At 40.9% G+C, this 71,650-nt stretch overlaps 2 protein-coding genes across 8 annotated transcripts; one reads left to right on the forward strand and one right to left on the reverse strand.

Annotated features, from left to right (window-relative positions):
• The first annotated feature begins 4,930 nt into the window (after positions 1-4,930).
• Positions 4,931-21,524, forward strand: ZKSCAN3 (zinc finger with KRAB and SCAN domains 3). 3 transcript variants are annotated; one of them, XM_025383230.1, is made up of 7 exons: positions 4,967-5,098; positions 5,299-5,415; positions 14,484-14,947; positions 16,263-16,410; positions 18,086-18,168; positions 18,472-18,595; positions 20,199-21,524. In XM_025383230.1, the coding sequence occupies exons 3-7, from the start codon at positions 14,546-14,548 to the stop codon at positions 21,056-21,058; spliced, it is 1,617 nt and encodes a 538-aa protein (XP_025239015.1). In that variant the 5' UTR covers positions 4,967-5,098; positions 5,299-5,415; positions 14,484-14,545; the 3' UTR covers positions 21,059-21,524. The 3 variants fall into 3 exon arrangements, with proteins under 3 accessions (XP_025239014.1, XP_025239015.1, XP_025239016.1); XM_025383229.1 differs by lacking the exon at positions 5,299-5,415 and having other exon boundaries at positions 4,931-5,098; XM_025383231.1 differs by lacking the exons at positions 5,299-5,415; positions 14,484-14,947.
• Positions 21,525-33,665: 12,141 nt separating this feature from the next.
• On the reverse strand, positions 33,666-53,156 carry ZSCAN12 (zinc finger and SCAN domain containing 12). 5 transcript variants are annotated; one of them, XM_025383227.1, is made up of 7 exons: positions 53,060-53,156; positions 51,738-52,207; positions 46,651-46,829; positions 43,864-45,188; positions 39,633-39,714; positions 35,771-36,189; positions 33,666-34,447 (listed from the first exon to the last, which is right to left on the reverse strand). In XM_025383227.1, the coding sequence occupies exons 2-4, from the start codon at positions 51,752-51,754 to the stop codon at positions 43,900-43,902; spliced, it is 1,485 nt and encodes a 494-aa protein (XP_025239012.1). In that variant the 5' UTR covers positions 51,755-52,207; positions 53,060-53,156; the 3' UTR covers positions 33,666-34,447; positions 35,771-36,189; positions 39,633-39,714; positions 43,864-43,899. The 5 variants fall into 5 exon arrangements, with proteins under 5 accessions (XP_025239012.1, XP_025239011.1, XP_025239009.1 ...); XM_025383226.1 differs by lacking the exon at positions 39,633-39,714 and having other exon boundaries at positions 44,042-45,188; positions 46,651-46,795; XM_025383224.1 differs by lacking the exon at positions 39,633-39,714 and having other exon boundaries at positions 46,651-46,795.
• Positions 53,157-71,650: the final 18,494 nt, after the last annotated feature.

Raw genomic sequence — 71,650 nt, forward strand, 5'->3', positions numbered from 1 at the left:
CTGAAAATGGATGGTGGCTATCTTAGAATTCCTCTCTGATGTGATCCTGGCATTAGTAGTCAAGGGAATTCCATCCAATGGGCAGAGTTTTGAATGGTACATCTAGTTAGGTGCATTAGTTATCTATATGGCTACAGGTAAAAATATATATAGTACATTTAGGGTAATGATGAATGTCATGTCTGGTTTTTAGGGAACTAGAAGAAAAAAGATTGGGCCAGACATGGTGGCTAACACCTGTAATCCCAGGACTTTGGAAGGCCAAGGCAGGTGGATCACTTGAGGTCAGGAACTCCAGATCAGCCTGGTCAACATGGTGAAACCAGTTCTCTACTAAAACTACAAAAAAAAGAGAGAAAAAATTAGCCAGGCATGGTGGCATGTGCCTGTAGTCCCAGCTACATAGGGGGCTGAGGCAAAAGAACTGCTTGAACCTAGGAGGCGGTGGTTGCGGTGAGCTGAGATTGCACCACTGTACTCCAACCCGGGCAACACAGTGAAACTGTGTCTCAAAAAAACAAAAAAAAAAAAAAAAAAAAGAAAGAAAAAGAAAAAAGAAAGAAAGGAAAGAAAAATGATTGGAAGATTGAAAACAAAGAGGTCTGGGAAAGAGTCATGTGGATGGACCTATAAGAGTGGGAAGAAAGTCCAAAGATCTCTGTTGTACACATTAAAATCCATTATAGAACATTCACCATGGAAAAGGCAATGAACAAATAAGCAGACAGAATGACCTTGCTGGTTTATATTAACCAGCCTCCATCATTAGCTACCCCAGTGCTGGCAGGATGGACTCATGAACAAGGTAAACATAGCAGCAGAGATGGAGGCTATCTATGCCTAACAGCATGGTCTCTCCCCGCTCAGTGGCACCTGGCTATAACTGAATGTCCAACTTACTTGCAACAAAAATTAATATTGAGTATTGATACGGTAACACATCATGAAGGGACCAATCCCATCAGTGGCAAGTGATTCATCTTGAATCACTAGAATTAACAAATATTCTGGTGTGGGTTTGCCTCTTCTGCTCACAGGACTCAGCTAGTACTATTATCCAAGAACATACAGAATCACTGATCCACTGACATAGGATCTGGCATAACTTCACATAGGTTCAAAGAAGGTGTAGCAGTGAGCACATGACCATGGGATCCACTGGTTCTATCACACGCTTAGCCACCAGGAGCATGCTGGCCAGATAGAGCATAGCTTTGAAAGCATAGCTAAAGTGCCAACTTACATATGATACCCTGAAACAATGGGGTGTCATCCTCCAGAGCAAAGTATAAACACCCTAAAACAATAATTATTATATAGTGTTTGTTTCCTAGTATGCAAGTATACATGCCTGGGAACAAAGTATAAGTAGCTCTGAATTCCCTCACTCCTAGTGATCCACATAGGGAAAGATGTGCTTTCTGTGTACCCTCTTGATTCTAGGCTCTGTGAGTCCAAAAGTCTTTGTTCCTAGAAGAACATTTTCACCATGACAAATACGGAGTCCCTGTAAACGGAAAGGTAGGGCTGCCACACAGATTTTTTCGCCTCCTTTTTCTGACATCAGCAGACAAGAAGAGGAGTCACCACCCTGGCAGAAGTTGATGGTTCCGATATCAAGAGAAGGTAAGGCTGCTGTTACACAGTGGGGACAGGGAAAAGTGGTTTGTCACTCATGTTATCCATTAGGTTGTCTCTTGCTTCTTGCTTCTCCTCAGTACAATCTTTTTATTTTTATTTTTATTTATTTTTATTTATTTATTTTTTAGACTGAGTCTCACTCTGTGTCTCCCAGGCTGGAATGCAGTATGCAGTGGCATGATCTCAGCTCACTACAACCTCTGCCTCCCAGGTTCAAGCAATTCTCATGCCTCAGCCTCCTGAGTAGCTGGGATTACAGGCACCCGCCACCACACCTGGCTAATTTTTGTGGTTTTAGTAGAGATGGGGTTTCACTGTGTTGTCCAGGCTAGTCTTGAACTCCTGACCTCAAATGATTCACCTGCCTCAGTCTCCCAAAGTGCTGGGATTATAGGTGTGAGCCATGGCACTCAGCCTCCTCGGTACAATCTTTATTATTAAATGGACAAGTGCAACAGCCACAATCTGAGAGGAACATAGTTACCAGAGTGTTTTGGTCACCTACCAGGTAAACTACCTAAATGATCACAGATGATAGTAAAGGATGAGGGGAATCTAAAATGGATAGTAGAGGAGAGAGACAGTAAATATCCTTTATGACTTTAAGATATGCTACAACACTAGGAACTGTAAATCTTTTTACTAATCTATTCTTATAAATTTCCTCAGGAAGAAAGGAAATTATAAATATTCCTCTGGAATAGTTAATTCCGTTTCTTACTATACCAAACAAGCAGGAGAGTAGGTAGCTGATGTCTCTTAATTGAGCCTGTCTCTGGGAATTTTCCTTGGTCAAAAAGTTGCCTCACAGAAGGTTACATTCCTTCCACCTCATGCCCCTTACATCAAGGCAAAGCAATTCTTAAGGACTGTCCCATCCCTTGAGCTCCTGAGAGGATCAGCTGGAGCCTCTCTTGTAACTGCACCACAGCTCAACTACTCTGCCTAGCCCTATTTCTTTAACTTCTCTTGAGTGTTATTCCTGAAAGCACAACTTACTAAAATTCTTGCTTAAAAATCCCAGAGTAACCTTATGTCTGATACCCTCTATTGTTCACTCCACCTCAGCCAATCTGGCTCTCTTGCTGTTTCCTCTACCAGGAACACTCTTCCTTAGATATGCAGAGGGCTAACTCCTTCATCTCCTTCAGATCTTGGCCAAAATGTCACCAGACTTACACCATCTTATTTATATTGAAGTTAGCCCCCTCTCATGCCAGGACTTCTCATCTCTCTACCCTGATTTTCTTCTTTTTCTTCCTCTCCTTTCCCTTTTTAAAATCACAGTGCTTATCAACTTCCATTCCAGTTTATGTATTTATTTATTCTGCTTAATTCTTTTCTTTGTTTTTGTTTATTTTATTTATTTATTTATTTATTTTTGATTCAGTCTCCCTTGGAACATTAGCTGTATGAGAACAGGGGTCTTTACCTTTTATTGCCCTTGTTATATCCTGAGCATCTGAAACTATGTCTGGCCTAGACTAGTCAACATTTTTGTTTATGTACAAGAGCTCCTACAGGGTAAGTCCTTTGAAGCTGCTGGGCCAATGTGTGTATCATTTTCAGGTTTACCATATATTTCAACTTTACTATATAATTCAAAATTGCTTTTTTAGATGAGTGTACCAATTTATAGTCCCAGCAACTATGTATGAGAATCTCAAAATTTTCACATTCTTGTCAGTGTTGGTATAAAATGATTTACAATTTGCCTTTATTTAATTGCTAATGATTAACTATATATGCTTATGTTTATTGGTCATTCAAGATTCCTCTCTGGGAATTGCCTGTGCATATTTTTTGCCTTTTTTTTTTTTTTTTCTACATGATTGTTGACTTCTTCGCTCTTACTCATTTGGAGATGTTAATTATATATTCAGTGGACTGATCCTTTGTTGATGGTATGTGTTGCAAATATCTTCTCCCAACCTTTTAATTTAACTGTCTTTTCCATTAGTTTCTAGTATCTTTTGATATAGTTTTAATTTTTAATGAGGTCAAATTTATTTATTGTTTTCCTTATAGTTTGTATGTTTGTGCAGTTTAAAAGAAATCTTGCTTTACTTGAGCTCATAAAAAATGATTCTATAGAAGCAAACTTGTGAATAGAAAAAAGAGCAATGATTCTAAATTTTCTTTTAAAAGTCTGAAAGTTTGCTTACTGGACTTGATTTTTTGTGCAACATATAAAGTAGAAACCCAATTTTATTTTTTTTCCATTTAGATATCCAAATATTACAGTACTATTTGTCAAGTAGCTCCTTTCTTCCTCACCGATTTGTAATGCAATTTCCATCATATATCAAGCAGCCACACATACATGTTTGTTGCTCAGTCCTCAGTTCTGTTTCACTGGTCTATTTGTAGTTGTGCAAATACTATATTGTCTTAGCTGCTATGAATTTATAATAAATTATATAGGGCAAGTTTCTGCAGCTCCTTCATTTGTTTTAAAAATGGATTCATCACTCTTTAATTATTCCATATAAATTTAAAATCAACTAGTCAAGTTCCACCGAGCATAATTGGAATCTTGATTTGCTTTGTACTGAATTTGTGTATTATTTTAGGAAGGAATTATATCTTTATGATATTGAGTTCTCATATATATAGACATGGTATATATTTCACATATTTATCCTTAATGAATAAAATTTCTAATGTATCTTTTGTGTATTCAGGTATCTTTTGTGTTTCTTTGCTTCTGTGATAGCTGTCTTTTAAAAATTATATTTTTATAATTTTGATGAAGAATGTGATTGTGAACATGAATTTTTTAAAAAGTCCAGCCACCTTGCTAAACTCTCTTATTAATCATCGTAATTTGAGTGTTAGATTATCTTGGATTTTCTATGTAAACCACGCAGCATACTCCTTAAAATTCATGTATTTAGAATTCATATTTTAATTAGGCAATGCAATCAACTCTAAAATTAAAAGTACATTTAAAACATGTACCCTAACACTTTCCTTCTCATTCTTGTCCCCCTTTTCACTCAGTTTCTGACCGTTCACCTCTCATAGGTAACCACGATTATTAATTTTCCGATTTTTCCAGAGCTTCTTTGTGCCACACAGGCAAGCATAGTTTAGATTCTTTTTACTCTCTTCTATTCGCAAATATAGCAAATTATGGAAAGAGTTCTGCACCTTGCCTTTCTCCCTTAGTTATAGCTGGAAAAATAAAAAAATGAAAAGCCTCTTTAATAGCAAAAGGGGAGGGGAAACGAAGTGTCGAGCTAGCAAACGACAGAGTCTATCAGGGAGGTGGCTAGAGAGGCCCGGAAGTGGCTTCTGTGCCCCGCCTTGCGGGTGGTTTGCTAGTTTCGAGCACTTTGTGAGTATGGGGTGAGTAGCGGACGCCAGTTGGGCGTCCGCCTTCCACTGTGGGGTTAAATCTCATCCCGCGGCTCTCCTCCTGTCGGTCCTGCAGTTTTTTTGTCCCCTGGTAGAGGTGCGTTTGCAGGGGTGTGTGTGTGTGTGTGTGTGTGAATTTGTGGAGAGAGGCCCTTCCCTCCCCAATTCCTGCAGCCTCGGCTCCCAAGGACGGAGACCCCTGCGAGAAGCCGTGGGGGAAGGAGGGGCGCTCTGCGTCTGAACGAAGTGGTGCTCGGCGTTCCCTCGTAGAGCCCAATATGAGTGTCCCTTGTTTAGAGCCGTTACCGAGTGTCTGGGTCGGTTCTTGAGGGTGTCTGGAGACAGGATGCATGGGTCACATAGACAAGCCTCGAAAATGGGAGCCGTTACATTTTTGCACTGCCTGGTAACAAGGTCAGTTTCAAGGTCTTTAAATTATTCTGTGGTACTGGCCAAGAGCCGGAACGTTGGAGTCAGATTACCTGATTCGAATCCTGCCTCTGCCACTTATTGGCTTGTGTGACTTTTCACTAGTTCCTAACCTCTCTCTGCCTCATTTTACTATTTTGCAAAATGGGGATAATATTCCTTAACTCACTGGGTTGTTGTGAGGATTGAATGCATTAATATGTGTAAGGTGCAGAGTAAGCATGATTTAAAGATTTGCTTTTATTAGTAGTACCATTATTATTTATAACTATGATGACACATTATCTTTACTGGTTTTTGTACGGTTGCTTTCAATTTTAGTGTCATTCATCAATTCACTTTGTAATGGATTATTTCTATATTTTAGGAGGGAAAAATAAGATACTCTGAAAAAGAGCCTATCCCAAAGCAAAGACCAAAACTGGTTTGTGTTGTACGTTGTGATACTCAAACTCCCAAAGGCTTTAAGATTCGGGGGTACCTTTTCCTTGGCTGGAGAGTAGGAGGAACAATAGAAGTTTGTAATAGTGAAAAAGGACGAGGACCCCTGGTTTTAGCAAAAATCTGGTGTCCTGCTTAGTGCTGGAGATGCACCAGTTTTTGAGCTTCCAGGAACGCCCTAGCCTGAAACTGGCTTCATACTAACACCCTTCATTTCAACCCAACTTCGACAGGGTTAACTCTCTTTTCTAGACTTGTAACTCTTTTCTGTTAATGAGAAACTTTCCTTTCCTTATCGTCAGTATATTTACTGATTTGATAAATAATTTGGGTTTGCAACCAATTTCCCAATCTTGTGCCTTCCCACTGTGATCAATTTGGCTCAGATCCAAGTAGCGTCCAGGTAGTGAAACCTAAATGGAGTTTGTGGAATAAATGATATAAATGTATCAGTGTTGTTTACCTGCCATAGACTTCCTCCCTTTCCCACCGTGGACACCCTCCTCATTCCACTTGGGCTCCAGATTCACTCTGGGTTGGGCTATGGCTCTCTCTTGCCTTCTTTGACCCTACCTTAATGCTTTTTGACTGTATTATTCAGGAAGAAAGGAAGTTAGGACTTTGTTCAATTTTCTAAAATTTTGGAGAGAAATTTAAACACATTTAATTGTAGAGAGAATGTTACAGTGAACACCAATATAACCATGACTCGGCTTCAGCCATCATCTTCTGGTCATTTTCATTCTTCTTTTCCCTCCTTTCCCCTGTCTTTCCTTCCCTTCTCCTCCTCCTTCCCTTCTGTCTTCCTCCTTCCCTTTTACTTGTTCCCTCTTTCCCTCTCTCCTTTTTTTCCCTCTCCCTCCTTTGTCTTCCTTTCCCTCCCTCCCTCTCCCCCTCTTTCTTTATTTCTTTTTTTTCCTCATTACATCCCTCCTCTCTTTCATTTTATAACAAATTGCAGATGGAAACATTTTAATTCACTCACAAGTACAAGTACTTCAGTGTCAATTTCTTATATATAAGGACTTTTATCTTGATATAATCATAGTATCATCACACGCAACAAAATTGACTAATTCCTTGATATCATTATCTTGATTTTCAAATAATTGTCTCAAATATTTTTACAGTTTTTTTTTTTTTTTTTACAGTCTTTTTACAGTTGTTTTCAGTGGGGTCCAAATATGGTTCACCATTTGCATTTATTTGATAAGTCTGTTCAGTCTCCTAATCTATTGACTGTTCCCATTCCCTCCCACTCCTTTTGGTAAAAATACCATTTATTTGTTGAGGAACTTGAACCTTCTGTTTTATAAAATGCCTCACATTCTGGATTTGGTCGATTGCTTCTTTTTAGTATCTTTAACTTATTAGATCTCAAACTCAGCTGCACATTAGAATCACCTAGAAAGTTTTAAAAGTTATTGATGCTGAGTCCCATCCCCAGAGAGTGATTTAATTGATTTTTTTTTTTCATTGCTATCTCCACCTCCCAGGCTCAAGTGATTCTCATGCCACAGCCTCCCAAGTAGCTGGGATTACAGGTGTGTACCACCACGCCCAGCTAATTTTTGTATTTTCAGTAGAGACAGGGTTTCGTCATATTGGCCAGACTGTTCTTGAACTCCTGACTCCAGGCAATCTGCCTCAGCCTCCCAAAGTGCTGGGATTACAGGTGTGAGCCACTGCACCCAGCCTGATTGATCTTGATTGTACCCAAGGCATTAGGAGTTTTAAAAGTTCCCTAGTGATTCTAATATGTAACAAAGTTTGAAAGCCTTTAATATAATTTTTTCCTATATTTTGCCTGTACACTGGTATTTGGATCTAAAGACTAGATTAGATTTAGGGTCACTTATTTTGGTATTATTAGCTCATGTAGCAGTGCCCCAGATCTCTTGTGGCAGCTTATTAGGAGGAAGTGTTTTCTGGTACTTTTCATTTGTAACAATCAATGGGTTCTCTCAGTTTCCTAATTTCCTTCTATTCCCTACCATCCTTTGAACTATAGAGAGTTGGCCTGAGGAATAGAGGTTCAGGATACAGATTTGGAATTGTTTTTCCCTTTGTAACCTCTACCAGCCTTACTTTTTTTTTTGAGACGGTCTTGCTCTGTTGCCAGGCTGGAGTGCAATGGCACGATCTTGGCTCACTGCAACCTCTGTCTCCCAGGTTCAAGCAATTCTGCTGCCTCAGCCTCCCAAGTAGCTGGGACTACAGGCGCCTGCCACCACGCATGCCCAGCTAATTTTTGTATTTTTAGTGGAGACGGGGTTTCACCATGTTGGCCAGGATGGTCTCGATCTCTTGACTTTGTGATGCGCCCACCTTGGCCTCGCAAAGTGTTGGGATTACAGGCGTGAGCCACCGCGCCCGGCGCAGCCTTACATTTTCTAGCCTCTCCATTCCACTGAGTAAAGACAGACTTACTGACATCTGAGTCCAGTCAAATAATTTTGCAGTCACTCACTTCTAGTTTAAAATCTAGTCCCAGCTGGTTCACAGGAATCTCAGGTTTCCCTTCCCTCTTAGATCAGGCCCAGGTCTCATGGCTTCTGGGATAGGCTGTCTTTCAGAATATCTTACTTTTCCCTCCTAAAATATAGAAATCATCCATTACAAAGTAATGACTCTGAGGAAACCTGGTGGCTGGTGCTATTGTTTCTAGAGAATACCATACTGAGGAAGGAGTAGATTAGGAAGCAAGAAAATCAGTTTGATTTGGGGCATATTGAATTGGATTTGTTTGCAAGATTTCCATATAGGACTATCTGGGAGGCAGCTCAGGATAGGCATCAGGAGTCTACAGCCTAGAAATAGAAGTTAAAACCTTGCAAGTGATTAAACATAGCTCTGGGGAAGACTGTGGATAGAGAAAAGAAAAGGTCAAGAACAGAACCACCAGGCCTACTCTTATTTAAAAAAAGAAAGACCAGTGAATTATACTATTAGCCAATATGTATATGGTACTTACCACTGTCATGCCAAGTGTCAGGTTCCAGCCCATACTGAGGTCCGAGGGGAGTTGTTGGATAGGTGGCAGATAGTTGAAAGAACACTTGGGGCTGTAGACAGGTAAAATATGATTTTAGTCAGCAGCAGCTACTGCAGCTCTCACACTGTCTGCCTCTGTCTCGGGTGCCTCCTCCGACCACAGCCCTTCTCAGCAACCGGCTCTGTGGCTTTTGCCACTCCCACACTTACAGCTGTACTCCTTGGCACACTTGTTAATTCCTGGCTCCCCTCTGTCGGTCTGCAAGACAGCCAGTTCTCTCTTCCAAGGTCAGCAGTTTTTCCCTCTCTCTCTGGGCATGAGTCCTATGTACAGTGTCAGCAGGGCAGTTATACCATTTACACACAATAGTGGCTGTGAGCCAAGTATGAGCTTACACAAACAGGTTATATAACAAGTGGAGTGGTGCGCCTGCGTTCGAGACTCGCTGAGTCACACTGGCCTGCATATCTGCCTCAGCCTGTTCTTGACCAAAGCACATCCATTTTTACCTTACACTCCACCCCCTTGGCCAAGGGAGACATAAGTTTTTAGGTACACAGGCCCAATATATAGGTTTGGCACGCAGGCCTGACATATACACTTTAGGCACCCAGGGCTGATACATACACACAGGCTTGACACGTAAGTCTGACACATAGGCTCTGGGCACACAGGCCCAGTGTATACATAGAGGCTTGACACATAAGCTGTAGGCACTTGGGCCACAGTAGTAATACAGGGAGCAATAATTTCAGGTTATAGTAGGCAACCACCCCATGGTGATGTTACCCCGATGTTGCTTTATATATTAAGCCAGGTTTTTTGCTTCCCTACCTTTAGCGGCATTGGGGCAGGCAACAACAGGTTACCGTTTGTCCCCATACCTGGTTAGAGGAAGTCATCCTTTCTCCCATAGGTCTGGCCACATGGCCTGGCCCTACATGGGTCAGTGACTAACCACTTCTGTAACTTCTAGGTAGTTAGCCACAAGGTTAAGCCTTGATAAACTGCCCAGCTATTGGTGCAGATTACCATAGGTGTCACCTTCTTGGTGATCATCATTTACATTGCCCTGAGTTCAGCTTATTAGCTACTTTGTCCACACCTGGTATCAAACCGTAGGGTGTCAGTACTAGGCTGGGCTTCAACAGCAGTCCAGGCAGCAGTAGCACCCTGGCTAGACCTATCTGTGTACCACGCCCTATTGGGAATGCAGGGATGCCCTTCCTTAAAAGATGAAGGCTCAGGGTCTAGGGGTGCCTCAGGTCCCATAGCCTTATCTTGCATTAGGATAGTAGGTACTAAGACTTCTTGTAATTGTGCTGCTAAGGGACTTGACTTAGCATACTTTGCTGTTCCGTGTAGGCTTAGGCACCCCACTTTGCAAAAGTGGATGTCTGTGCCATCCCAGTGTGCAGGTTGTTACCTATGAGCATACCTACCCTACTGTTGGGTAAGTCATGCACACAACGACTGTAGCCCGTCCTGCCAGGCTGTCATGAGTCTAAAGGGCAGCATATGCAGTTACTAACTCCTCTGTCAAGGAATACCGGAGCTCAGCTCCCTTTCAAAGTTGGGATGAAAAGTCTACTGGCATTCTAAAGAGCTCTGTGCAATGCCATAAGCCCCAGTCAAAAATATCTGTGGTCACATGCACATCAAGTTTAAATGGATGCCCCTGATCAGCTACCCATAGGGCTTGTGCCTGCTGAATAGCCTGTTTGGCTGCCAGGAAGGTGGTTTCAGCCGCATCATCCCAATTCCAGGCAAGAGGCTGCGTTGCTGCTTCTAAATCTGTAAGAGAATCAGAGGTTAATATAATAACATCATTAATAAGATCATGACATATGTTGGGGCTATGCATATATCCCTGCAGCAACACTGTGAAAGTCCATCATCATCCTCCCATGAAGGCAAAGTGTTCCTGGCTCTCTGGAGCAATGTCCATTAAGAGGAATGCATTGGCCAAGTCCACCACACAGTGGCACCATCCCAGTTCTGTTGTCAGGTGGTCTATCAAATCCATGATAGATGGCACAGCTGCCAAGCTGTGCAAAACATCCACCCCAGCCTGTCCTCAGGCATGGGAGAGACATACACAGTGCATAAGCGGGGAGCCAAGCGGCCGATGCCAAGGTCCGAAGGTACAGGTTTCACTTTCACTGACCAGCTTTCATAACTGTCAATAAATGCAGCTCTGCCCGGAAACTGATTCAGGTTTAGGGACCAGTAGATTGCCGAGTCCACATATGGCGTTTGGTTGTCCGTTGTCCCCCTAAGTCCGGCACCTTGGCCAGTTCCCAATCAAACAGGAAAGGCTTTACATTTCTGCCTGACTGCAGCAGGTAATCTTTGAGCTGGAACGCTCCGGCGGGACCGAGTCACCCAGCAATGTCCTTTTCACAAATGACTTGCACAAGTCTGTATACGACTGCCATCTACTGACAGTTTCTGGTATTTCACTGGCATCAGTCCACACTGTAATTAAAGAAGCCAGCTTTTCCATCTCAGAGGCGGAGCAGGAAATGGATCAGCTCCTTTGTCCCAGAGAGAGAGAATTCAGGCAGGGAGGGGCTCCCCCAGATGCTACTGGCACTGCTTACATAACTCCCGCAACTCAGTGGGGGTACAAACACTATATGAAATGTGCTTCACTATGGTAGGGGGTCTCTAGGCCCACCCTTGGGGCCCAGTGGCTGTTCATGCTCTATTTTCTGGCAGACCACTGGGTGAGCCTGTAATGGAGGTTCTTCCTCCTCCCTGCGTTGCGTCCAGCAGAGACTGGGCATGCACTTCTTGCAGCACAGTCACAAATGCCCATCTGACTCTGTTGGCAAAGGCACACTCCTCAGTGCTGTGCACTTCCAGGTGCTTCAGCTCCTTCTCCACACTTGTGGAGGGCCTGTCCAGTGTCGCCCATGTTTCCACCAGAGCCCATCCTCGCACCACGGCTGCCACTGGGTGCCACAGCTCATGCTGTGGCTGCATAGCCGGCCCGGGAGCCTGGGAGCTGGAGACCCACTCACCTCATCCTGCCCACTATGCCAAATGTCAGGTTCAAGCCCCAGCTGAGGTCTGAGGGGAGTAGGTGGATGCGGGGGCAGGGAGCTGGAAGAACACTCGAGAGACAGCAGGTAGATGGGACATGGCTTTACTCAGCAGCTCTTTCACAGTGTCAGTGCTGCATTTATACACCTCACAACAGTGTCTTAGAGCCAGGTGATGAGCCTCCCCAGGTTATGGCTACATAACTGTGATTGTATAATGCACGGAATTGTGTGCCTGCGCTCCAATCCCACTGAGTCATGCAGGATGTTTACCTTGGCCTATGCCTGCCTGGCTGCAGCACAGCCATGTTCCTTATGTCCACATACCAGGCACTGTTATACGGACGTTATACACTCACTTAATGCTTACAATGGCCCTATCTACTATCACTATCCCTATTACAGATAAGGAAAGGGAGGCACAGAGCTAGTAGGTAGTAAAACCAGGATGATGACGACCTCAGGAAACCTGGGTTCAGAACACTTAACCAGATTATGATGGGAGGTGAGAAGAACCAGGAAGGAGGAAAGCAGGAGAAGGAAGGTTCTTGAAACAAAGGACAAGTGAGTTTCTGGAAGTGGGCAGTATCCTCAGCCCAGTTGCCTGATAAGAGGCCATGGAAAATGGGAATTGAGGGAAGTCTCTTTGGTTACTTCTGCAGGCGAAATCTTAGTGGTGTTGGCAATTTGCAGCCTACAGTGTGTGGAAGGCTTAGTAGGAGGTGAGGACTAGAATCAGGGACTGAGGGCTTTTTTTCAAGTTCAGTCTTGAAAGGGAAGAAAGAGAGTGGCAGACTGAGGAGGTGGCGAAGACCAGGGGCAGCCTGTGCTCTCTCCAGGGCAAGGGCTTGGTGATGTTTTCAGCTTCCTTGATGTTTCTGAAACTGAAGGGCCTCCAGCCCATGGATCAGAAGAACCTGCAGAAACCCTACTTTCAGCTGACTTTTAATGTGAATATTTTGCCAGTTTTTTGGGCAAGTGTCACATCAGATATAACTGAAGGTCTCACTAGCAGGCAGCCAAGGTTTGTTAATTCAGTCCTATTTCTTTTGGTCCAGGGCCTTCTATCCTTCTTCTTCCCCTCACTGCAGTACCTTGACCACAGATAAGACCTGGTACAGCCATCCTTCATTATCTATGGGGGATTCATTCCAGGATCTCCACTGATACCAAAAGTTGTGGATGCTCGAGACTTACATAAAATGGCATATGGTATTTGCCTATAACCTACACACATCCTCCTGTATACTTTTTTTTTAAAGAGATGGAGTCTCTACACTGTTACCCAGGCTGGAGTACAGCAGCACAATCATAGCTTACTGCATCCTTGAACTCCTGGGCTCTCAGGTGATCCTCCTGCCTCTTCCTCCTGAGTAGCTGGGACTGCAGTAGTGTGGCACCAGGCTCAGCTTCTCTTGTACACTTTAAATCATCTCTAGATTACTTATAAACCAAATACAATATAAATGCTTTGTAAATCCTTGTTATATTGTATTTTTATTTGTATTTTTTAATTGTTGTTTTTGTTATTTTTTTCCCAGATATTTTCCAGCTGTGGTTAATTGAACCTCTTGATGCAGAACCTGCAGATATAGAATCAATTGTATTAGTTTTCTATTGCTGTATAACATTTACCTCAAATTTATCAGCTTAAAACAAAATCTGGGCTGGGTGCAGTGGCTCATGTCTTTAATCCCAGCACTTTGGGAGGCCGAGGCAGATCTTTTGAGGTCAGGAGTTCAAGATCAGCCTGGTGAACATAGTGAAACCCCATCTCTACTAAAAATACAAAAATTAGCTGGGCATGGTGGTACACGCCTATAATCCCAGCTACTTGGGAGGCTGAAGCAGGAGAATCTTTTGAACATGGGAGGTGGAGGTTGCAGTGAGCTGAGATCATGCCATTGCGCTCCAGCCTGGGCGACAGGGCGAGACTCTGTCTCAAAATAAACAAGCAAAAAAAAGAAAAAATCAGCTTGTTTGTTCCAGTTCTCTAGGTCAGAAGGCCAGGCAGGCTCAGCTGAGTTCAGTATTAGGGTCTTCCCAGGCCAAAGCCAAAGAGTTGGTAGGGCTGGGCTCTTATCTGGAAGCTCTGAGAGGAATCTACTTATGAGGTCATTGAGGTTGTCGGTAGAATTCAGCTCCTTGGGATCAGTCCAGTCAGTCTGGACTTGCTATCTCATATTGAAAATCCTGAGGATTAGGGCAGGAAATCGTTAGAGTCGTCTTAGAATTTAGACAACCACAGACCTGCTTGTTAATGGGATAACTCTGAGCAAGTCACTGAGAGGAGCTTCCTAGAGAGACCAGGAAGTGCCCTGGGTCCTCACCAATTTCAGTTTTTTTCCTGATTAGTCCGGGGCTTGGGAATGTCCAGGATCACCCCAGGACATCCTTTGGAACCTTACTGTGGGATTCAGGCTTGGAGTGGTGTAGAGGATTAAGCTGCAGAACCATTGAACGTGGAGAAATTTCTGCAGCAGTTCCCCAGAGATGTCTCTGGGCCCCTGGGCAGGAGAGAAGGGACTACTTGCAAGTTTACTGGTTAATAATTATTTCCCACCTTTCAGGAATCTTCTGCAGAAATAGCGCTGGAAGCTAGAGTGAGGCCTGAGTACTGCCTTGGCCCAGGATGGCTAGAGAATTAAGTGAAAGCACAGCCCTGGATGCCCAGCCTACAGAAGACAAGATGGAGCTTCTGGTCATAAAGGTGGAGGAAGAAGAGGCCGGTTTTCCCAGTAGCCCAGATCTGGGCTCTGAGGGCTCCCGCGAGCGCTTCCGAGGCTTCCGCTACCCGGAGGCTGCAGGTCCCCGCGAGGCGCTGAGCCGGCTCCGAGAGCTCTGCCGACAGTGGCTGCAGCCTGAGATGCACAGCAAGGAGCAGATCCTGGAGCTGCTGGTGCTGGAGCAGTTCCTGACCATCCTGCCTGGGAAACTGCAGAGCTGGGTGCGGGAGCAGCATCCAGAGAGCGGGGAGGAGGTGGTGGTGCTGTTGGAGTATTTGGAGAGGCAACTGGATGAGCCGGCGCCGCAGGTAGAAAGAACTTAGTATCTGAGCGCTGTGGTCTGTTTCCTCCTGAAATCTCAACATCGGAGTGAGGGGCATTCCTTTAAGATCCGGGAGTTCTCCATCTCTTTTTGTACCGTGAACCTCCTTGGCAGTAAGGTGAAGTCCCCAGACTCCTTCTCAGAATACTTTTTTTAAAATACATAAACCATTAAGGGTTACAAAAGAACACAATCATATCAACATACAGTTAGTAAAGTATTAAATTTGTATTAAAGTCATATATGTGTTTTTTTAAATTAGTACACTAAATAAGACCTAGGGACAGGGCTTATAACTGTGATAAGTATCTATTTGCCTGGTTGTAATGTGATGTAAAAACATATACAGGTTCTATTGGTGACAAAGTCCTGGGTCCTGCTTATGCTACTTTGATTTGTTGCTTCCATTCATAATTGAAGGAAATACTTTCTCTTAAAGACCAGTTAAAAATAAGATTAGTTTTTGTCCTGTTCAAGTTCATGGACTCCGTGGGAAGGAGTTCATGGACCACTGGTTATGAACCTATGGTAGAAAATGGGCCTACTTTTACCTCCGTGTTCTTCCCTGTTTTATGAGACTGTGTCCTCTTTGCATCATCCTGTGTCCCTGTGCACACACCCTCAGAGGACCTGTGTGGCGAGAGCCTTCTAAATGGTGAGCTGGATACCAAGGTTCTTGACTCGGGTCTATTGCACCCAAGCCCTGTAACGGTGGAAAGTCAGTGCAAGTCTCTTACCTTCATTCTTTATAAAGGATGTGGGAAATTCTGAGCTGCACATGAGAAAGTAACTTGAAAACTGTAATTTTATAATACTGTAAATGTCTGGAAGTAAACCTGCATTTAATGAGGACATATCATATGCCAGGCCATGTTAGGTGATTTCACATACTGTGATGTTATTTGGGTCCCCCAAATGCTGTAAACTAGAGATTATAATCCCCTTTTCAGATAATAAAAAGTATCAATATTCTCTGAGAATTTTGCACCAGTTTCCAATGGGTTTTCATAAAACACAAATGTATATATGAAGTAGCATAGAGTAATGGTAAGAACATGTGCTTTGGCATCATTCTACCTGAGCTCCCATCCTAGCATTGCCATTTGTTAGCTGCTTAAACTGGCTATGCCTTCATTTCCCTATCAGTAAAATGAGTATAATAATACCTCCCTTATAAGATTGTTGTTTTCTGTGTTAAATGAGTTAACATTTATAATGATCTTGGAAATAGTGCCAGCCACCTAGGTAATTCTATGGAAGTGTTTGATGAATAAATGAAAATAAGAACAAATGATTTCTAGGTTTCAGGTGTTGACCAGGGGCAAGAACTGCTCTGTTGCAAGATGGCATTGTTGACACCAGCCCCAGAGTCACAAAGTAGCCAATTTCAGCTAATGAAGGCTCTGCTCAAGCATGAATCTCTGGGATGCCAGCCCTTACAAGACAGAGGTAAGGATTATTTTCTAGGCAGTATGAATTCTGCAGACTTCATCCAATTTCATTTAAGGATAGCCAACAAAATTCATGGGTGTATATGCCCATGACAGATCAACTCTCATTTAAGACTGAGACTAAAAGGAGTATTTCCAACATAATGATGGAAAACTTTTTCGACCAAGACTGGACATAGTATATAAGATATTAGTAAAACTTAGGTTTGGAAAGAATTGGTTCTTGTTTGGATTTTGTTTTGTTGTGTTGGTTTTTGTTTTCTTGAGACAGGTCTTGCTGTTTCACCAAGGCTGGAGTGTAGTGGCACGATCTCAGCTCACTGCAGCCTCCACCTCCTGGGCTCAAACGATCCTCTCACCTCAGCCTCCTGAGTAGCTGGGACTATAGGTGTGCACCACCATGCCTGGCTAATTTTTTAAAAAAATTTTTGTGGATATGAGGTCTCACCATGTTGCCCAGGCTGGTCTCAAACTCTTGGGCTCAAGTGATCCTTTTGCCTCGGCCCCCCAAGGTGCTGGGATTATAGGTGTAAGCTACCACATTGTGTATACCAGCTACTTGTCTTTGTTCTTCTTTGTTTAACTTGTAATTATGGAGGCCTCCAGTGTGGTGGCCAGTTAGCTCTGGGGATGGAACGGTCAGTGAGACTGTTCTTGTTCCAGTGGAGCTTACATTTAAGTGGGGAAGATGGCAAATAAACACATTAATAATACAATTCGTATGACAGTGGGAAGTCCTATGCAGAAAGTAAACAGAATTTGTAAAGCCAACCAGCCAATCTCATAAATTATAGGACTATTGCAAATTAAAGGGTATAAATCTTCTAAATCCTGGGTCTGTTATTAAAGTAATACGAAATTCACTGCATAGGAAATGGCTGTATGTTCTGAGATGTCCTTTCATGTGTCTTAAACACATGTACAAGTTCCCAAGACACACATCACTGGGATGTTCTAGCCAACATGAGATCTTTATTTTTCAACAGAGGTTCTAGCCTAAACCACCTGTTTTGTGCCCCTTTAAAAATTTGCTTCCTGAAGTTATATAAGGAATATATGAGGAATATACGTGCTTCCTGAAGTTATATAAGGAATAATAAGGAAACCTGAAGTTCTTTACTTTCCTGTAAAGCCAGACCCTTACTCTGCTTTTCATAGCCCAGCTTCGTCTGACTCCTCTTAGCTTTTCAAATCCAAAGTGAAAAGCACCTTAACAGCTACTAAGGACATACTCGCCCAAAATCCGATTTTTCCTCCTATATCTAGCAAAATTCAAAGGATCTTCAAATGGAAAACTTTTTTATTTTTATGTTCTTTTTATTTCACAACTGCTAACAAGGATCCTGCCTTTTTGCATTGTTTTCATGTATCTGCAGAGCACAACAGGTATGTTTAGCTATAGGATTGCAGCAGGTAGGGACAAAGAATTTTGGAAAGGAGTACACTCTGTATAAACTTGTTTGGCAGGAATTTATTTATTTAGAGAGAGAGGGTCTTAGTTTGTTGCCCAGGCTAGAGTGCAGTGGCCCAATCACAGCTCATTGCAGCTTCAGACTCCTGGGCTCAATCACGTGAGACAGGAATCTATTAATCCAGTTATTTAACTTAGATTCCACAAGGCAGGGAGGCTGAATGCCAAGGTACATCTCATACAGAGCTTCTTTCCTTCTTAGTTCTCCAGGTCCCTGTGCTTGCCCATGGAGGGTGCTGCAGAGAAGATACAGTGGTAGCTTCTAGGCTTACTCCAGAGTCCCAGGTGAGCTGGAGCCCCTATCCCTCCCCCAGTGCCCCTCACTACTGTTGAGCTTCCTGTGAAGACTCCTTACTCCCCATTCACCTGTACTCCCATCCTAGATCCTCCATACAGATCTCAAATGGGATCTGCATTTTCTCATCTATCTTGAGGTTATCATTAACTTTATTTAGGTGCCCACTTAAGAGGCTTTTCCTGTTTATTACTAGCTCTTGACAGGGATGGGGATTGGGGGTGCTTCCCAGATCTTCCCTACTCCACCAGTTTGGTCAGCCCCTTCTTCAATAGGATTACCTACTGTTTTAGGGGTTGTTGAAAGTGGAAGATGTGGCCCTGACCGTCACCCCTGAATGGACACAGCAGGATTCATCTCAGGGGAATCTCTATAGAGATGAAAAGCAGGAGAACCATGGCAGCCTGGTCTCCCTGGGTAAGACTAAAGGACACTAATTTCTGTTAAGGTTTCTTGGCATTCTTTGTGCATTAGAACCTGTTGAGTTGTTGGAAGCTGTTGAGCCCTATTGTGTTTGGATTCACAATCACCATTTCTGAAAACCTGTTACTGACTAGCTCCTTACTCCTTTTTTGTTGTTGTTTTTGAGAGATAGGGTCTTGCTCAGTCACTCGGGATAGAATGCAGTGGAACAATCATGGCTCACTGCAGCCTCAACTTTTTGGGCTAAAGTGATCCTCTTACCACAGCCTCCCAAACCGCTGGGACTAAAGGCATGCATCACCATGCTTGGCTAATTTTTTAATTTTTATTTTTTGTCGAGATGGAATTTTGCCATGTTGCCCAGGCTGGTCTCAAACTCCAGGGCTCAAGCAATCTTCCTGCCTTGGCCCCTCAAAATGCTGGAATTACAGGCATGAGCATGAGCTACTGCACCCAGCCTGCTTATCCCTTCTGACCTTGCTTTCTCCTCTCCCTGCCAGTATTCTAGTTGAGTTAAATGGGTTGAAGACAATACAGTCCCAAGTACAGGTTTGCCTCATAGGAGATGCCCAGTAAATGATGATGTACTCTTTCCTGATCCTATCCCTGACTGAAGAGGAAAGTTGGCGGGCCTCTTTAGAAAATGGGCCTTGGGACCATAGATTGTGAGAGTTAGAGGTGTTCTTAGACATTGACTATAGACCCTGACCTCAGAGATGAGGGTGCAGAGGCTGAGAAGACTGCCTGACTTGTCTGAGGCCACGTAGCTCATTGGTGGCATAAAATTCACAGCACTGAATCCAGTTCTGTTTGGGGACCCTGCCTCTGCCTGGGATATGAGCCGAGACAACTGTCTTTATTGTTTCATTGATCAGTGCCCAATTTCTGAGTCTCCACTTTCACTGTTTCATTTCTTTCTTTCTTTCTTTTTTTTTTTTTTTTTTTGAGATTGAGTCTTACTCTGTCACCCAGGCTGGAGTGCAGTGGTGCAATCTTGGCTCACTGCATCCTGTACCTCTCATATTCAAGCTATTCTCCTGCTTCAGCCTCCTGACTAGCTGGGCTTATAGGCACCCACCACCATGCCTGGCTAATTTTTGTTTTTTTAATAGAGATGGGGTTTCACCATGTTGACCAGGCTGGTTTTGAACTCCTGACCTCAAGTGATCTGCCAGCCTCAGCCTCCCAATCGCTGTTTCTCAAAGGTATTTCAGAAATCCTTCCACTTGCTCCATTTAATGTCACTTTCTGTTCAACTCTTTTAGTATCTAATCCTAGATGCATGGCCCTGCCTTGCTATTCTTAGAACTTAGAACGACCACATATATCCCCAGCATAGTCCTGGATCCTCACCATCTTCCACCCACTCCCTCCACTCCCAGTGTGTACCTTTCCAATGGCCCCATTCCCATTCTTAGGTCTCCCTCCTCCCCAGCACTCCTGTTCTCCCCTTTTATTCCCATTCTTATTCTAGCACTTAAATCCTTATCCCAGGCATTTATAGACCTCTGTAATTCTTGCCTCCCTGGTACTCATCACAGAGCTTTCCTTCCATGGCAGGGCATAACCCACAATTGCCGGTTATTTGTTATTTCAGGTGGTGAAAAACAGACTAAGGGCAGGGACTTGCCTCCAGCTGAGAAGCTTCAAGAAAAGGAGCATGGGAAGATATTGTGCCACCTGAGGGAAGACATTGTCCAGATTCCTACATGTGCAGAAGCTGGTGAACAGGAGGGCAGGTTACAAAGAAAGCAGAAAAATGCCACGGGAGGGAGGCGGCACATCTGCCATGAATGTGGAAAGAGTTTTGCTCAAAGCTCAGGCCTGAGTAAACACAGGAGAATCCACACTGGTGAGAAACCCTACGAATGTGAGGAGTGTGGCAAGGCCTTCATTGGGAGCTCTGCCCTCGTCATTCATCAGAGAGTCCACACTGGTGAGAAGCCATATGAGTGTGAAGAATGTGGTAAGGCCTTCAGTCACAGCTCAGACCTTATCAAGCACCAGAGAACCCACACTGGGGAGAAGCCCTATGAGTGTGATGACTGTGGGAAGACCTTCAGCCAGAGCTGCAGCCTCCTTGAACATCACCGAATCCACACTGGGGAGAAGCCGTATCAGTGCAGTATGTGTGGCAAAGCCTTTAGGCGAAGTTCACATCTCCTGAGACATCAGAGGATCCATACTGGGGATAAAAATGTTCAGGAACCTGAGCAGGGAGAGGCCTGGAAAAGTAGGACGGAAAGCCAGTTGGAAAATGTTGAAACTCCCATGTCTTATAAATGTAATGAGTGTGAAAGAAGTTTCACTCAGAATACAGGCCTCATTGAACATCAAAAAATCCACACTGGTGAGAAACCCTATCAGTGTAATGCATGTGGAAAAGCCTTCACCCGAATTTCATACCTTGTTCAACATCAGAGAAGCCACGTAGGGAGAAACATCCTATCACAGTGACCCATGCTATACATGCCAGAGTTGGTGCTCATTTGTCACTGATCTGAAGCCACTCCCCCTGGAGTCTCGACTATAGGAATTGTGGGCTGGGCTTTATTTACCACTACACATTATCAGGTGTTAGAAAATATAGACTGGGTTAGACAAATTATCTTCCAAGTTCTAGAAGGTGTTTGGAATCAAAACATATTTGATAGGAGGCTATGGGAGAGTTGTCTAGAATAGGTAAGACCTGAAATGGTTTGTTCTCTCATCCATTTATTGAATTAAATGGATGTTTAGACTGGCTACTTGCCCTAAACCAGCACTTTGTGGTGTCTGTTGGGTGGATGGTTGTGATTTGGGGGCTGCTTCTCTGACCATTCCTTTGGACTGTAATGAATCCTCCACAGTTGGTCAGATTCACAAAGTCTTATATCCCCTCTGTGCCTTTTCCACAGGTGCTAATAAATGTTTATTGAATGTACCAGTGAGATTACCTTCATAGATCTGAAAATCTGATGTTGTCCAGGTTTCTGAAGAACTTCTCGCCAAGGCCATTTGTGCTTGTGTCCAATTCTCTGACCTAGATTGTGACTCAATCTAGTGCATTTCTTACCAAGTACATAGGCAGAGCAGAGGTGATGGCAGGGTTACTGTGATTGAAAGAATCCATTTTTTTGTTTGTTTGTTTTTGAGACAGAGTCTTGCACTGTCTCCCAGGCTGGAGTGCAGTGGCACCATCTCAGTTCACTACAACCTCCGCCTCCTGGGTTCAAGCGATTCTCCTGCCTCAGCCTCCTGAGTAGCCAGGACTACAGGCGTGTGCCACCACACCTGGCTAATTTTTTATATTTTTGGTAGAGACAGGGTTTCACCATGTTAGCCAGGATAGTCTCGATCTCCTGACCTCGTGATCCTCCTGCCTCAGCCTCCCAAAGTGTTGGCATTATAGGCGTGAGCCACCATGCCCGGCCAAGAATCCATATTTCTTTACCAGACTAGGAATTCTATTCTAGTGCAAATGCCTTAAACAACTTATCACTAAATCATTATGAATGTGTGCCATCCATGGAATTGCATTTTTTTTTTTTTTAATATGAGGTCTCACTGTGTTGCCCAGGCTGGTCTCGACATCCTGGGCAATCCTCCTGCCTCACCCTCTCAAAGCTCTAGAATTACAGGTGTGAGCCACCATGCCCAGCCCAAATTTCATTCTTTAATGTTTTCCTGTTGCTACTCTTTAAGAAAAAACTTACCTATTCAGACAGTGTGAAAATCAGTCATCAAGTCAGAATAAAATGATAAATATTCTAATGCTCCATATCTTAGTTCTCTCCATTTAGTTCTCTTGGGCCTAACCAATGCCTGCTAAAACAATAGACACTATCCTGCCCCACCCTACTACCCAGCATACACTGTATAGTAAACTGCAGCAAAACTTATTCCTGCTAAGTTCATACTTTCTCCTGATGAATGGATTCACACCAAATATTTAAAACGAGTATCACTTATGGTCAGAACCCCATTATTAGTGTCTGACGTCTTGGTCTTCTTATACATTGATTCCCAAATCGCCTGTGTGGTAACAGCATCTCAGTTTTTCATGACGACTATTTTAACCATAAATTTAACTCCTCAGGCTATCTACTTTTTTGTTAAACACACTGTGTAGATCATCTTTTTTTTTTCTTCTCATCATGATAGTCAAAATTTTAGTCTTGTGAATTCAAGTGAGAAAATGTTTAGTCAGCATTATACAAGTAGTATTTATTATGTATACATTCAGTGGAGTTGTTTCTACAAAAGTATTTTGGAATGACTATTCTGCTGCAAACTTTTGTGTAAGTGCTTCACCTTATTCCTACAATAAGGAGAAGTGCACTAACAAAATGAACAATGCAGCAAGGGCTTCAGTCGCAGCTCAGGTCTTATCAAACACCAGAGAACCCATAATGGGAGAAGCCTTATGAGTGTGACAACTGTGGAAAGACAGTTCCTTTTTTGTTAGTATCACTTCTCCTTATTGTAGAAATATGCTTTCATTGTTGGATCTACTCACATTTCTCACTCGATTTCTGGCACCAGCAATCTCTTCCATATTTACAATATCAGTCAAAAACTCGGGAATTCAAACATAACAAGATTTTTCTGGTCACCTTTAATGGTTAATGACTTGGGCATTGTGATATATTATCTCCTGCTGTATTTTGTTTAGTAGAAATTGAATCATCATCCAAAATCCTTTATAGAAATATCCAAGTCCCTGTTTTTATGCTGGTTTCCAAGGCTTGGTCCTTCAAGGTTTTCAGGGATCTAGGGGACACAAGTCTGACAAATCCTAGTGTAAATTATTTGTATTATAGTAATAAACCATATGGTTACTTCGTTTGAGTGGATTCTTAAATTGAGAAAAATGCATTGCATGATTTCTAAACTTCCTAAACATACATTAGGATTCTCCAGAGAAATAGAACCGATGGGATCTGTGTGTACATATGTATGTATATGTATGTATGTGTATGCATATATATTTGTATTTATAATACTGGTTTATATATATATTATACACACTATATATGTGTTTGTATATATATTTTATTTATTGGCAAGAATTGGTTCATATGATTATGGAGTCTGAGAAGTCCTAGGTTCTCCTATCTGCAAACTAGAGAACTAGCGGAGCCAGTGGCGTGAGCGCCAGTCCAAAGACCAGCAGGTTCAAGACCCAGGAAGAGCCAGTGTTCTAGTTTGAGTCTGAAGGCCAGAAAAGACTGATGTCCCAGTTCAAGATGGGCAGGAGGAATACCCCTTGAGGGAGCATCATCTTTTTTGTTTTCTTCCTGTCTTCAACTAATCAGATGGGGGCCACCCACATTAGTGGGGGCAGTCTGCCTTACCTAGTCCACTGATGCAATGATTCATCACATTCAAATTCAAACACTCAGAATTATGTTTGACCAAATATCTGGGCACTTTGTGGTTTGGTCAAGTTGACATATAAAACTGGCCATCACAATGCTATAGTTTCAACATTAAAACTACAGTATAGTATTACAGTTTCAGTAAAGCATTAAAACATTTAATCTGTGCTTCCCCCTTTTGTCAATTCTTCCAATTGGCAGTAGGAGCCTGGGAAATAATGTTTGTAGCCTCCCTACCCCACTTACGGGTCAGGATAGGAAATGGCTGGTATGAGGCAGGCTGAGGGACAAGATAAACAACTAGATCACCATTGTATCCTCAGCATCTAGCAGAGTTCCTGATAAATGAATGATTCTGAAAATTGGCTGGTTCTACTTGTTCTTTTGTATTATTAACATAACATAAAATCTCCTGACACTGAGTGCTAGAGACCAAAGTATTCACATTCATATTTCCAGATATAAAAGTCTTCCCTTATTTCTAAAGAAATTATGTGTTTATAACCATTCATTCAGTAAACCTGATTGTGTTAGGTCAGGTGCTAAGGAATCAAAGATGAACAAGACATTATCTCTGCCCCCAGAGAACATAAGACCTAAATCATCTTCTGTCTTACAAGCTATTTTGTCCATTTCTGTTCTCACTTTTGTGCCGGCTTAATAGTTCTTCCTTCAGGGGAATGACTGCACCAATGGCTGCCCTGGCAACTTGCATCTCTTCATATGAGCCATATATACCAGGATTTAACACCAGCTGATCTAAGCCTTATAATTCACCTAGAACATGAGTGCATGGTAGGTTGTGTGAAGAGCTGATACAATGCCATTTCTCACACACTTCCCTACCTACCATGGAGGCTGTCCTGAGACAGTTTGCTCTGATGAGGAATGAGGCTTTCTACCTCTCCCTATTTAAGGTATAACTGCAAGCTATAAACTGCTTATCTGCAGAACAACATCAGGTTCTCAGCAACAAAATGTTTCACCATATGTGTTGCAGTCACATGACCTCTTCTGATGCCATCTTGTGGGGAAAAGACATACAGAACTGAACTGTTTTAATCCAGAAAGGGCTTATTTCTTTTCTGATCAAATACAGTCATGCACTGCATAATGACACTTCGCTCAATGATAATTTGGTCAATAACAGACCACATCTACAAAAGTGGTCCCGTAAGATAATAATGACAGGCTAGGTGTGGTGGCTCATGTTTGTAATCCCAGCACTTTGGGAGGCCAAGGTGGGAGGATTTCTGAAGGCCATGAGTTTGAGACTAGCCTGGGAAACAGCGAGACTCCATCTCTAACAAATACAAAAGTTAGCTGGGTGTGGTGGCATGCACCTGTAGTCCTAGCTACTTGGGTGGCTGAGGTGGGAGAATTACTTGAGCCCAGGAATTCAAGGTTACAGTGAGCTATGATTATGCCACTGCACTCCAGCCTAGGTGGCAAAGCAAAACATTGTCACACAAAAAAAGATTATAATAATATTTTTACTGTACCTTTTCTATGTTTAGATACGCAAATACCATTGGGTTACAATTCAGTATGGTAACATGCTCTACAGGTTTGTAACCTAGGAGTAACAGCCTAAGTTTGTGTAAGTACACTCTGTGATGTTCACACAATGACAGAATTGTCTAATGATGCATGTCTCAAAACATAACCACTTTCATTAAGTGACACATGACTATATGCTAGCCTTTCCTTGACAAATTGGTGCCAAACACGGGGCTGGTAACATTACAATGCCCTTTCAGAAGAAAGACAGATGTGCTGCCACAGGACTGGATAGGACACATGACAAGATTTCCCAGGATCTGGTAGCACATGTTCTTGCCTAAGTGGTGGGCAAGAAGGAAGGAGTAAGAGTCTTCCCATTGTATTAATAGCTATACTGCGCTGGCTAGATTATAGGATGTGAATAGACTCCCCAGGACCCAGTATCATATGCCACCTGCTGATGAATGTTTAGAGGTTAAGTTACTTTAGGTAACTTATGCCTTAGTTGTTATTAAAAGTTTGTTGCAAGCCAAGCATGGTAGCTCATGCCTATAATCCCAACACTTTGGAAGGCCCACAGTGTATGGCTTGAGCCAAGGCGTTCAAGACCAGCCTGGGCAACACAACAAGACCTTGTCTCTACAAAAAATTTCAAGAATTAAAAAAATTAGCTGTGCATGGTGGCAGATGCCCATGGTCTCAGCTACTCAGGAGGCTGAGGTGGGAGGATCCCTTGAGCCCAGGAAGTCTAGGCTGCAGTGAGCTGAGCTGTGATGGTGACACTGCACTCCAGCCTAGGCGATAGAGCAAGACCCTGTCTCAAAAAAAAAAAAAGTTTGTCATGACTGAGTGGATGATTTAAAAATGAAAGTGCAAATCTGTGCTTACCAGTGTGGAACAGGTGTTCTTGTGCTCCCTTGATTTCTCTCTGGCCTATATCCAAACCTCAGTTTTTTAAGGAAAGAAGATTCTCTGGTGATCCAGCTAACTCTGCATGATGGACTCCTCCACATTACTTGGCACTCTGTGAGCTCCCAGCCAACAGTCTATGTGCTCTCCTGACAGTTGCTGTTGTAACCTTTTACATGTCTGCACAAAACTTCTTTATCTGTTATTTTTTTTTAAGTGTCTGCATTCAGCTGATAAAGAGTTTGGGGAAAACTTGCAATGAAGAGAAAAAAGTTAAGCAACCTTGTGAGTGAGGGTGCCTGGAAGATGTTATTCACTGGGGCATAAAATGGCCCAGTGAATGACACAAATAGCTGCCCATTGTTGGGCACTCTTCAGCAAAATGTTTGTTCATGATTTTTGCCCATACCTAGTTAAATTGTTTGCTGTTTAACGGTTGAGATTTGGTGAATTCTTTTTATATTCTAGTTACAAGTCCTCTGTCAAAGACTTGTTTTGCAAACATTTTTCCCTATCTGTAGCTTGTCATCTTTTTTTTTTTTTTTTTTGAGACAAAGTTTCGCTTTGTCGCCAGGCTGGAGTGCAGCGGCATGATCTTGGCTCACTGCAACCTCTGCCTCCCGGGTTCAGGCGATTCTCCTGCCTCAGCCTCCCAAGTAGCTGGGACTACAGGTGCGCACCACCACACACAGCTAATTTTTGTATTTTTGTAGAGACGGGGTTTCACCATGTTGGCCAGGCTGGTCTTGATCTCCTGACCTCGTCATCCACCAGCTTCAGCCTCCCAAAGTGTTGGGATTACAGGTGTGAGCCACTGTCCCCAGCCATCTTTTCATCTTTTTAACAGGGTCTTTCAGAACATAAATTTTACATTTTGATAAATACTAAATCATAAACATTTCCTTTAATGAATTATGCTTTTGATGTCAATTTTAAGAATCTTTGCCTAGCCCTAGGCTCTGATGTTTCTAAGAGGTCTAAAGTTTTAGGTATTATTTTAGCCCATGATCCATTTTGAGTTTGTTGTTGTTGTTGTTTGGTTTACGGATGTTCAGTGCTCTATCAACATTGTCTGAAAAAGCTATCCTTCCTCCATCCAATGACTTCTGCACCTTTGTCAAGAATTAGGCATTTCTGTTTGGATCTATTTCTAGGTCCTCCATTAAACTATATGTCTGTCCCTCTATAATATCCAACTCTCTTGATCACTGTAGGTTTATAGTATACCTTGACATCAGGTATGGTGATTCTTCTCACTTTATTCTTTTTCAAAATTTAGTTATTAGTCCTTTGCTTTTCCATGCAAATTTTAGGATACATTTATATGTACAAAAATTTTTGCTGAGATTTTGATAGGATTTGTGTCAAACTTATAAACATAGGGAGAATCGACATCTTTACCATGTTGTATCTTCTAATCCACAAACATGTCTCTCCATTTATTCAGATTTCTTTCTTCAGCATTTTATCAGCATACAGATCCTGTAAATGTTTGTCAGACTTCTACATATTTCATTATCTTTGCAGTGATTACAAATGGCTTTGCATTTTAAATGTCAATGTCCAAATGTTCATTATTAGTACATAAAAATAGGATTGTTATTTGCATGTTGATTTTGTATCTTGCAACCCTGCTGAATTCATTTACTAGTTCTAGCTATATTTTGTACTAGATTCAAAATTGTAATAGATTATTTGGAATATTCTATGCACACAATTATTTAATCTGCAAATAGGAGCAGGTTTGTCTCCAATTTGTATTTTGGTTTCTTTTGTGTGTGTACACAAAATCTACAAACAATCTGTATGCTTTTAATCATTTTTTACCTATTGCATTGGCTTGTATTTTCAATATTATGTTGAATAAGAGTGATGAGAGTGGACATTCTTGCCTTGATCCCAATGTTATGGTTAAAGCATAGTCTTTTACTGTTAAGTATGAAATTATCTGTGAATGTTTTGTAGACATTCTTTATGAAGTGGGAAGTTTCTATTTCTAGTGGGCTGTAAGTTTCTGTCATGAATGGGTGTTGGATTTGTCAAATGCTTTTTCTGTGCCAATTGTATGGTTATACAGTATTTCTGTTTTATATATATATATGTTGATGTGATGAAATACAGTTTAATTTTTAAATATTGAAACAACCTTTTGTACTGGAAAAAAAATCCCCCTTAGTCATGGTGTATACTTCTTTTTATAAATACCTAGATTCAATTTGCTAATATTTTGTTGAGAACTTTTGCATCTAAGTTCATGAAGGATACGAGATTATAATTTTCTTTATTCATGCTGCCTTTGTCTCCTTATGGTATCACAGTAATTCTAACCTTATAAAATGAGTTGGAACTTACACTTTTCTCTTCTATTTTCTGGAACAGATTTTGTAAAATTGGTGCTAATTCTTCTTCACATGTCTGGTAGAATTCTCCAGTGAAGGCATCTGGGCCTGAAGATTTGGAAACTTTTAGATTATGAATTCAATTTCTTTAATGATTATAAGACTACTCAAACTATTTGTTTCATCTCGGCCACTTGGACTTTTTGAAGAAGAGATTTATTTCTTCTAAGTTGTCAAAGTTATTAGTGCAAATTTTCGAATCTACCTTTATGATCCTTCAAACGGATGCAGCATCCCTTGTCTCATTCCTGTTATTGGGGATTTGGTCTTTCTTTTTATCTTTGCCAGTCTTGCTAGAGGCTTACCTGTTTTATCGATTAAAATATTTTTTGTTTATTTTGACACAATGTAATTTTACATATTTATGGAGTACAATTTGACATTTTGATAAATATGTTGTATTATGATCCAGTCAGTGTAGTGTATCCATCATTTCATGCATTTATGACTTCTCTGTGGTAAGAATATTCAAAAGCCTCTATTCTTGCTATTTTGTAATATACAGTGTTTTACCATTAACCACAGTCACCCTACTGTGCAATAGAACCCCAGAGTTTATTCCTCCTATCTAATTGTAACTTTGTGCCTGTTGACCATCTCCAGTTTCTGGTAACCTGCTGTTCTGCTCTCTGGTTCTACCATATAAACTTTAATAGCTTTTCTTGTTTCAACTATTTTCTCTGTTGTTATCCTGTTAATTTAATTGGTTTGTTATCTCTGTTATTTCCTTCTTTCTGCTGCCTTAGGTTTGCTTTGCTCTTGATCTTTCAGTTTCTTGAGGTAGGAACTTAATTATTGATTTCAGACTATTCCTCTTTTCTAATATAAGCAGTCAGAGCTCTAACTTTCCCTGTCAGCATTCTTTAGCTATGTCTTATATATTATGCTAAGTTGTATTTTTATTCAGGCCTATGTTTAATTTTTTTCCCCTTTGAGACATATTCCTTGACTTAGGCATTATTCAGAACTGTTTCATTTAGTCCCAAATGTTTAGAGGTTCTCCTGTTGTCTGTTATTTTTAGTTTGGTTCCATTGTGGAGAGAGAATATACTCTATACGAATTCAGTCTTGAAAATTTGGTTAGGTTTCTTTTATGGCCTAGTATGTAGTCATTATTTGTGAATGTTCTGTGGATATTTAAAGAAAAAATGTATTCTGCTATTGTTGGATGGAATTATTTGACAAGTATTTTAAAGCAGTCACCATAAAAATACTTCAGGAAGCATTTAGTTAAATGTTTGCAAAAAAAGTCTCAGCAAAGAAATAGTCTCAGCAAAAACTAGAAGATATTTTCAAAGAAGTGCAAATAGAAATTTTATAACTGAAAAATCAAATTACTGAAATAACTCCCTGGGTAGAATCAACTGCAGCACTTTTGAGTTGCAGGCTTCTCTAGCACTCAGATCATGCAGTCTCCACTGTCACTACAAGATATATGAGGCAGAAACAAAAATATAAAAATAAAAACACCAAGGGTATTCACCTCTGGGTCTTTCTCTGCATCCTGAGGGTCCTAAATGCCTTTTTCCCTCCAACTTGCAGTGTCTTCTTGTTTGTTTTATATATAATGCCTAAGGGTTTTAGCTGTACTTAGTGGGAGAAATAAGGAGAAGTGTATCTGCTCCATCTTGTCAGGAACTGGATGCCCATACATTATTTTTCATTTGTTCATTGGTCAACTGGCCTACATCTCTTACAATGTAGATTCTTTGTGAAAACTAGAAATTTTGCATGTTTTATTTTCCACTTTAATAACAATACCTACATTTTCTGGCACGTAAGTATTTGTTGAATGAGTAAATCAGGTAATTCAGATTGGGTAGCTGCTGAAATGATAGGAATTTTTGTTATGTGGCTGATAAATTGTTATTATAGACATACATCAGATAATGAGAGTGACTGAACTTGGCCAGTTACGCTTTTCTAGAGTTAATAAGAAACAGGAAAGTAAGTTAAAGATATTAAATAATTACATATATTTTATTTTATTATTATTTTTTTGAGACAGAATCTCACTCTTGTCACCCAGGTTGGAGTGCAGGGGCTTGATCTTGGCTCACTGCAACCTCCGCCTCCTGGGCTCAAGTGATTCTCCTGCCTTAGCCTCCAAAGTAGCTGGGATTACAAGCCCTCACCACCATGGCAGACTAATTTTTGTATTTTTAGTAGAGATGGGGTTTCACCATGTTGGCCAGGTTGGTCTTGAACTCCTAACCTCAGGTGATCTGCCTGCCTTGGCCTCCCAAAGTGCTGGGATTACAGGCATGAGCCACTGTGCCCAGCCTTAAATAATTATATTTTAACAGGCACAATATTTCAAAAATAGGGTAGAGGAAGATAACCTCAGTCCTGTGGTAAAATGGTTGGGAACTCTTCTACCATTTCTGAAGACTGTTTATATCTTAAGTGACTAACTTGTACAGAATTCTCATGAGAAAAAATTAAAATCAGTATATTTGAGGACATAGAGATATTATGTAGATTATTTTACTAGCATAATATTGAACTGGAAACAAAAACAGATTAGAATATCTAAATAAAATTAGACTAAGTAGCTATTATGAATCTTCAGTGTTACCTTCATTAAAGTAGGAGTTCAATAACAATTCCAATTACAAAATAAGTTGACCAAATAACTCAATTGAATAAGATATATACATCAGATTGGGGTGAAAGCAAAAGCTTCTAAGAATAGATAAATTCGGAGCCCATGATAAAAGAAAATAAAAGGACCAATGTAGGAAATACAAGCCAATAAACTGTAAATATTTCACACTCCTGTAGTGCAAATACCTGGCAAGAGACCTGGTACTTAGCTGATAAAATTATTGCAAAAGCAAGCTGGGTGTGGTGGCTCATGCCTGTAATCCCAGCACTTTGGGAGCCCGAGGTGGCCAGATCACGAGGTCAAGAGATCGAGACCACCCTGACCAACACAGTGAAACCCCGTCTCTACTACAAATACAAAAATTAACTGGATGTGGTAGTGCGTGCCTGTAGTCCCAGCTACTTGGGAGGCTGAGGTAGGAGAATCACTCGAACCCGGGAGGCAGAGGTTGCAGTGAGCCAAGGTTATGCCACTGCACTCCAGCCTGGCAACAGAGTGAGACTCTGTCTCAAAAAAAAAAAAAAAAAAACAAGAATTATTTATACATCCAACAACATGGATGAATGTTGAAATCATTATGCTGAATAAAAGAAGCAAGACCCCCCTGAAACAGAACATTCTGTATGAGTCCATTTATATAAAATTCCAGAAAATGCAAACTAAATTAGCAATAGAAGGCAGAACAGAGGTTGCCTGGAGAGGGGTAGAAGAGTGCAGGTAAAGGTGGGAGAAATTATCATGAGATATGAGGAAGCTTTTTTGGGTGACATATTGATGGTGGTGACTGTTTCACAGGTGTAAACATGTTAGAACTTATCAAGCTGCACACTTATGCAGTTCACTACATATCAATTTCCTCCCATAAAGCTGTTTAAAAAGTCATAAGGAAGCCAGATATGGTAGCTCATGCCTGTAATCGCAGTACTTTGGAAGTCTAAGGCAGGAGAATCGCTTGAGGCCAGGAGTTTTGGACCAGTGTGAACAACAGAGACCCTGTTTCTACAAAAACAAACACAAAAATTAGCTGGGTGTGGTGGTGTGTGCCTGTAGTCCCAGCTACTTGGGAGACTGAGGTGAAGGATTCCTTGAGCCCAGGAGTTCAAGGCTGCAGTGTGCTATGATTGCACCATTGCACTCCAGCCTGGATAAAAGAGCAAGACCCTGTCTCTAAAAAAATAAAATAAATAAAATTTGTTTTAAAAGTCATTAGGTTACATTGCATATTCTAGGCAAATAAATTTGAAAGTCTTGATGAAATGGATAATTTCCAAGGCAAATAAAGATTACCAAAATGGAACCCATTATAAATAGAAAGCCTGAATGGATAATTTTCATAGAATAGAGGAAGTTACCACGAAATTATCCCACAAAAAAAGCATATGACCCAGAGTTTCACATCAGAATCTATCCTTCAAAGACTAGCTAGTTCCAATGCTTCGTAAATTGTTCTAGAGCATTAAAAATGAACACAGACTTAAGTTATTTTTATGATGCAAGTAAAAGAGTATACTTACAAAGAAAAGGAATAACAGGCTGGGTGTGGTGGCTCACACCTGTAATCCCAACACTTTGGGAGGCCAAAATGGGTAGATCACGAGGTCAGGAGTTCGAGACCAGCCTGGCCAACATGGCGAAACCCCGTCTCTACTAAAAACACAAAAATTAGCTGGGCGTGGTGGCAAGCACTTGTAAACCCAGCTACTCGGGAGACTGAGGCAGGAGAATTGCTTGAATCAGGGAGGTGGAGGTTGCAGCGAGCTGAGATCATGCCACTGCACTCCAGCCTGGGCGACAAGAGCAAGACTCCACCTCAAAAAAATAAAGAAAGAAAGAAAATAAAGAAGCCAAAGCTGGAAAAATATACTGTCTGAAGGGACACCTACATGGTCTTGTGTTGGAGAATAAAAAGGTAGTCCCAAATTTATAGAAATGCCCAGCAATTTCATAATATAGTTCCTTTCACTACATTTACTGAAACACGATATATGTGATTTTTGTGTCCTAGGGTACCTATACAAGCCTACTCAGCCCATAAAGAAAATAATATATATATTTTTACAACAAACAGTAGACGATAATACTACTGTGTATACTTGCTGAATGAATTAAAGATATGAGATGAGACTAGAGCAGGCATGAAGAAAAAATACCTGTCCCCCAAAACAGAGATAATCATCCAGGAGACAGATCACAAATCCAAAGATGCAACTTATTTCAAAAGTCCTGGTTGCTTACACATATAGATCTCTCTGGAAGGGAAAACTAACTTGTACCATTTCCTTTTCTTGATCTAAGAAACTCATTTAATGTTTTTACTGGCTAAAATGAGCAATTTAGACTACCCATTCTCCATACAACTTGCCCACTTACATTAATTATATTAACTTTTCAATACTGTGGAGACTCCCTTGTTGAGGTCTGATCTCTGTCTATACAAGTTCCCACAATCCTCTCATTTATAAGAGCCTCTAATATGAATTCACTCACTGATTTTTCCAAGCCTTTTCCACACTCATCACACTGGCAGGGTTTCCCTTTAGTGTGAATTGTCCAATGCTGAAGAAAGCATCTCTACATTCATCACGTTTATGGTGCGGATTCTTTGGTGCACAGTCAGTTCTGGCTTCTGGGTGAAGGTCTTCCTACATTCTTCACACAAGTTTGTATAAGGTTTCCTTGCTGAACAAAGGCCTCCTCAGTTATCATATTTATGCAGTCTCTCTCTCATGTGGATTCTTTGATGTCAAATAAGGCCATGTGGCTGAAAACTTTCCCACATTTCTTATGCTGACAGCATTTTTCCTGTGGTGGTTCTTCTGGGGGAAAAGAGGGTTCCACTACAAGCAAAAGCCTTTCAAAACTTGTTGATTGCAGAGATTGCAAAGATATTCTCTTCATCGTGGACTACATGATGCTGACTAATGATGCACCAGAAACTAAAGCTTTTACTACACTTATTGCATTGATGTTGCAGTTCTACAGACATTCCCCCTAATAAAATTCAGCATCTCCAGATTTTTTTTTTGTTTTGGAGCCAAGTCCTTAGTTTCCTTCTCAGTAACACCATCTAAAATAAAATGCACAGATAATTCAAATGTCAGTTGTCTCTTCTGAAATGAAATTTATGATAGGGTACAGTGATTAAAAATAAAACCCACTTTTACCTAAAGTGCATGCCTTTTCTAAGTCTCTAAACAAGCATCTCATTTTTGTGAAGGCACGTGGCAGGGTAGGAGTAGAGGGGTCCAATTTGGGTGAGAAGAGACAGCTAGGCAGAAAGAAACTGGAAATGCATGGAAGACTTTTCACAAAATGTGAAATAAAAGAAATCAGGAAAGCGTAATCAAAAAAGTTAAGAGAAGATCAGTTTGAATCCAAAGCTGAGAAACAAGGAATATCATGAAACCAAGAGAAAGTTTAATTTGTTAAGGACAGTTAAAAGGACTATTTCTACTCACCGATAAGTATCTTGGCTACTACTATAGACCTACAAAATGTTCAATAAATATTTGTTGAGTGGATCAGTAAACAATGGGATATGATCAAAGTTAACTTGAAACAATAGCTAAATCAGTTTCAAAATACATACTAATCTGATGTGGGGAAATCAATAAACTGGAAAATTTACAGTGGGGTAATAGCTTTTCTAGGTAATATTCATGTCTAAAATGTAAGAAAGCAACATTTTGAGGTTAAAGGAGTTAAGTGAGTCAAAAAACAAAACCCCAAGCCCCTACAAATATGGTTGAGATTTTCTACTTAAAGAATCAGGTAGACAATGAGAAGGAGATGAGTAGAGACAAGGTTTCTGGGGAGAGGATGTTACTAAAAGTTCTAAAAGCTTCCCCTGTGAGGCTCTCTTCTTCTTTCTCTCCAGAGATGCTCTCTCATCAACTTTCCATATCAAAAGGCATTAACACTGAGAGGTAAACTAAGATAGGATCTTAGGTTTGATCTGAAACCTTTGATTCCAAGGTACTATCTTGACCAAAAGCATATCTTGTTCTATCTTTTAGCCTAAGACCCAAAGGCAATGTGATAAAGTTGGTCTTGGGAAATGGAATTAGAAGCTAACCCCTAACTTAAAACACCCAACAAACAAAAAACCCAATATAGAAAGAGAAGGTCCCAGAGATGCACCTAAACAGCAGGAGGATTAAAGCCTGCTATTTATGGGAAATGCTGGGTTATGGTTCCAGAGACATCTGGTGGATCTTGAAGTTCAGGTTTGCTGCTTTCTATGCTATTCCCAAAGCCTTTTGCTAGTCCAGCTATAAGTGATCCTTCCAACCTTTCCCACCTGTGGTTTGTCCTTCATTCAAGCTGTCTCTTCAACTTTTCCAGCATCATCGATTGCCTCCTCTCCACATTCTGGATGACATAATCCTACCTATATCTGCAGCTTCACAAGTAGGAGTTAGGACCTGTTCCAGCACCTGTTTCATAATATGTATTTCTGGTCTCAGGAACTACTGGCAAAGCTTCCTAAGTCTTCTGACAGCTCTGTGAAGTCCAAGTGGCTTTTTCCAATGCTGGCAAACCTTCCCAAGTCCTCTGACAGCTCTGTAAAGTCCAGGTAGCTATCTCCAGATAGTAACAATTTGAAGTTTGAGGAAAGACCTGTGATTTCTTTGCCAGCCTGATTCTTTGTTCTAGGCACAGCCTTCTTCCTTTACCATCAGTCACTATTAGAGATCTTTCCTGCAACAAGATTGCCATTCTGGAATGAGAGAGCTCAGGAGAAGATTCACTCCAGCTTGGGGTTCAGAATGATTTTTCAGAAGTATTTCCTTGTAGGTGGTCTTCCTCCTGAGGCATAAAATAACAATGTTAACAGAAGCTAAATTTTGTTTACCTCTTTAGCCAAGAACTCACTCATCTGAACAAGACACTGAAAGAAAATGGAACTCTGTCAGGAAGGTAAATAAATTAGGAAAGAAGAGTGACTGCAAATTATTAGCTAGCCCCATGCTAGCCTTTTACTCTCTAAAAGTTTTTATTAATAAAACTTTAAAGATCATGACCCTCTTCCCTTGGCTCCCCCCCCCCAACTTCAAAATATCCCGTATAAAAGGCAGAGATAAGAACATCGGAAATGAAAAATAACAACAGCTAATATTTACTTAAAATGCACCATGCATGCAGCCATTTAAGTAGACACTTATAATCTCACTGACAGATGAATAAAATTGAGGCACACAGAAGTTAAGTAATTTGCTCAAAGTCACACAACAGCTAGGTGGATTCTGTCTTTTCTTGTATTCAGCGTCGATCTTGGGAAAATCATGAATCACATCATTTCCCCAAATGAACCCAACTTTCTTTCACCAAACAGGGAACCCAGACTCCCTTTTCTCAACAGCCAGTTTTCCCTATACCTCAAAACTTGGAAGTCACCCTTAATTTCCCCTGGCAGCTCTCAACCTATCAGGCCCAACTTCACCAGAGACACTGAAAGGCCAGAGTGCACGAACCTGGGACCACCCCACTCCTAAAGGTCCGTCACAAAGGTCAGAAAGGTCGGTACTTTCGTGTCCCGCCGCCGTCAACGGCTGTCTCAGCATTCAGCTTCTCTAGGATTCTGGAGGCTTTCTCCTCTCTGTGGTTGCCTGGCCGAACTCCGCACCAGCTCAGGAGCGCGAGTTCCAGCTGAGCAGTCAGGTAAGCCTGGGGGCCCATGGTCCCAGGCCGGGTCGCGTCTGACCCGCGCGAGGCCGGCCTTCCAGCTGCAGAACGTGGGAAGAGTAGTTTCGAAGGCAAACGGAGGATATAGCACGGGCTGCTAGGTACCTCTGATAACTAGCAGGGGCGGAGACAAAAGGGAAGAAATCTCTCTTCCCAGCTTGGGCGGTAAGTGTCCCCTGCTGGCCACTGCTCATCAGTTCTCCAGGCAGGAAAGTAAAAGTATACCTGCGTGGGAGCTTTTATCCCAGGGCTAGGAGGACTGCAGCAGTCTGGGAAACCTGCAGCATGGTTAAAGGTAAATTTTGACCTGGGGCACTGGCATCTAGAGACAATGCATTTGAGAGAGCCCACAGCAACAATCAAAATAGCAGTTGTAAAGCACTAATGTGCCAAGCACTATTCTAAGCACTTTGTAAACTAATTTAATCTACATTGGGTTGGTATTATTATCTTTGTCATTTTACATAGGAGGAAACTGAGGGACAAGAGAGGTTAAATCGCTTGCCCAAAGTCACTTAGCTAGTAAGCTGAGATTCGAACCATGGCAATCTGTCTCTAGAATCCAGGTTCTTAAACCCTATCTCAGGAATAAGTAGAGAATTTGGCCACAGGAAGCTGCAGAGTCCCTAAACTGCCTCAATCTTTATCAGGGATGAAATGCGGAGACATCTACTCCTAAATTCATTACTGAAGTAGGCAGAACTAAGGCACTAAATCAAAACACTAAGATATGCCCACCAAGCTTGAAGAGGAGTAATGATGATCTAATCATAAATCAGAACTAACAAATGGCTTCCACTATGGAGCCCTTCTTGGGACTTCCAGAAGCAGGCCACCGGGCTTAGGAAAATGACTGGCAGGAACAAGCAGACATATACCCTAGAGATCAACTTGAACTATGATAGGTGAAAGCTCTGGGAGCCTTGACTGATGGGTTTCAGACACCTAAATGGTGTTTTTAAAGTGTATGAAGAGAATCAACTGTCCATGAAATCAAGGGAAAACTGCTGGCTCTAAATGATGGTCTTACAATGTAAGCTAGGGGGCTTATCAACTGAAAAGCTTAAAACACTTATCATAGTTGGCTCTGTCAACATCATATTATATACATGAGGCCATATATATAAAATACAAATTACAACACATAAAAATATTCATACATACTTTGTACACATTAATATATATATGTAGAAATACTATACAAGTAAAAAATAATGTGTGAGGACTCCTTACCAAATACACGCAGAATGTTTGAGAGGGAGAGGATCCAAAGAAATTCCAATAAAATGAGCTGCTGTAGTGACTGTGGTACAACTTTTCGGTTTAAAGGATAAAAGTTAGGAATAGATTCAATTAAAGGCTATCGAATGATTATGTCTAGGTTGAACAAGCATTTGCTCAAATTCTGGCCTTGTGGAGTTAGGAGGGACATCATTTGAACTGTAAAACTGGTGAGTCTTAAGCAAAGAAAAATATCATATATCACATATATGTGTGTGTATGCATTTTTAAATCCAAGAAGTATCTTCTAATATAAAATCACTTTTAAAAACTCACCTTAAAGATACATCCATCATGGGTTATCAACACTTGGGGACAAATCTTTAAATCTTTCTGTATTAAATTAGACAGCCAAATATTCCTTATTCTGTGAGAATAATGCAGAGTGATTTATGATTCTAAGCTAAGAAGGATGATCTTTTCATATAAAGAGCCCATTTTTAAAGTGGAATGTCTCCTGTGACACCCTCTCTGTGCAGGCAACAAGTAGAGCTGTTTATGCTGGCCAAACCTCATCCAAGATTTGGTATGCAGAGGGGGTGATAATACTATTACCTGAGGTGTTTGGACTCCAGGACTTTCTGAATCATTTTTTAGAATACTGACTAGAGATAAAAAGTTTTTACAGATAATTACTCAAGACACTGAATTACCACTGCAACACATGGTTTGTTCAACTGAAATAAACTGAGGAAGTGTATCACATAAGTTAAAAGTGTGGACTCTTGAAGTGGGCTGCCTGGGTTCAAATCTTGGCCTTACCACATACTAACTCTGGGACCTTGAGCAGCTTTAGCTTATCTATTTCAGTTTCCCCAGCTGAAAGTGAGATGTTGTAAGTAAAGCATTTAGTAATGTCTGGCCCTTAGCAGTTAATAAGTGTGGAGTATTGTCATTAATAAACCCTTTTCTCAATTCCAAAAGATGGTCAATAAGAACAGCTTTGTTTTGACTATAGCAACTCGACAAATAATCTGTATATTAACAAAAAAGACTAGTTCTGTACTGAGTACAGGAGTGCAGACTTGTCTAAGTTCTTGTATCTTAGCGCTCTCTACAACCAACCTCATTATACAGTTGAGATGTCTCAATTTGGAGCCCTGATGAATCCCACTGTCCTTCCTCATTAGCTTCATCTCATACCTCAGACTCTGGTAACCTCTTAATACAATGTATTGTTGGAAGGAGGGCCCCATTCTGTTTTCCTCTGCAGTCCCTTCCCACTGCACTCTCTGGAATCAGTTTGTCAGGTCATGTTTTCATTCACAGCCTGAGTTGAAACTCACTTCACTTTTCATTACTTTAGAAACTTGGCTCTTCCCCAACCTCTCCATGCTTTTTGCCTTGAACACTTAATGTCATGTTTACCTTGAACCAATTAGAAAAGACAAGCCAGTCAATCTTATTCTTGTCCTTAATATTATTTGCAAACTTTATGATTCATTTGAGTTTTACACCAGATACTTCTATCTGGCTGTTGTTACAATTGATGACCATTATTTCTACCTTGGACCTGCTTCACTTTCATATTCTTCCTTTCCATCCCACCCCCTGTTATTGTTATTTCAAAATCCACATACATAAAATGCTTCAGAGGTTTCAGGTTTCCTAGGATCTTGTCACTGTCACACCACATCTGTATTTTATCCATAAAATGTACTCTTGACTTCATCACAAAGCATTCTCTGTTCACTGCACTCCCCAGTGTAGTACTCCTATTCCATATCTAACATGTCACATCCTCCATTTGCCCCTCAGGGCCTTAAATTTCCCTATATTGCCAATTTAGCTCCAATTAGTAGCCTTATTCTACTATATTTCCTCTTTATCCTGGAGAGCTAGTTTAATCCCCTTTGATGCCTACCTGGAAATTCCATGTCACTCCACCATTTTTTGGTACTACAACTGTATTTAAGCATGAGAAATAACCAGAACAAAACCCCAACATATATTTATATTTTTATTTTATTTTATTTTGAGACGGAGTCTCGCTCTGTCGCCAGGCAGGAGAGCAGTGGCGCGATCTCGGCTCACTGCAACCTCTGCCTCCTGGGTTCAAGTGATTCTCCTGCTTCAGCCTCCCGAGTAGCTGGGATTACAGGCACATGCCACCACACCCAGTTAATTTTTGTATTTTTAGTGGCGATGGGGTTTCACCACATTGGTCAGGATGGTCTCGATCTCTTGACCTCGTGATCCGCCCACCTCGGCCTCCCAAAGGTGGGAGGCATGAGCCACCACGCCCAGCCTCCACATTTATTTTTAAACAAGTATGAACTGTACCCTCCTGTAATTGGCATATTCCATTGTTCTGAGTCTTTGTTTATGGCCCCTTTATAATATTAGGTATATAAGAAATATTAAGTCACGTGCAGAAAGGCAAATGGAGGAATGTGCGCAATGACAGACCATATTAAGCAGAAAATGAGCTGGAAAGACCCCCAAGTAAAGGCACTGAGAGGAACAGAAGGCAAGTTTAAAACAAGGATTGCATTCCAGTGAGCAGTCAGATTAAAAGAGAGGCTCTGAAGTTACTGTGAACAGTAATTTCAGTTTGGATAACAAGTCTATAAAATCAGATTAGATAAGGAGTATGCATAGCATATTTGGTAAGGAGAACATTCTCACACAGGTTCTCATCATTAAGTAAAGTCCCCTCCACTGAGAGGAGTTTCTAACAGTGAAACAGCACAAGAACTAACATAAGTAACTCCATTTTTGTTTAAGGAGCCTTTACCCATTCCTCCATGTAGGCTAATTTTAGAGCAGAGATAATATGCAAAACAGCAATCATGTAGTTTTAAAAACAAACTCTGAGATTAAAGAAGTATGTATAACTATGTTTTGTTAAAGATTTACAGGAGCATTGTGACCCAACCAATGACAAAGAAGTTCCCAACTTCCTTGGACTCTTGCTGGCACCCAGATGTCTGTGGTCATAGGTTACCTCTTCATCCCAACTCTATCCTCTTCCCTTTTCCCTTAACATAAAAAGAGCCTAAAATTTGTACTGACTTAAGATGGTACTTTAGGACACTAGCCTACCATCGTCTCAGTTTGCTGGCTCTCCAAATAAATCTGCTTTTCCTCCCACCAACTCTCTTCTCTCCCGAGTTTTGGCTTTGGAGCCGCAAGCAGCTGAACCTTGGTTTGGTTACAAGTTTGCATTCTCATTATGTGAGAAATGGGAGGCAGGGTAAACTTAGGTAGAGCATAGGCCTCACATACTTATAGCTACAGAGCTCCCAGGCTCACTCTGGGTTGTTTCCTGGAGGAAGAAAACTAGGTTTCCAATCCCAGTTGCCTCAGTGCCTTATGCGTGTAACTCCTATGCTGGGGTTATGAAAAAAAACTAACTAAGCAGTCCTCAACTTATGAGTAAGTTGTTTTTCAACTGTTCATTTGCCTTTCTCTCTCATGAACTCAACAAGTTTTTTCCACACAGAAAGTCATGTAAGTTCCAATCCCAGAAGCCAATCTGACACCCAATATACCTGAATTATAATACTTAGACCATTATGACTTCTATGGGAATACGTGTTCATATTTACAACTTAGCTAGAAATATAATATTGCTATAGGACCAACGGGTGCTTCTAGTTCCAACCCAGGGATGAAATTCTGTACAGGGTTTATGGCTAGAGAGGCAAGAGACAGTGGCACTAAGAAAATGGGGGTGGGGAATGTATTACAGGAGTGAAGATGGGACAAAGACACAGGACTGTGTAATTAGGTAATTAGGAGTGGGACTTACTAAGGAAGAATGCAGATTACCCTTCTTTTATTTTTCCCCTTCCCCTTTTATCACTGTCTCACCACTTCAAACCCATTGACCAGCTAGAAGTATGAAGAGAAGAGAGGACTGGAGTTGTGTTGGGGTGCAGTAGGAAGTTAGTCCCAGAAATTGTGGAGTTTGCTGTGGCAGGGTAGAAAAGGAAGGAACTAACAGGCCATCTCAGTAGAGATTAAGAATGATTTCTGTAAATAAAAAGACAGATCAGGAGCCATGTGTACTTCTATGTGGCTTGCCTGTTGTCCACTAAAACAATCAAGACAGGTTCTCATCCAAAGCAGAATTTTTACTCAGCAAGACAAGGTTAGAGTCAACCAGTTTTTGGTTCATTTTTCAGAAGCCCAAGGGATAGTATCTCTAATTTGGGGTCCTTTTATGTGCTCAAGAAGTATACAAACCAACAAAATGTAAATCAGTTCTCAAGAGCAATTATTAGGGAATTCAGAACATAGTGGTAACAAGAGATCTGGGAAACAAAAGAAGGTAAAGCGTAAAGCAGAGAAGAGCACCAAGCCCTCCCCTAAATAAACAAACAACACAAGGCCTTGCACTCAGAAGACCCTTGGAATGTAGGTCTGTCTCTTTTTCTTTAAATACTTAAATCTGAAGGGATGGAAAGACCACCTTAAAACCCTAGTTTTTGGCATGATGGGGGTCTAATTCCCGGTTTACTCCAAAGAGCTGGTGGCACATGTTCCCTGTAAGGATCTCCTTGTGCTAAAAGTCTGCAGTGGCCTTTAGTTTACAGGACTGTGTTCAGGCTTCCCCACTTTGCAGACAGCTATGAAGTCAGCTGTCATTCAACTCAACATTTCTCAAATTTTAAAGTATATTAAGTAGCTGTGGAGCTATAAAAATGAAGATTCTTAACTTGCATCCTAGGCCTAATGAAGCAGAATGGGAGTGGGATTCAGGGATATTAAACAAGCCCCAAACGTGATTTTGATGTTCATCAATGTTGGAAGATCACTAGTGTAATGGCCAGGACTAGAAGTCAAGAGACCTGCACTTAGGTTACTGGTCTTTTTCTTTGTGTGGGATTATAGCTGTGTCGCCGTCTTCATAGGCAAGAGTATTCTCATTTTTAAAATGGAGACTGCTTTTGATTTACCAAGGTATTTTAGGAATAAGAAAAGTGCTCTGTAAATGTCAAAGTGCTATAAAGTATGAGATGAAATTATTCACATTCTGGCCTTCTTATAGTCTGTCCCCAAGCTGTTTCCAACTTAATGCTATTGATTGCCCAATTTGCATGAACCTTTTACTTCAGGTTGGCTAGTTTTTTCCCTGATGCTTCCAAACCACATGCACTCTTAAGTTGGCTTACATTTGTTTTACCCATTTTCTCCCTTGTGACTGCTAAGTCTGCCCATCAAATCCTTATTTTAAATAAAATCTTTCTTCACCACTCCAGGCAAAAGTAACCTGTCCTTTAGAATTTACAGCACTTACAGGCTACAAAGTACCACTTTTATTCAACACCGACTTATGCATCTATTCTACTCTCCTGTAGTCTTATTTAACTAAATATGTGGATCTTATCTATCCCAAACTAAGCTATAAACTCTCTGAGAAAAGAGTTTGGGGTTATCTTCTTGTTCTCCACAGCACCTAATACAATGGGCAGCACGTACTGAATTCTTATTAAATATCTGAGGTTTCCCTGTAACAATGGTGACTGAAGTTTTACCCCAATAATTGTAAAGCTAAATAGTGTTTCTCACCGGCCTGAACTCTGTGAGATAACTTCCCTGTAGTCATCACACAGAAACAGATTTTTCTCCTTTGTGGATAGTCTGATGTTGAGTAAGAGCTGAGTTCTGCCTGAATGATTTCCCACACTCTTTACATACATAGGGACCACCTCTATTATGGATGCTCTGGTGTTTACTAAGATCTGACCTCTGTCTGAAGGCTTTTCCACACTCATCACATTGGTAGGGCTTCTCCCCAGTGTGGATTCTCTGATGCTGAATGAGGCTGGTGATTCCTCGGAAGGCATTCCCACACTCATCACACTTGTAGGGCCTTTCTCCAGTGTGAATTCTCTGATGTTCCGTGAGGACCGATCTTTGAGTAAACGCCTTCCCACACTTATCACATTTATAGGGTCTTTCTCCAGTGTGAATTCGCTGATGTTCTGTAAGACTTGTCCTTTGAATAAAGGCTTTTTCACATACCTCACATTTGTAGGGTTTTTCCCCAGTGTGAATTCTCTGATGCTGAATAAGGCCACTCTGACTGAAGGATTTCCCACATTCCTTACACTGATAGCATTTTTCTTTGTGGTGGATTTCCTGATGGGAAACAAGGGATGAGTTATAAACAAAGGCTTTTCCACACTCATTGCACTCATAGGGCTTCGCGCCGGTATGAACTCCTTGATGCTGAGTAAGTATGGAACGCCGACTAAAACTTTTATTACACTGAGTACACTGATAAGGTTTGTCTCTTGTGTGGATCTTGATGTGGTGAAAGAGGCCTGCTTTCTGACTAAAGGCTTTGCCACAGTCATTACAGTGATAGTGTTTTTCTCCTGTGTGAAGTCTCTGGTGTTGGTTAAGAGCTGACCACCGGCCAAAGGCTTTGCCACACTCATTACACTTATATGGTTTCTCTCCAGTGTGTATTATTTTGTGTCGAATAAGCACAGTTCTCCCACGGAAAGCTTTTCCACATTCTTCGCATTTGTAGGGTCTGTCTCCAGTATGGATCCTCTGATGTTCTGTGAGGTGTGAGTGCTGACTAAAAACTTTTCCACAGTCATCACATCCATAAGATTTTTCTCCTGGACAGATTCTCTGATGTTCAGTATGGTCAGAGTTCTCAGTCAGGCTTACTCCATTTTCATCACAGGTAGGTTGTTTATCTTCTCTGGAGCATGCAGAGGGCTCTTCTGTTATTTCTTCAGGTTCATGAGTTTCTCCACACCTAGCAGACTGGGACATATCATTTTCAAATTTACTGGATGTATTCCCATGTGGTTTCATTTCTTCCGAAACTTCTTGCTTTAAATTTCCATACTCATTTCCAGTCTCAACATCTAAAACTAAGAAGGGATCATAAATGTTACCTTTTGTACCTTTAAAATGTATCCATACATTTTAATATTAAGCAGCTGTTAGGAAATAAAAAATGCAAGACTCTACTATCTTAGTGATAAAGAGAGGAAAATATATTTGTTTCAATATGGAAAACATATATGCATCAAAAAATATCTGGAAGGACACACAAAAAATTAGTAACAGTTACAGCCTATTTCAGAGTAGGAGGAAGAGACTAGGTGGCTGGGAAAATCAAGTGGAATAGAAACTTTTCATTAAATAACTTTAAAAAATTTTGTTTTTGAGCCATGTACATTTTTACCTACTTAAAAAATTAAATGAAAATGAAACGGATACAGAGAAAGTAGAAATAAGGTAGTGGATCTTTCACACATTCACGAACTTTTAATATTTTGTAAAATTTGTTTTATTATTTTTTCTTTTTTTTTTTTTTGAGACAGAGTCTTGCTCTATCGCTCAGGCAGGAGTGCAGTGGCACGATGTCAGCTCACTGCGACCTCCGCCTCCTGGGTTCAAGCAATTCGCCTGCCTCAGCCTCCTAAGTAGCTGGGATTACAGGCATGTGCCACCACACCCAGCGAATTTTTGTATTTTTAGTAGACACAGGGTTTCACCATGTTGGTCAGGCTGGTCTCGAACTCCTGACCTCGTGATCTACCCATTTTGGCCTCCCAAAGTGTTGGGATTACAGGTGTGAGCCACCACACCCAGCCTGTTATTCCTTTTCTTTGTAAGTATACAATTTTTTTTTTCTTGAACCATCTGAAAGTTAGTTGCAGACATAATGGAGCAAAGTCTTATTTAATGAAGCAGAAAGGATATAGTGCAAGTGGAAGATAGAGGTATTGTCTGATAGGATAAAAGCTAAAAATAGCAAGGAGGTAGGCTGGGTGCGGTGGCTCACGCCTGTAATCCCAGCACTTTGGGAGACCGAGGCAGGCGGATCACAAAGTCAGGAGATTGAGACCATCCTGGCTAACACGGTGAAACCCCATCTCTACTAAAAATACAAAAAAATTAGCCGGACGTGATGGCGGGCACCTGTAGTCCCAGCTACTCGGGAGGCTGAGGCAGGAGAATGGCGTGAACCCGGGAGGTGGAGCTTGCAGTGAGCCGAGATTGCGCCACTGCACTCCAGCCTGGGCAACAGAGCGAGACTCCGTTTCAAAAAAAAAAAATAGCAAGGAGGTCAGTATAAAGAGAGAGAATGTATCAGAAGGACTAAATTAAGTGTTAAAGCCAGAATTTAGAAGAATATGAATATACAAGAAAGTAAGGGTTGAAGAGTGACCAACCAGGCTATCTGAGAGTCTATGTATGAGCCATCAGATTCAGAGAGGGCCTTTTTGACTTTAATGATCAGAAACAGTAGCAAGTACAAAAAAGCCCCAGTGTCCTATGTTACCCATCTTCCCCTTCCTCCCAAGATGGGTCTTTCTTCTTTACCTTGCTCCTGTTGGGATTCAAGTTCTGGAGATTCATACTTTAGCTGGGCTTTCATGGACTGGAGGGGCATACTGGGTTCTCCTTCTTTTCCTAGAGGTACCATCTTCTGCAAGAACATTTCATGTTCCCCAGTGTGGGCTGAGACCTGAGGAAAATGAGATGTAGCTGACAGACTCACTCTGATAACAGAAAACAAAAAGTATACATTTGTGGCAGTGGCTGAAACCTGAAATGACCATTTTCCCAGATATAAGCCTGCCATAACCCTACCCATTCTTCAAGGCTAATATAAATGTCACCTGCTCTGGGGAATCTTCCCTTCTACACCCAGATGTAATTTCTCCTGTTGTTACCGCTAAAGTATGTTGGTTGTGCCACTTTTACTTCTTTGTCTTATGCTCAAAGAAGTGGAGAAAGGAAAGGGAGAAAGACAAAACAAAGGAGAGAAGAAAAAGGTGAAAGAGGCAGAAAGGAGGAAATAAGATAGAACTTAGGGTAAAATAAAACATTAAGAGAGACAGAGGAAAAGGAAAGGGGATATGTAAAGATAAATAATGTAGAGAAATAATAAAAAAGAAAGGCACCCTTGGGATGCTATGATGGGAGGATTACTTGAGGCCAGGAGTTTGAGACCAGCCTAGGCAATATAGCAAGATCCCATCTCTCCAAAAAAATTAAAAATTATCTGGGCTTGGGGGCGCACATCTGTAGTCCTAACTACTCAGGAGACTAAGGCAGGAGGATTGCTTGAGGCCAGTTCAAGGTTATAGTGAACTATGATTACACTACTGCACTCCAGCCTGGGTGACAGAGACACTGTATCTCCAAAAACAAAACAAAACAAAAGGTATAAGGGAACAAATGAAGAGAAAGAAAAGAAAGAAGGTGGGAGAAGAAAGAAAGGGAAAAGAAGGGAAGGAGAGAAATCTCTTCCATATTCATTCCTAAGCTGTTCCCAATAGTCTCTGCTCTTCTGAGGTGCCCATCCCACTTCTCTCTGGGAAGATTATCTTATTTTCTATTTATCCAAGATCACAATCATCTCAAAAATCATCTACTATTCATTTTATCTATCTCCACCCTCATACTCCTCTCCATTTCTTCTATCTTAGAGGATGATGTCTTCTCTATTTCAAGGCTCACATCTCTACTTTTGCCTTCAATCCCATCACTTTTGGCTTCCCTCTGACCCTTGCTCCCTCAGTTAACTAACTCATTTATTCAGCAATTTCAGTCACTGGGTGGCTGCCATCTTCCATGGGCCTATTTCCTCTTGCATTTAAAAATAACAGGTTTCTTCAGCAAGGTATTGTAAAAAGCAGGGATATGGAATCACATGGATTACTAACTCTCTCTCTTAGTCTAATAGCTCTGTGACCTTGGGCTAGTTACTTACTCTCTCTGAGATTATAAATAACATTTGTATAAAGCACCTTGCACAGGGCTTGGCATACAACAGGCTCTCAAATTACTCTCCCATTCTCTTCAAAGGTTAAATTTTATAAATAAGAAATCACCATATACTGCCTCTATTTCCCTGATACGGTTTCATTTTGTAGACTCAGTCTTCAGAATAAAAGCCAGAGTCAGCAAAATGCTATCTCAGATGTACAGAAAATGGTGTTTTGATATCTCACATTTTGAAAAAAGAAAGCGGGGAGAAAAGGCCAGTACTGTGAGCTGTGCCTTCTATTCCTGGATCTCTGGTTAGGCCTCAGAAATCAAGCTGTAAACTCCATTAGATGCCCCCTGCAGTGCTTTCAGAGAAAGAACTGGTTGGCAATACAGATTCAGCACATTTAAAACCAAATTACTTTCGCCTGCATCTAAGAATCCCATTCTTTGTACCTCTCTAGCTACTCTGTTTCTACTGCTCATTACTCCCTTCATGATCTCATCCTATCTTGTGGCTTTAAATACTATGCATATTCTGAAAAGCCCCAATTCTGTAGTTCTAGCACAGACCCTTCCACTGAATTCGTTTATTATATCTAGTTGTTTGCTCAACTTTTCTGCTTGGGTTCTAATAGGAATCTCAAAATTAACATGTCCAAACCCTGTTTTTTGTTTGTTTTTTGTTTTGTTTTGTTTTGAAGCGGAGTCTTACTCTGTCATCCAGGTTGGAGTGCAGTGGCAAGATCTTGTTTCACTGCAACCTCCGCCTCCTGGGTTCAAGCGATTCTCCTGCCTCAGCCTCCTGAGTAGCTGGGATTATAGGTGCGCGCCACCACACCAAGCTAATTTTTCTATTTTTAGTAGAGACAGGCTTTCACCATGTTGGCCAGGCTGGTCTTGAACTCCTGACCTCAGGTGATCTGCCCATGTCGGCCTCCCAAAGTGCTACGATTGCAGGCGTGAGCCACCGTGCCTGGCCCAAACCCTAATTTTTGATTCCTGTCCTTCCACCCCAAACCCACTTCTCTCCCAGTCTTTACCATCTCTATGAAAGACAAATCCACTCTATCTGATATTCAGACCAAATAGTTGGGCATAATCCTTAACTTACTTTCTCTCATATTCCACATTCTATATAAAAACAAACCCTGTCAAGCTCTACCTCCAAAATACATCCAGAATCCAATCACATTTTACCACTCCCACTGCTACTATTCTAGTCCAAGTCACCAATATCTCTTGCCTGGATTATTGCTTATTATTATTGCTTCTACAATGGTTTCTTTGCCTCGAACTTTTACTCCTATGCCTACCCCAGCCCCATTGTGGAACTTTCTCACAGAAGCCAGAGTGACTATTTTAAAATTCAAGTCAGATTATGTCTCTCTTCTGTTCAAAATTCTCCAGTGACTTTCCATCTCAGAATACAATTCGAAATTCTTATAATTGCTACAAGTTCTGACATAATATAATCTTATAAGCATTTATTTCATCTCCTCCTTGACAAACACATCTCTACTGTGATAAGTAGATTCTCACTTTAAGACACTCTGCCTGAATGCTTTTATCCCTGATAGCTGTATGGCTTGCTCTTTTCATTCAGATTTGTCCTGTAAATGTCACCTATCTGAAAAGCCTTCTCTGACAAGTCTACAGAAAACAGCACAATCCCCACTTATTTCACTATTCCTTTTCTCTGCTTTTATTGTTGTTGTTGTTTGAACAGAATTTATTACCACCTACATCTTGTATGTTTGTTGGTTTTTTTTTTTTTTTTGGAGATAGGGTCTCACTGTGTCTCGCAGGCTGGACTGCAGTGGTATAATCACGGTTCACTGCAGCCTCGATCTCCTGGGCTCAAGCAATCCTCCCAAGTAGCCTCCCAAGTAGCTAGGACTACACGTGCCTGCCTGGCTAATTTTTGTATTTTTTATAGAGATGGGGGTCTCATTATGTTGCCCGGGCTGGTTTGTTGATTTTTAATTTACTATCTGTCTCTCCTCAGTAGACCAGAATCTACATGAGAATAGCAACCCCCTGTGTTTTGTTGGCTGTTGCATTCACAGTGCCTAAAACAGTACCTAGTCCAAACAGACATACAGTAAATATGTACTTAATTATTTCCTACAGTCTTTAACTTTGTTAGGAGTGTCTTCATTATACTAGCCTTTCAAGCTTAAAATCCCTAGTGTTTAGCTTAGAATACATTGCTCTGTAAAGAGCTCTCCATTGGTTCTTCCTTCTTTATTTAATAGATCTAATCTGTCATCACTTCCAAACAATTCTTACCTAAGACATGCTTCATCCTTGGTAATCACACTTTCATGATCCTGTTTCTTTTTTTTTTTTTTTTAAGCAGAGTCTTACTCTGTTGCCCAGGCTGGGGTACAGTGGCACAATCTTGGCTCACTGCAACCTCTGCCTCCTAGGTTCAAGTGATTCTCCTGCTTCGGCCTCCCAAGTAGCTGGGATTACAGGCACGTGCTGCCATGCCCGGCTGATTTCTGTATTTTTAGTAGATACGGGGTTTCACCATGTTGCCCAGGCTGGCCTTGAACTCCTGACCTCAGGTGATCTACCTCCCTCGACCTTCCAAAGTGCTAGGATTACAGGCATGAGTCACTGCGCCTGGCCTCGTGATCTTATTTCAAACTTAGATCTTTTTGCCATATGTTTCTACCCTCTCTATTGTATTTGGTATCACAGTGTTAGATTATACTTCCATTTCATTATTTCCCTAAGTTTCAAACTCTTTATATCAGGGTTTCCTAGTGTTGGCTCTACTGACATGTTGGTTTAGATAATTCTCTGTTGTCTGGGGCTGTTCTGTGTGTTGTAAGAGGGTTAGCATTAGCCTTGTCCTCTCTACCCACTAGATACTAGGAGCACCTCCCTGAGTTATAACAACCAAAAATGTCCCAAGACATTGCCAATGCCCTCTGGGGCACAAAATTGGCACTGGTTGACAACCACTGTCTCATTTTAGTATTAAAAACAAAACAAAAAAGTTCTATATAATTTGGTTCTTTTTTACATCTTACAATTAGTAAAGCTCATTTAGACTCAAGAAGAAAAGGTTAGGGGCGTCTGTCTACAGAATAAAATCTCAATTCCAGAGGTTGAGATTCAAGGTCCTGGACACTATCTCAACTCTTCTACTCAGAATTCACCTTTCCAACCTAACTGGGCTTTCTACTACTCAAAGAAACACAGAACCCCACCCTGCTCTCCTCACTAACTTTCCATTGTACTCCCACATCTCATTCCCCTGAAATAGTTAATTTTTCCATTTTAAAACCCTGTAATGGAGTCAGAGCAATGGATAGATCTGCAAAACCTTAATTCTTAATTATTTGTATTGTGCAACAGAGTGATGCCCCTCCAAGAGACTGCTTCCCATCCTGCTACTTTCATCTCTCTGATACCTTCTCTTGTCTTAGAAGTTTTCTAAGATGAGCAGCATATTTATCAAACAGAATTTTGTAGCTTAATAGAGAAATATAAAATCCTTCCACAGAAAAGTTATAAATAAGTTGGGACCACATTAGCCAACTTTCCCTGAAACTCATGCCCCTTTCTGATGCATCAAACTGTCAAAAAACATGCTTTGTGAAAAAATGGCTGTTCTTCACTCTGGCCTAGAAATCCACAATTTATCTTTTCTCAAACAGAAGTCACATCTTTTTTCTCACCTGCTCTCCTGGCTCATCCAATTCTCTCTCTAAATCCTCCAGCACAGTCACCACCTCCTCGCCACTCTCTGGATGCTGCTCCTGCACCCAGGCCTGGAGCTCCTCAGGTAGGATGGTCAGGAACTGCTCCAGCACCAGCAGCTCCAGAATCTGTTCTTTGGTGTGGGTCTCTGGCCTCAGCCACTGATGGCAAAGTTCTCGGAGTCGGCTCAAAGCCTCACGGGGACCAGACGTCTCCTGGTAGCAGAACTGTCTGAAGTACTGGCGGAAGACCTCTCTGCTATGGGTGTTGTTTTTATGCAGGTCCCAATCCTGTCTGGTGGTATACTTCTTCTCCTCTATCTTTACTTCCAAACGTTCATCCTGGTCCATGTGGGCCTGGATAGCCCAAGTAGATGCCATTTTAGCTGTGCCAGAACTACCGGTGTTTCAAGTAAGATCTTCCCTGGAAAATTTATTCCTGGACAGTCCTGAGGAATAAGCCATCATTATTAACACAAACTCCACCATAAAGTAAAACTGCAAATTCTGATAACTTAACTATGATCTTTGAAATCTGGCCTCCAGGTTAATGTACGATACTTACTCAGAAAAATACTCTGATAGAAAAGACTTAAGATTAGACCAATTTAAAGAGAAAGACTAAGGAAAGGTGCCAAGTTGTTTCAGGACTTTAAGAAGAAGAGTAAGACTTGTTAGTAAACTTATTCTCATTTGGTCCTAAATGAAAGACAAATGGAATAAAACTAACATTTAGATCAAGTAAACAATAATGATAAAAGGTTAGGACATCCTTGATTAGTTACTTTTATCTTTTGAATGTCCAGATGTCTGGTAGAAACCATGAAATCACAAAAGCAACAAAGTCATGTAAATTTATTTCCTCAGGGACTTAAACTTTCCGCTCCTTATTCTTCATTTATAAAGTGAGAAGGCTGAAGAGGTTACTCTTTAAGCCTTCCCTCTATCCTCGTGGTCTGTGATTATAATCTGAAGTGAGGAAGGCCCTGGGACGCCGGCCAGCGTCTGTGAACCACCACTGTCTAGAAATGTCGGTAAGCGCTGAACCCAAGGATACACCGCCGAGGCAAACGCGGAAGGTAGGTATGGGCCTTACAGCACGGAATTGCTGCAGACTGGGAGCCGATCCCTCATCCTAGCCTCCCAGCGCACTTTGGGGAGGGAGAGCTTCCCGCGGATCCACCTGGGTTTGGGAGGACCAGGGTCCATTCTGCACCGGCCAGAGCCGAGGGGCCCAGCAACTAGAATACAGCAATCTTCCGCCCACCCCCTCGCAGCATACAGAGCACAACATCGCTCACCTGCGGCCCCCCGGGCCAGAAGAGAACTCCCCCCTAAAGGCCTCGAACCCTTTTGGGACCCGGAACCCATCAAAAGTGACCCAAAAAGGCCGGAAGCGGCCACGGGAGGGCTGAGAACCAACCCGCGTGGGGCGCACTTCCGCGGCCGCTCTAGGAAGGGGGCGAAAGGGGCTTTCAACTCGGTAGTAGTGTTTCCGCGCGTCTACGTGAGAGGAAGGGTGATGATGGCTCTCAGACCTGCGAGTAAACGGAACGGGTTTATCTTTCTCTTCTTTACTCAGCCATTGTCCACACTTCCCCCGGCCCGATGGGTGGTCAAGGCTTGTAGAACTGATCTTAAGACAGGGAAATCCCTTGCGTCTCCATTCACTTTGGGATTCTGTGTCTCTGAGGTTAGAGATGCCTCAAAGGGATGTTCTCGGGAGACCTTCTCCCGGGGAGCTTCCCAAATCCGCGCTTAGCGGTGGCGAAGGGATTTCTTCCACACAGACTTCTCAAGGGCCAGCGGGCTGGTTTCTGCCGGCTATTTCGCCGTCCACGATCCTCTTGATGTTCTCTTTTATGCGCCGATGTATGATTATATGACAGAAAACCCGGTTCAATGGAAAAACTATTTAAAAAAAGGATAATTTAGTAAATTAGCAAGATATAAAGTTAACACACTAAAATCAATGGCCTTCATATATGTGAATAATCAATGATAACGAGTTACGAGATATAATGGAAGAGAAGACTATATTTACAATAGCAACAAAAAATTGAAACTAGGAATAAACTTAACAAGAAATGAACAAAACTTCTATGGAGAAAGCTTTAAAAAGCTCCTAAAAGGCCAGATGTACATTTAAACAAACAGAAAGCAATATGCGGTTCTTAGAAAGACTCAAAGAGGTCAAACCTCCCTAAATACGTATGCAACTCTAGTATTCCAACAAAAATATCAACAAATATTGTTCTGGAATTAGATAAACTGATTATAAAGTTCAAGTGGGAAAATAAGAATAGCCAGGAAACCCATGAAAAAGAACAATGGTGAGGGTCAGCCTTATCAGATACTGGAACATACCCATATGATTTTATTGTATTAACAGAGAGAAAGAATAGACCAGAAATAGATCCAGGTATGTAAGGATATTGAGTAAATGATGAAGGGGACACCACATGTCAACAGGGAAATGAAGAACTTAGAAGTTGTGCTGGGATGACAACCATTTGTCAAAGGTAAAACTGGATTTGTATTTCCCACCACACATCACAATGGAGATAAATTCTAAATGGATCTGAGATCTAAATGTAAAAAATCCACCTATACATGTATTAGAAGAGAACATGAACAATAATTCTAACACGTGGGAATGGGGAAACATTATCTAACCATATGACTCAAAATCCAAAACTCATAAAAATAATAAATCTGACTACATGAAAATAAAATGTATTGCTTGTCAAAAAAAAAATAATAATAAGGAAAGAAAAAGACTTGCAACATATCACAGGCAAGAGCTAGTTTTCCAAATATCTAAAGAGCTCCTAAAAGTTGAGAATAACCAATAATCCAATAGAGAAAATGGCTAAAAGAAATAAATAGTTGACAGAATAAGAAATGCTAGCAGCCCTCAAACATCTGTAAAGATGTTCAACTTCGCTCAAAATATGAACATACAAATTAAAAACTATGCTGACTGAGGTACCATTAGTCATCAGAATGGCAATGGTCCAAAAGTTTGACAGCATACTCTACTCAAGAGGAAGGAGAAACTCCTAACATTCTAGTGGGAATGCAAAATGGTACCACCCGTAGGTAGGAAAGATAATACTACACAGCAGAATTGTATATGTAAGTTTACCCTTTGTTCCTGCAATACCACTTCTAGAAATCCATCTCAAAGACACTTTGACATGCACAAGATTAAATGGGATCGGGGGAGGCCTGATTTTTAAAATGCCAAATATGAGGGGATGAAATTGAGAAATAGGAGGAAAAATGGATCAGGGCTTCATCATTGATTGTATGGGGGTTAAGATAACCAAAAATAGAAGCCTGGTATCATCAGAGGATGGTGGTCCCTCCACCAAGACAGGGGACTAAATGACAAGTAGCATTTTGGGAGGAAATTTATGAGCACAGCTTGGCCATGTTAAGTTTGATATCCTAGGGAGCATTACACTGTAGATGTTGCTATTCGTTAACGGATTGGTTTAGGGATTTGTGGGTCTAGGAGTCATGAGAAGAGAGTTAGCTTGAGATCCATATTTTGGAGCCTTCCACCTTTCAGTAATGGTTAAAACAATTAAGAGATCTCATGAAGTGTGTGGTGCCAAAAGACAGCCTAGGACAGATTTCTGGAGTGCCCTTTGCCCCCTACTGCCAGCCCTGTAGATTCTTCTTTCAGGGCATCTGGGGAGAAGGGAGAGAGAGATCCCTCCTCACACCGTGTCAGGGCTCAAATGTCACCTGAAGCCATAGAACATCTCAGAAAACAACAGACAGAGAAATTATTGGACAACAACCTGAATTCAACCTGGAAGTGAACCTCAAGCTCACTTTGGGGTCCTTTTCTAGGCATCTTGAAGGATTTTTGCAATGCAGTCGTTTTCCAAGTTTCACTTGGCATGACTTACTGAAAGAAGCTGATATGAAAGTCTCACTTAAAAAGTCAACTTGCACCAAGAATGATTGACTTGGCATAGTTCCCAGGGACCTAGGTGAAATAGTCAACTTTTTGTCACAGATGCAACGTAGCCACAAGAAAAGAGCATCTAAGCACAAAGAGAGCTTAAGACAGAACTCTGAGTAAAACCAATCTCCGTCTTTTGACACTAGAGAAACACATGGATATAGAGACAAAGAGCAGACAAAATGCATCTCTAGAATATCTTTGTTTTAAACAATTTTTGTCTAACGTTATTACACTTTTCGGCCATTTTACTAACCAAATAACTCTAACATTTAAAAAGGAGAAAGTTTCCTGTGATATATTGATAAGCCTTCTAACTGCACTTAAAAGGGAAAAGAAAGCAGATGTTGAGAGCTAGGACTCAAAGACTAAGAGAAAAGGTAAAACTGTAATATTGGAAGCCCACTTTGTTACTTCATGAAAATGAAAGCATGTATAAACTTGATTAGCTCATAATTGTGCCAGGTTTATTTAGTGAGGTTGAAAGGGGATGGAGACAATTGAGAAAAAAGTTATTTAGGAAAAGATTTCAAAAAAGGCTTATTTTTCCTTCAGACTTTAAATCTGAGGTGGATAAAGGTATTGTGGAAAATTAAAGATGGCTACAAATTCTTTGACATTTCCCATCAAGATGTGGGGTCTGTGTCACTTTCCCTTGAATCTGAGTGGGGTTAATCATTAATTTGACCAATAAAATACTGCAAAAGTTATGCCATGGTTTCTGGCCTGAGCCTTTGGAGAGCAGCAGCTTTCACTTTTTGTCTTTTAGAACAATTGCTCTTGAAGTCCTGAGCCACCATGGAAGAAGTCTACCAACCCTGCTTTCCAGTGACTGAGTTGCAAGAATCCTTCAAGATGCTGAGAAAATGACGCCAAAGTGAGCCTTATGTGACTCCAAGACCACATAAAGAAACTCTGAGACCACATGGAGAAGATTAGCCCAGCTAAGCTCACTTTTCTGGCTGTCCCTGCCAAGGCACTTGGCATGGCAGTAAAACTGTCTTGGATTTTCCAGACAAATTATAATGCCAGATGAATACCACCAAGTGACTTTAGTTGACACCACATGAAACAGAAGAATTTCTCAGCTGCGTCCTCCCCAAATTCCTGGCCCAAAACATGATGGCGTGGTTTTTCTCCACTCTTTTGGAGAAACATTTTATGCAGCAATAGATAACAAGATCAGATGTTTACTAGATTATAACAGTTTGATTAGACTATTTCCTAAGAACATTAACTTTCCTGAGTTTCAATGACATAGTCAACATGCAATTTTTAATTTGTAGTTGATATTTAAATTTCCAGTTAGGAAAAAGCTTGATGTTGAGGATTTGCACTAAATTTTAGGCCAGGATAGCAACAATTTTTATGGAAATTATTATGTACAGTATAAGGTAACTTTTTATGGGCTATAGTTACTAACCAATTTCTTTTTTTTATCATTTTTATTGTTTATTTATTATTATAATTTAAGTTCTAGGGTACATGTGCACAACGTGCAGTTTTGTTACATATGTATACATGTGCTGTGTTGGTTTGCTGTACCCACTAACTCATCATTTACATTAGGTATTTCTGCTAATGCTATCCCTTCCTCATCCTCCCACCCCATGACAGGCCCTGGTGTGTGATGTTCCCCGCCCTGCGTTCAAGTGTTCAAGTTGTTCAGTTCCCACCTATGAGTGAGAACATGCGGTGTTTGGTTTTCTGTCCTTGTGATAGTTTGCTGAGAATGATGGTTTCCAGCTTCATCCATGTCCCTACAAAGGACATGAACTCATCCTTTTTTATGGCTACATAGTATTCCATGGTGTATATGTGCCACATTTTCTTTATCCAGTCTGTCACTGATGGACATTTGGGTTGGTTCCAAGTCTTTGCTGTTGTGAATAGTGCTGCAATAAACATATGTGTGCATGTGTCTTTATAGTAGCATGATTTATAATCCTTTGGGTATATACCCAGTAATGGGATGGCTGGGTCATATGGTATTTCTAGTTGTAGATCCTTGAGGAATCGCCACACTGTCTTCCCAAATGGTTGAACTAGTTTACAGTCCCACCAACAGTGTAAAAGCGTTCCTATTTCTCCATATCCTCTCCAGCACCTGTTGTTTCCTGACTTTTTAATGATCGCCATTGTAACTGGTGTGAGATGACATCTCATTGTGGTTTTGATTTGCATTTCTCTGATGACCAGTGATGGTGAGCATTTTTTCATGTGTCTGTTGACTGCATAAATGTCTTCTTTTGAAAAATGTCTGTTCATATCCTTTGCCCACGTTTTGATGGGATCATTTGATTTTTTCTTGTAAATTTGTTTAAGTTCTTTGTAGATTCTGGATATTAGCCCTTTGTCACATGCGTAGATTGCAAAAATGTTCTCCCATTCTGTAGGTTGCCTCTTCACTCTGATGGTAGTTTCTTTTGCTGTGCAGAAGCTCTTTAGTTTAATTAGATCCCATTTGTCTATTTTGGCTTTTGTTGCCATTGCTTTTGGTATTTTAGTCATGAAGTCCTTGCCCATACCTATGTCCTGAATGGTATTGCCTAGGTTTTCTTCTAGGGTTTTTATGGTTTTAGGTCTAACATTTAAGTCTTTAATCCATCTTGAATTAATTTGTGTCTAAGGTGTAAGGAAGGGATCCAGTTTCAGCTTTCTACATATGGCTAACCAGTTTTCCCAGCACCATTTACTGAATAGGGAATCCTTTCCCCATTTCTCGTTACTAACCAATTTCTTAATCATATTAGGCACTAAACCAAAGCAGGGTTAGACCTGAAACCTTTTTAAAAAATCAGACTGTGGGATCCTGTGGTAACTATACTAAAACAGTTGTTGTCAAATCACATTTTTGTATTTTAAATCCGTACTTCTCACCTGGAAAAATGTTAGTATTTAAACTCAATATATAAACATTTAACATATTACCAAATTTTAAATTCTCCTATTTATTAAAAAATACCAATTTCTGGCCGGGTGTGGTGGCTCATGCGTGTAATCCCAGCACTTTGGGAGGCCAACGTGGGAGGCTCACCTGAGGTCAGGAGTTCAAGACCAGCCTGGCCAACATGGTGAAACCCCATCTCTACTAAAAATACAAAAATTAGCTAGGCATGGTGGTGGGCATCTGTAATCCCAGGTACGTGGGAGGCTGAGGCAGGAGAATTGCTTGAACCTGGGAGGCAGAGGTTGCAGTGAGCCAAGATCACACCACTGCACTCCAGCCTGGGTGACAGAGCAAGACTCCATCTCAAAACAAAACAAAACGAAACAAAAAACTAATTTCTTAACTCTAAATCATCATTAGCAATAATAAAGGAAGTATTTCATTTACAGATTTGAAATCAGAAGCCAAAAGCAAAACAAAGTTTTGTGATGTGAATTCTGTGAGCTTCAGAAAGTATATAGTTGAGAACACAGGTACTTCAGAGAAAGCATATAGTTAAGAACATAGGTAAATATTCAATAAAGGAAGAACTCTCAGGGTTCACTTGGGTACAGTAGAATGTTTTGTTTCCTATCTACAGCTCTAATGGGAGAGTCCATAACTAGTTGTTTTTTAAAAAAATCAAATTGTATCTAATTGATGAACCATTGATATCATTTGTTTTTTGCCGGTCATCTCTCTTCTACCTTTAAGAAATGTGCAACAGATTGAGAAAAAGTCTGAAAACTATTTTAGTAGGTCCATGCTGGTAAGCAGATAATGAGCCATATAACTGGGCATAAATTAAATAAAACCTTGTTTTAAAAAGTGAGCAAGTAAAAAAGTAAAAGATGAGTAAAAATTTAAGCTGCCCTTCATCCCAAGGAGACAAAAGTAGAAAATGAGAATAGTAACATAATCATATATTGAAGATTATGACTTAAGTTCCAACTGTACATAGCAAATATTCAATAGGCAAGGTTAAGAGTAAATAAACAAAACAACAACAACAAGTAATAGAACTAAATTGCTTAGTAATATGGAGGTGACCATTAGGAGAACCAGAGATAGAAAAGGGTACCTCTCAGGAGTACCAGGGAGTGTGTCAAATGATAAAGTAGGTCTGTTGCTTTTCATTCTAAAACCTGGTTTGCTATTTGATTTTTTTAAGTATTACAAACCTTTCAGTGCAAAGTAGTTGATAAAAATTATAAGCCTTTCTTACTTTGATTAAAGAAAAAGACAGGAGCATGTTGGCAGTTTTCATGTTCGAAAAAAAAAAGAGCAGAAAAAGACAACAGCAAAAGAAAAATTAAAGGGCAGTGGCATATGCCTGTAATCCCAACACTTTGGGAGGCCAAGGTTGTTATGCCCAGACCGTTTGTTCCCCAAAGAAGACCACCAGAGTCCAGAGTCAAAGCCAAGCGGCAAGGATCTTTTACTGCAAGTTCGAACTTGGTCCCTCCATTCCACAGCATACAAGAGGGCCCCGAACAATGCGAGTGCTTGCCTTTTATAGCCCGAGGTAAATAGGATAGTAAAGTTACAGAGGAACAAGGGAATTCTTTTGGTTACAGCATTACAATTGGTTTACATTTTAAGTTATACATTTAGTAGTTTTTCTATTGGTTCCCGCGCTTTCAGTAAAACCTCAAACGCTGTGTCCTTATCAGGGATTTTCCAGGTGGTGTTTGTTAGGAAATTGAGAGATATATGGTGGGATGTGTTTGTACTGGGCTCAGGAAGTTGAGAGATATATGGTGTTTGTACTGGGCTCAGGAAATTGAGAGATATATGGTGGGATGTGTTTGTACTGGGCCTGTTTGTGTTGAGCCCGGGGCTGAGGAATGTGCCTGATTTCTTTCAAGGTGATAGGATCACTTGAGGCCAGGAAGTTGAGGCTTGCAGTGAGCCATGATTGCACCACTGCACTGCAGCCCAGGTGACAGATTGAGACTCCGTCCCCAAAAAAGGAAAATTAACATTTTGAGTGTTTGTCAAAATGCGGATGCTACTGCCCAAGGTGAACAATACCCTGTTGCGGGAAGTCAGAGACCCCAAACGGAGAGACCGACTGAAGCCGCGGCAAAAGAACATCAATTGTGATGACTTCATGGACATTTATTAGTTCCCCAAATTAATACTTGTATAATTTCTTACACCTATCTTTACTGTAATCTCTGAACATAAATTATGAAGATTTCATGGACACTTACCACTTCCCCAATCAATCCCTTGGGATTTCCTTGCCTGTCTTTAATCTCTTAATCCAGTCATTTTCGTAAAGGGAGGAGGATGTATGTCGCCTCAGGACCCTGTGATGATTGCGTTAACTGCACAAATTGTTTGTAGAGCATGTGTGCTTGAACAATATGAAATCTGGGCACCTTGAAAAAACAGGATAACAGCAATGTTCAGGGATAAACGGATATAACCTTGAACTCTGACTGCCGGTGAGCCCGGTGGAACAGAGCCATTTTCTCTTCTTTCAAAAGCAAATAGGAGAAATATCGCTGAATTCTTTTTCTCAGCAAGGAACATCCCTGAGAAAGAGAATGCACCCCTGAGGGTAGGCCTCTAAAATGGCCGCTTTGGGGGCGGCTGTCTTTCACGGTCTAAGACAAAGGGATGAAATAAGCTCCGGTCTCCTGTAGCACTCCCAGGCTTATTAGGACGAGGAAATTCCTGCCTAATAAATTTTGGTCAGACCGGTTGTCTGCTCTCAAACCCTGTCTCCTGATAAGATGTTATCAATGACAATGTGTGCCTGAAACTTCATTAGCAATTTTAATTTTGCCCCATCCTGTGGTCGTGTGATCTCGCCCTGCCTCCATTTGCTTTGTGGTATTTTATTACCTTGTGAAGCATGTGATCTCTGTGACCCACACCCTATTCGTATACTCCCTCCCCTTTTAAAAATCACTGATAAAAACTTGCTGATTTTATGGCTCAGGGAGCATCACAGAACCTGCCGACATGTGATGTCTGCCCCCGGACACCCAGCTTTAAAATCTCTCTCTTTTGTACTCTTTCCCTTTATTTCTCAGACCAGCTGATGCTTAGGGAAATAGAAAAGAACCCATGTTGAATGTTGGGGGTGGGGTCCCCGATAATACCCAAGATGAACAATATGAACATATTAACAAAATAGTAAAATGTGCCTGTCCTAGAAGCATCAACTAGGCAGTTCTGTTGTTTAACACAAATGGTTTCTTTGGGAGGGCTAGATGGTCCTCTGAGTTACAGGTCCTTAGGTCTTGAAATTCACAGATCACTAACATCTCATGGCCCATCTACAATATCTGCTCTGTGTGTGTGTGTGTGTGTGTGTGTGTGTAACATAAACTTTGATCTTTTGGTAAAACTGATATTTTTGCATGACCTCTTAGAGGCCCTATAGGAAATTACTCCCATCTTGAAGACTGTTGAGTTCTATCTAGGATTGAATCAAAGCATTAAGAATATGAGTATGAATAAAGGAAAAGGGGAAGGTGGCAATCTATATCTTCCACAAGCACTAAAAGAAACACTGTTAGGAGCTGCAATAGTAGATAATTTTGATAGCACAAGGAGAGAGTCAGTGTGACACAGAAGCAGAGCACTGATTTAAGAGAAAGGGTCTGAATCTAAGATATTTTGATATAGGTCTGAACCTCACTTCTGGCACTTAATAACCGACTGACTGTTTTATAAAATTTAAAGATTATTTGACGAAGAGACACAACATACTGATGATGAAAAGCAGAACTTTGTTAGTTACAGCTCCGAAAGAGAGAAGCTGCCATGCAGGGCTACGCAGAGTTGGACCCAGGGACAGAGTAATGGCAAGCTGGAGCTGCAGAAGGCAGTGTATATATGGCAAGGAGGTGGAGTTAGCTCGGTTTCAGGGGCTCCCTGTGGATTGGTTAATTTCATAGCCTCTGGGTCATAGGGGCTGTCCCTAGTTGTCTAGTACCTGTCCTGAGAGAATGAGGCCCTAATAAGGGAGGCAGTTGTGGTGTGTTGCACAGTGGCTTCAGAGAGTGGAGGACCAATAAGTAAAGAGATTGGGATAGGGGTTAGCAAACTACCTGCAAAGGGGAATTGAAGATTTGTTAGCCATAACTTACAAACTGGGTCAAGATAGCATTTGTGAAATATGTCACAGTGACCTTGAGCACAAGACCACTCAGTTGCCTCACCTGTAAAACATTTCCATGTGTGAAGTATCTTCTACTAGTACCTAGTTACAATATATTCACAATAAATGGAATTTACAATAATATATTATAGATAACTTGCTTTGATGTCTGACACCAGTTTATTCAATTTCTTTGTCAATAATCCAGGAGATAAATAAGGTATTTACAGTAAAGGCAGATTTCCCACTTTAAAAGCAATCATAAAATCTTTCCTAATGTTTAATCAATATTGTTTACTGTACTGTTTTATGATAGTCTCAAATTAAAAAAACAGTTTACTAAACTACTACACAGTTTACACTGAAAAGGTTTTTCCTCCAGTTTGTACTCAGAGATGCTGAAACAGGCCTGTGTTCTGAAGTCTTTGCCACACTCATTGCAATAACAGTGCTCCTCTCCAGCATGGAAAAACTGGTGCTAGTTAAGGGCTAACAACTGGCAGGATGCTTTCTGACATTACATTTGTAGGGCCTCTCTCCAGTGTGTTTTTAAAAAAATGTCTGATATAGCTACTGTTTTTAAAGTCTTTTTACATTCTTCATGTAAAATGAAGATTGTAGGATTGGTCTCTTGCATAAGTTTTGTAATGTTCAGTAAGCCCTGGGCTCAAGTGCTTCCCACAGTCAGTACCTTCGAGGTATTTCTCCCTTGAGGAGTGTATATCCTGATGTTTCACAAGACTTTTACTGAGTCACTAGTCTCAATCTCATTATGCTCACAGAGCTTGTTTTTCAGAAACTCATTTCCAGGAAGGCCCCCATTGTGACTCTCACTTTCCTACTGGGTATCTTCTTTCTCCTCTGAGTGAGCATTCTTAGTACAGATGCTGGGTTGCCCATGCCAGTCCTATTCGCAGAAGAAATCCTGCAAATAGGACCTCATAATGGATCCTTGTAGTGGATCTCTGCTGCTTAGTGTGGCCTGCTCTCTAACTGAAGGCTAACACTGAATACATTTAAAGAATGTTTTCCTCTAGTGGATCTCCTGAAGAGGGATAAGTTGTGTACAGAAGTTTTCCTGCCATCATGGCACTTACAAGCTTTCTCTGCTATATAAACTACCTGATGCTGAATCATGGCAGACTGATGAATCAAGGTTTTACTACACTGATTCCAACCAAAGCATTTGTCTTCTGAATGTTTTTCAAGATCATCAAAAACTCTTACATTCTGAGTAAAGCCGTTTCAACAAGTGTTTTTCACCTGTGTAAAGTCTCCAATGTCGACTAAAAACTGATCTTTAACAGTTCTTCCACACCCATCACATTACAGGGTTTTTCCTTCCGTCTGGATTCCCATTTGATGAATAAGGCCATTGTTTGATCTAAGGGTCTTCCCACACTTTTCACATACAGTGGGTATGCTCAGAGTTGCTTTCTTTGATGCTCAGCAAGGTCTGTATTTGGAGTAAAGTCTCCCCCATGTACCCCATGTTCCAAGACTTTCTGTGTTCAGAGGAGCCTCTGATGCTGATTATGTACTAAATTCTGGATAACATTCGTTTTGGAGTCACTGAGTTTGATTTGTTACTTAATCGTGGAATGTACCTAACTTCTCCTTCAGATTTTGCAAAATTTTCCTTTGGGTCTGCCAGATAGGTCCCTGTGTGGTTCCCTTTCTTCATGTTTCCTGCTTTGGACCCATATTTCTGTATTTGCTTCTAGAATCACCATCTGAAGCTACAAGTAGATGAACTATCCAAGGAAGAACATAAATTCAGTGAGTACAATTCACATTTATGAGGCAACTATTTTAGGATGTGGGTAACAGGGCTTCTGCATGTAGGAGAGGGAAGTGGTTAGCAAGAAGACTGATGAAGGTCCTATTGTGCAAAGCACAATAGGAAGCCAATCAAGATGTGTAGAAGGGACCATATTTGAGAGCAAGGAGACATTGTCTGAAACTTTTGCAGTGGTGAAGTGATGCATATGGGTAAGTGTAGAAATATGGACAAAGTATAAAAACTTTGGAAAAGTAACCAGTGGTAAGGAGCAGGAAAGGACTGTTAAAGATGATGATTCTGAGGTTGATTTATAGTCACTAATAATGGACAACCATAAAAAGGGGATCACAGTAAATATGGGAGTATGTGACAGAGACACTCTAGAAATAAGCAAGTCAAGGTTTAGTGGAAGTCTTGCTCCATTTGGGATACTTATTATCCTAAGTCAACAACTGATGGTGCCCTGGAGTCTCTTTTTATCCAAGACTTCTTTAGTAGATCCTTCTTTGCTACTTAGTATAAGAAAGGAGGTTAAATATGTCTAATAAAAGTATACTGTGGTTTTGGCATTTATTTAAATGTATAAAAAACATAAAGAATACATAATTTGGTGAAGGGCAGTGGCTCATTCCTGTAATCCCAGCCCTTTGGGAGGCCATGGTGGGCAGATCGCTTGAACCCAGGAGTTCAAGACCAGCCTGGGCAACATAACAAGACCTCGTCTCTACAAAAAATACAAAAAAATTAGCCAGGCGTGGTGGCGCCTACCTGTATTCCACAGTGTATATTTGCCACATTTTTTTTATTCCACCATTGATGGCCATCTAGGTTGATTCCATGTTTTTGCTATTGTGTATAGTGCTGTGATGAACATATAGGTGCATATATCTTTTTGGTGGAATGCTTTATTTTCCTCTGGGTACATACCCAGTAGTGGGATTGCTGGGTTGAATGGTACTTCTTTGAAAAGTCACCAAACTGCTTTCCACAGTGGCTGAACTGTGTGTATGCATTCCTTTTTCTCCTCAACCTCACCAGCATCTCTTATTGTTTGACTTTTTAATAACAACCATTCTGACTGGTGTAAGATGGTTCTCATTGTGGTTTTTATTTGCATTTCTCTGATGATTAGTGATGTTGCACATTTTTTCATGTTTATTGGATGCTTGTACGTCTTCTTTTGAGATGTGTCTGTTCATGTGTTTTGCCCATTTTTTAATGGTATTGTTTTTTGCTTGTTGAATTGTTTGTATTCCTTATAAATTCTGGATATCAGATCTTTGCTGGATGCAGATTGCAAGTATTTGTTTTCATTCTGTAGGCTATTTACTCTGTTAATAATTTCTTTTACTGTGAAGAAGCTCTTTAGTTTAATCAGGTCCCACTTGTCAATTTTCGTTTTTGTTGAGATTGCTTTTAAGGACTTTGTCATAAATTCTTCCCCAAGGCTGATGTCCAGACTGCCATTTCCTAGGTTTTCGTCTAGGATTTTTTTTTTTTTTTTTTTTGAGATGGAGTCTTGCTCTGTTGCCCAGGTTGGAGTGCAGTGGCGTGATCTCGGCTCACTGCAAGCTCTGCCTCCTGGGTTCATGCTCTTCTAGGATTCTTATAGTTTGTGTCTTTAATCCATCTTGAGGTAATTTTTATACATAATGAAAAGTAGGAACCCAGTTTCATTCTTCTACATATGGCTAGCCAGCTATCTCAGCACCATTTATTGAATAGGGAGCCCCTTTCCCTGTTGCTTATTTTTGTTCTTTGTCAAAGATCAGATGACTGTAGGTCTTCAGCCTTATTTCTGGGCTCTCTATTTTGATCCACTGGTCTCTGTGTCTGTTTTTGTATCCGCACCATGCCATTTTGGTTACTGTAGTCATATAGTATAGTTTGAAGTCAAGTAATGTGATGCCCCCAGGTTTGCTCTTTTTGCTTAGGATTGCTTTGACCATTTGGGCTATTTTTGGTTCCATATGAATTTTAGAATAGTTTTTTCTAATTGTGTGAAAATGACATTGGTAATTTGACAGGAATAGTGTTGAATCTGTAGATTGCTTTGGCCAGTATGGTCATTTTAGTGATATTGAGTCTTCTAATCCATGAGCAGGAAATATTTTTCCATTTATTTGTGTCATCTATGATTTCTTTCAGCAGTGTTTTTTAGTTCTTTTTGTAGAGGTCTTTGAAGATTGGTTACATATATTCCTAGGTATTTTATTTTTTTGGGTCTATTGTAAATGGGATTGCATACAACTTTCTTTTAGATGGTTCAGTTGAAAAAGAAAAAGGAAGAAAGAAAGAAAGGAGGAAGGAAAGGAGGAATGAAAGCAAAGTATACATGTGGCTGGGTGTGGTGGCTCATGCCTATAATCTGAGTACTCTGGGAGGCCAAGGAGGGAGGATCGTTTGAGGCCAGGAGTTCAAAACCAGCCTGGGCAATATAGTCAGATCCTGTCTCTACAAAAAATTTAAAAGTTAGCTGGGCATGTTGATACATGTCTGTAGTTTTAGCTACTCAGGATGCTGAGTAGGGAGGATCCCTTAAGCCTAGAACTCAGGAGTCTGAAGTGGCAATGAGCTATGGTTGCACCGCTGTACTCCAGCCTGGGCAACAGAGTGAGACCCTGTCTCTTAAAAAAAGGAAGAAAGAAAAAAGTGTACAGTACAGTGTTAATCTGTTCAGTCTACTATAACAAAAACACCATAAACTCGCTGATGTATAAACAACAAACATTTATTTCTCACAGTTCTGGAGGTGGAGAAGTCGAAGATGAAGGCACCAGCAGATTTGGTGTCTGGCGAGGGTCAATGATGGTGCCTTCTTGCTATGTCCTCACACGTGGAAGGGTATGGCAGCTCTCTGTGGCCCTTTTTTTGTAAGGGCACTAATCTCATTTAAGAGAGCATCTCCAAAGGGCCCCACCTCCTAATACCATCACAGTGATGACTGATTAGGTTTCAATATATGAATTTTGGGGACACACAAACATTCAGACTATAGCAGCAGTATACATTGTGATAAAGCAAATTTTTTTTTCCAAAAAAGTAGTAATTTCACCAAAATAAGGAATTTTTAAGGAAAAGTGAAATAGTATATGAAAGACAATGGAAACCCGGCTGGGTGTGGTGGCTCATGCCTGTATCCCAGCACTTTGGGAGGCCTCGGAGTTTGAGACCAGCCTAGCCAACATGGGTGAAACTGCGTCTCTACTAAAAATACAAAAATTCACTGGGCATGGTGGCGCATGCCTGTAATCCCAGCTACTTGGGAGGTTGAGGCAGGAGGATCACTTGAACCCGGGAGATGGAGGTTGCAGTGAACAGAGATTGCTTGACTGCACTCCAGCCTGGGTGACAGAGTAAGACTCCATCTTTAAAAAAAAAAAAAAAAAAAGACAATAGAAACCCAACCCAATCAGGCTCAAAAATGAGAATACTCACTAGCCATGGCTGATGAATATGGAGACAGGATTGCCAAGGAATATGCACCAGACTGGGGTCTCAGTTATTTTGGCCTCATTTTGTCTTCAACTAAAAAATTGACCTCGAGCAAGTCACCCAAACTCTGAGTCTATTTTGTAACCTATGAAACAAGAAATTAGGCTATTAGATATGAATCCCATTCCCCCTTCCTTTTTATAGACCAGTAAAATGTTTTTTTTTTTTTTAATAGTAACTTGCTCTGTCACCCAGGCTGGAGTGCAGTGGTGCAATCACAGCTCACTGCAGCCTCACCTTCTGGGCTCAAGCAATCCCACCTAAACCTGCAGAGTAGCTGGGACTATAGACATGCGCCACCATGACCAACTAATTTTTAAATTTTCTTTAGAGACGGGGTCTTACTGTGTTGCACAGACTGGTCCAGAACTTCTAGACTCAAGTGATCCTTCTGTCTTGGCCTCCTAAAATGCCAGGATCACAGGTGTGAGCTACTGCAATTGGCAAAAACCGTTTTTAGGAATTTTTTTTAGGAATTTGAATAAATTTCCCCCCCCCCAAAAAAAAAAAAAAAAAAGGCAGAACCTTTTCTCAGGTGAAGCAAAGGGGGCTGGATGCCAGAACCCTTCTTGACTGACTTGATCCTGCCCATAGCTGACTGCCAAGTAACATCTGATGAGCCACCTAAGGTTCTGGAGAACAGTTTGAAAGTCAATGATTGTGCTGATTTTTTTTTTTTTTTTTTGAGACGGTGTCTCACTCTGTCGCCCAGGCTGGAGTGCAGTGGCCGGATCTCAGCTCACTGCAAGCTCTGCCTCCAGGATTTACGCCATTCTCCTGCCTCAGCTTCCCAAGTAGCTGGGACTACAGATGCCTGCCACCTCACCTGGCTAGTTTTTTGTATTTTTTAGTAGAGACGGGGTTTCACCGTGTTAGCCAGGATGGTCTCGATCTCCTGACCTCGTGATCCGCCCATCTCGGCCTCCCAAAGTGCTAGGATTACAGGCTTGAGCCACGTGTTGATTTTTAAAGGCCTATAAAAGGAGCCACCTAAGGTTCTGGAGAACAGTTTGAAAGTCAATGATTGTGTTGATTTTTAAAGGCCTTTTATAGGCCTTTAATATGCTTGAAGTGTCTGTAGTTTAAAAAATAAACTTGCTTATCATTGTCTAGGAACATTAAAAAAATAAATTTGTGAGGTTTAAAAACAGTATACAGTCAATTATTAAGCTTGTAATAGAGGCCTTTCCGGATTACCATAAAGTAGTCTTTAATCACACTCCAGTCACCATGACAACATCCTATTTTATTTTCTTTATAGCATTTATCAGTTCCTAAAATTATCAATACTTCTGTGTTTGTCAGTTCTCTCTCCCTAGAATGTGTATTCCTTGAGGAAAGGGATTCTCTAATCTAAAAGGGATTAATAATGAGATGATGGCATCCAATATATGCTCAATATATTTGTCACCTAAGGATTTCAGAAACATAAGTTTCCATTCTGATTTTTACACTTCACATGTTACAATGTGGTCATCATATGGGTGGTTTCCATTTTCTCTTGAAAATTAACCACAATTTACTAATTTTAATACACTAATTTTGGATGCAGCCCTGGAAAAGGGAATATGTTGTAGGCTTTCTGGATTCTGTTATGTTCTTCCAAAGAGTATGGGATTTTGTATTTTTAAGCAGGTAGATAACTTTTTATTTTTATGTTTATTTTTAAAATTTTTTTGACATGGAGTGTTGCTGTTGTCACCCCCGCTGGAGTGCAGTGGCATAATCTTAGCTCACCACAACCTCCGCCTCCCAGGTTCAAGCTGTTCTCCTGTGTCAGCCTCTTGAGTAGCTGGGATTACAGGTGCCTGCCACCATGCCTGGCTAATTTTTGTAGTTTTAGTAGAAACGGGGTTTCACCATGTTGGCCAGGCTGGTCTCGAACTCCTGACCTCGTGATCCATGAGACCTACTCCTGGGCTAGGAGATATAACTACCAATGCACTGTCATGGCAGACCAGATTAGTTAATATTATAATTGAAAGGACTTTCAAAGCAAATGTAATTTTTTTTTTTTTTTTTTTTTTTGAGACGGAGTCTTGCTCTGTCACCCAGGCTGGAGTGCAGTGGCCGGATCTCAGCTCACTGCAAGCTCCTCCTCTCGGGTTCACGCCATTCTCCTGCCTCAGCCTCCTGAGTAGCTGGGACTACAGGCACCCGCCACTTCGCCCAGCTAGTTTTTTGTATTTTTTAGTAGAGACGGGGTTTCACCGTGTTAGCCAGGATGGTCTCGATCTCCCGACCTCGTGATCCGCCCGTCTCGGCCTCCCAAAGTGCTGGGATTACAGGCTTGAGCCACCGCGCCCGGCCTCAAATGTAATTATTAATATTGACTCTCATATACTGTAACTTAGATTTCCTGAAAGGCAGGCATCACACCATGTTTATCTTTGCAATCCTGTAGCAGCTCACATTGTACTACACATAGGTGTTCAAATAATTTTCATTTAACTCAAATGAGTAGTCCCTAATTAGGTGTGGAAGTAACAGGAAAAGTGGTAGTTTGGAGAATTACTCTAGAAGGCAGAAGGTTTTCATCAATCTACAAGAACGTTGAAATGCACAACTGATAAAACAACTTGTGAGATACAGAAATATAATACTGAAATATAAAATTAGTCAATTTAATCATAAATCAATCACTTTATTCTAGTTAGCAACTGATTAAATAAAACGTAACTTCAACTTCCTGTGCTACCTATCAGTGTTCACTCAGTAGATAAAATGTATACACTCTCATGATTCTGGGAGGAAAAATCCACTTTAAATGGCAAGAGCAACCAAATTATTTGGTACCCCTCCTTCATGGCTTTGAAACACCCAATTCACATTGTTTTCAAAATTTAGCAAGATACTATTGCATTTTGCATAGTATTGTGCATACAATAGGCACTCAACTTTTTTTCACATGTCTTCAGTTGCTCACAGCCTCTGTTCTAGGAATTTATAGACGCTGCTGAATTGTTTGATCTGGACTGCTGAACACTAACCTGCAATCCACTGAACTTAAACCAGTTCTCACGCTGGCTTATTACTTTCTAACATTAAACAAATCTTTACCTTTCTTAGACTCTTCATCTGTAGAAAACAAACAATAACTAGTTCAGAGAGTTGTAATGATTAATGGAGAATATCTGAAAATATTTTATAAGCTTTAAAAAAACGATAAAGTGTTCACAATAAGTTTTAGTGCTAGGCATGTTTGTCATTGGGAACTAACTTGATAAAACTTTTTCCCCCTGTGCCTCAAAAAAAAGTTTCATGAAATAGAACAATTTATTTGTTCTTTAACCAACTCAAGAGGTTTTGTTCAATAGTTCACATACTTTTAGCAATTAAGAACAGTATACTTGTGAGGTTTTTCATAGGAAAATCTGGAAAATAGGGCAGAGCAGTGTTTTCCAAGGTTTAAGGTATATAACAATCAACTGGGGATCTTGTTAAAATGCAGATTCTGATTCAGTTGGTCTGGGGTGATGGCAGGGCTGCTGATCTTCTGACCACTTTGAGTAAAAAGGGTCTAAACCTATTGACGAAAGATAATAAACAATCATCTTGTTCATGCTTATGATTAAAGATAGCATCC

Source organism: Theropithecus gelada, chromosome 4 (genome assembly GCF_003255815.1).
Source record: "Theropithecus gelada isolate Dixy chromosome 4, Tgel_1.0, whole genome shotgun sequence".
Lineage (NCBI taxonomy): Eukaryota > Metazoa > Chordata > Mammalia > Primates > Cercopithecidae > Theropithecus > Theropithecus gelada.

Bases quoted from the DNA above. Each gene is read 5' to 3' on its own strand.
- ZSCAN12 (XM_025383224.1), bottom strand. From the start codon at position 52,139: ATGGCATCTACTTGGGCTATCCAGGCCCACATGGACCAGGATGAACGT. The intron at 46,796-51,737 runs GTGAGAAAAAAG...CATTTTCCTCAG, and splicing joins TGGATGAGCCAGGAGAGCAG to GTCTCAGCCCACACTGGGGA. The intron at 45,189-46,650 runs GTAAAGAAGAAA...ATCCCTTCTTAG, and splicing joins TGAATCCCAACAGGAGCAAG to TTTTAGATGTTGAGACTGGA.
- ZKSCAN3 (XM_025383229.1), top strand. From the start codon at position 14,546: ATGGCTAGAGAATTAAGTGAAAGCACAGCCCTGGATGCCCAGCCTACA. The intron at 14,948-16,262 runs GTAGAAAGAACT...AATGATTTCTAG, and splicing joins TGGATGAGCCGGCGCCGCAG to GTTTCAGGTGTTGACCAGGG. The intron at 16,411-18,085 runs GTAAGGATTATT...TTTCCTTCTTAG, and splicing joins CCAGCCCTTACAAGACAGAG to TTCTCCAGGTCCCTGTGCTT.